The 72,089-nt window shown below is 32.2% G+C and overlaps 2 protein-coding genes across 3 annotated transcripts; both read left to right on the forward strand.

The window, feature by feature from the left end:
- The first annotated feature begins 6,167 nt into the window (after positions 1-6,167).
- On the forward strand, positions 6,168-18,870 carry klhl7 (kelch-like family member 7). The gene is made up of 11 exons (XM_051136029.1): positions 6,168-6,413; positions 8,459-8,561; positions 8,651-8,744; positions 8,873-8,997; positions 10,604-10,779; positions 10,862-11,036; positions 12,164-12,306; positions 13,496-13,736; positions 13,821-14,022; positions 16,461-16,558; positions 18,101-18,870. Exons 1-11 carry the CDS (start codon positions 6,279-6,281, stop codon positions 18,424-18,426), a joined length of 1,818 nt encoding a protein of 605 aa, XP_050991986.1. The 5' UTR covers positions 6,168-6,278; the 3' UTR covers positions 18,427-18,870.
- Positions 18,871-21,318: 2,448 nt separating this feature from the next.
- dennd3a (DENN/MADD domain containing 3a) lies at positions 21,319-57,608 on the forward strand. Of its 2 annotated transcripts, XM_051137259.1 has the most exons (25): positions 21,319-21,541; positions 24,194-24,401; positions 25,980-26,262; positions 26,341-26,456; positions 27,023-27,153; positions 27,232-27,343; positions 27,444-27,563; positions 28,964-29,182; positions 29,362-29,477; positions 30,324-30,479; positions 31,626-31,722; positions 31,803-31,906; positions 34,720-34,901; positions 35,725-36,255; positions 39,688-39,732; positions 41,769-42,028; positions 42,110-42,280; positions 44,187-44,316; positions 46,299-46,403; positions 49,601-49,740; positions 50,155-50,315; positions 51,862-52,001; positions 54,012-54,130; positions 55,875-56,009; positions 56,090-57,608. In XM_051137259.1, the coding sequence occupies exons 2-25, from the start codon at positions 24,318-24,320 to the stop codon at positions 56,291-56,293; spliced, it is 3,861 nt and encodes a 1,286-aa protein (XP_050993216.1). In that variant the 5' UTR covers positions 21,319-21,541; positions 24,194-24,317; the 3' UTR covers positions 56,294-57,608. The 2 variants fall into 2 exon arrangements, with proteins under 2 accessions (XP_050993216.1, XP_050993217.1); XM_051137260.1 differs by lacking the exon at positions 39,688-39,732 and having other exon boundaries at positions 56,090-57,607.
- Positions 57,609-72,089: the final 14,481 nt, after the last annotated feature.

Genomic DNA, 72,089 nt, shown 5'->3' on the forward strand with positions numbered 1-72,089 from the left:
GGGTGGTTTCTAAGGTGTTTGGGTGGTTGGTAAGGTGTTTTGAGTAGTTTCTAATATATTTTGGTGGTTGTTAGGTTTTGGGTTGTGGTTTCTAAGAAATTAAGATGTTCTGCGTAAACAGATTGTTGTGGTTTCCTGTTGACTTTAAATTATGGTAAATTCTATTTTCCCCAGAGGGCCAGTGCTGTTCCCTTCCGGGAGGAGCCAGATTACCTGCAAACAGTCCAGTGCGGTCTCACACGCGGCACCCAAAAGTTAAACTTGTTGTGACAGCGGCTCGACCAACATGCAGTTGCATCATTTTGCCTGTGGCTAAAATGCCACTTTTTTTTATTCTTATTATCTTCTGTTTTTTCTCTCCTCCCTTCATAATGAGCCTGGGCTCTTTTTAGGAATGGAGATATGTAAATGGAGCAGTTGTAGTTGGTGGAGCAATCCTTCTGTTTGCTTTCATGTGGGATCCAGGCAGCTTGTTAGAGGAAGGCTTTCACAGTTTCCCAGCCGCGCGATCTGGCAGCGAGTGCGGTGACGGCTGTGGCACGCCGGAGAGGTGATGTGTGGAAAACACAGAAATAACATCCAGCTCACAGCGACTCCCAGACCGCCACTCACCAGCACAATAACGCGCCCCTTTCCTTTCCAACAACTGAAGAAGTCTTTTGGTAATTAATTTCTGCCGGCGGAGGCCTGCACGCCTCATTGAGGGCGGATTTGGCCTCGTGTCTCTTCTATGAGTCTGTATTTGCTTAATTATGTTATAGGAGGGCAGAACGCCATGACTGAACGCTTCTCATCCATTAGACTGAACGAGAACTCAAACTGCTGCTGTAAATGAGTTTCATGGGAAATGAACTGAAGAAGTGCCTCAGGCATGTTCATTTTCACAGAGTTATCTATCTGTCTATCTATCTATCTATCTATCTATCTATCGTTCTATCTATCATTCTATCATTCTGTCGTTTTATCTATTTATCTATCTTTTGTTCTGTCATTCTATCTATCGTTCTATATGTCGTCCTGTCGTTCTATTTATCTATCTATCTATCTATCTATCTATCTATCTATCTATCTATCTATCTATCTATCTATCGTTCTATCGTTCTATCGTTCTATCTATCTATCTATCTTTTGTTATGTCATTCTATCTATTGTTCTATATGTCGTCCTGTCGTTCTATTTATCTACCTATCTATCTATCTATCTATCTATCTATCGTTCTATCTATCGTTCTATCTATCATTCTGTTGTTCTGTCGTTTTATCTATCTATCTATCGTTCTATCTATCATTCTATCGTTCTGTCGTTTTATCTATTTATCTATCTTTTGTTCTGTCATTCTATCTATCGTTCTATATGTCGTCCTGTCGTTCTATTTATCTATCTATCTATCTATCTATCTATCTATCTATCTATCTATCTATCTATCGTTCTATCATTCTATCTATCTATCTATCTTTTGTTCTGTCATTCTATCTATTGTTCTATATGTCGTCCTGTCGTTCTATTTATCTATCTATCTATCTATCTATCTATCTATCTATCTATCTATCGTTCTATCTATCGTTCTATCTATCATTCTATCGTTCTGTCGTTTTATCTATCTATCTATCTATCTATCTATCTATCTATCGTTCTATCGTTCTATCGTTCTATCTATCATTCTATCGTTCTGTCATTTTATCTATCTATCTATCTATCTATCTATCTATCTATCTATCTATCTACCTATCTATCTATCTTTCGTTCTGTCATTCTATCTATCGTTCTGTCATTCTATCTATCTATCTATCTATCTATCTATCTATCTATCTATCTATCTATCTATCTATCTATCTATCAATCTGTCGTTTTATCTATCTATCTATCTATCTATCTATCTATCTATCTATCTATCTATCTATCTATCGTTCTATCTATCGTTCTATCTATCCTTCTATCGTTCTGTCGTTTTATCTATTTATCTGTCTTTTGTTCTGTCATTCTATCTATCGTTCTATATGTCGTCCTGTCGTTCTATCTATCTATCTATCTATCTGTCTATCTATCTATCGTTCTATCGTTCTATCGTTCTATCTATCTATCTATCTATCTTTTGTTCTGTCATTCTATCTATTGTTCTATATGTCGTCCTGTCGTTCTATTTATCTATCTATCTATCTATCTATCTATCGTTCTATCGTTCTATCTATCTATCTATCTTTTGTTCTGTCATTCTATCTATTGTTCTATATGTTGTCCTGTCGTTCTATCTATCTATCTATCTATCTATCTATCTATCTATCTATCTATCTATCTATCTATCGTTCTATCTATCGTTCTATCTATCATTCTATCGTTCTGTCGTTTTATCTATCTATCTATCTATCTATCTATCTATCTATCTATCTATCTATCTATCTATCGTTCTATTGTTCTGTCATTATATCTATTGTTCTGTCGTTTTATCCTTGTGTATCTATCTATCTATCTGTTTATCTATCTATCTATCGTTCTATCAATCTGTCGTTTTATCTATCTATCTATCTATCTATCTGTCTATCTATCTATCTATCTATCTATCTATCTATCTTTTGTTCTGTCATTCTATCTATCGTTCTATATGTCGTCCTGTCGTTCTATCTATCTATCTATCGTTCTATCGTTCTATCATTCTATCTATTGTTCTGTCGTTTTATCTATATCTGTCTATCTATCTATCTATCTATTTATCTATCTATCTATCATTCTATCGTTCTGTCGTTTTATCTATCTATCTATCTATCTATCTATGTATCTTTCGTTCTGTCGTTCTATCTATCTATCTATCGTTCTATCTATCATTCTGTCAGTCTGTCATTCTATTGATCTATCTATCAATCTGTCGATCTGTTGATCGATCGTTCTATCGTTTAATCTATCGACTGTTGAATCTATCTATCTATGTATGTATCTATCTATCTATATGTTGTTCTATATGTCGTCCTGTCGTTCTATTTCTATCTATCTATCTATCTTTCTATCTATCTATCTATCATCGTCTGGTTGTGTAGTTGCTGTTCTCATTCTCATTTTTGGCTCACTGCATTTTAGGCCTGAAATAAAGAGAAACTCTCAGTTTTTGAGGAATGATTTGCTGCATGATGGGAATTGACTTTATAAAAAGATAAGGAGGAAAAACCCCTTTAAAGCGCACATGACAACAAAAACTCCCACAGATGGGAATCAATAGGACGCCGGGGCGTTTTTCTCGTCCAGCTCAGAGGTTCAAAGCGAGAGCTTCTACTCGAGCTGCTGTTGCCTTCAGCTGCAATAAAACCGCGGAGACAGATGGGAAAAAAACACTGAAAATATGTGTGTGTTCGGCTTTCCTCTTCAGCATCCAGAAATGCGACGACAGGTCTCTTCAACTGCTTTGTCCTCTTCTCCATCTTGTTCGATTTCAATGCCTTTTTGAGAGACCGCGTGAGCCATTGAATATCGACACGCGGTATTTGGCTGCCAAAAGGTGCGAATGTTTTTACTGTGGATTGGATTTAATCTGAATACATTTGCATAATTTAAAGGGGAAAAAAATAAAAGCAAATTCACTTGAATGTAGTCTGCTCTTTTTAAATCCTGTCAGGTTTAAATGCCTGATGAAAGTCACCAGAAACAATATCTCAACAAATACTGGACTTATTATTATTTTTGTCTTTTTCAGAATATTTGCTTTTTTATTTAATTGAACACAGTCCAGTGCTGTTTAAATTATCCTTTCTTTTTTTAGATGAAAAACCTGATAAATTCAACCTTTGTCAGCTTTGCGATGACCCAGACAGCGAGAGCGACGTCCTGCATGTTCAGCCGTCCTCCGTTGTACAGGTGGACGAGGAGACAGAACTAATCGCCTCTCAGATTCCTGACAGCAGGTTGTTCAAATGAAAGCTTTGAGAAATTAAGCAGGGCCGGAGCGTTTGGTTGGCGTAATAAGCTCACCTCCAGCTCCTCTGCCTCATTAAACACAGACAAGAGCCTGGCATGTCTTCTCTTATGTAAAACTCTCCATGTCGAGTCAAAAGATAAATGCAAACGCTGTATCCATCTCTACCACAGGCGTTAAGCCAGAGAAATATGGGATTTCATGTAATTGGCCCTGACTGGCCGTGACACTTCACCCCAAATCAAATAATGGCACACATACTCATGCAGGAGGAGAAGAACACAGACGGCAAACATGCATCAATAAAAATTTAATTAAAGAATGGTTTTGCTTAGTCCTTGAAATTTTCCTCTTATCCTATGACAATTAAAAGTAAAACTAACAAGGGATGCATGTAAAAATATCTAATTTGTTGCCAAACCAAAGCCTTTATTAGTACCTTTGTTTAGACATCCAGTTACAGTTTTTCTCAGTCGCTTTGGTGCATTTCTCACAACACTATTTACATTTGCACAACATTTACTTCAACCTCCACAACATTTAGTCATTTGTGCACATCATAGTAGCAGTTTCTCATTCCTTCCAACAAATTGCAAATGCTTTTGGACATGCATCAATTGCTTTCATACAACTCTCTGCTGTTTTATAACATTATCATTTGCTTATGTCATGTCAGTCAAAATTAACTAAACTTGTGAATGCTGAATAGTCATTCCATATAAAACTAATAGTCCTCATTTCATTGCTTGAGTCATTACATACAAAAATGTTGAACTAGTTGTCAAAATCTGTCAAGCAAATTTTATAAAAAAATTTAAATCTTTTTTTTCCTGAAAATGTCTTCTAAATTGAACAATTTCTGCAAATGTGCATGAATGATTTACATACCTATATGTTGTAGGTTCAGTTCCAATATGTACTGCAATATTGTTTACAATTGTGCACAGCTCTACCCAAAGGGAGTTTATGTTTGTTGTAAATAAGGGTGTATTTATTCGTTTGCACAATGCTTTGAATAAATTAGAATTGCAAAGAGCATATGAAGTAAAAATGTGAAACATACATATTCAGTGTCTTGTACTCAGATACCTCACTAAATACAGTAATGTCTAGCTTTACTGTAGTTTTCAAATGGCTGTGCAAATAGTATATAGTGCTGTCTTGAGCATTTTCAGGAAGTGTCACCAAAATCTGACTTTTTTGCATAGGAAAAAATTTACAGAGTAAACTGTCATAATGAAAACATGACAAAGCCATTTGACTATCTTGTTCATAAACAATGGTGTCAGGACTTTTCATCTTGATGACACTGACACTTTCATTGACATGAATACTTGCTTTTGAGGAATGAGCTATCCATTTTGAGCAAGTGACACGCTTTTGCAGGTTATCAACTAGGTTTTGCAGTTTGTACTAATTGTTTTGAGAAATGCATTAACTGTTGTGCAAATGTAAATAGTGTTGTGAGAAATGCACCAAAGCGACTGAGAAAAACTGTAATTTGTCCTCTGATTAATTCACAGACTGTTAGCATAATAACTTGTTTTAACACTGACATCTAGTGTACATAACATGACAATATAATACAGATATATTACTCTCCCAATTTACAGATTTGTAGTGCAACAGCATGACTTTATGCTTTAAAATATATTAAAATAATTATTGAAATTATTAATTTAATTTAATTATTTTTTTTTATTTTATAAACCACAATTTTGTTTAAATCATAATTTTGTTTTTTTACACCCAGAGTTAAAAAGAATAAAATAATAATAATAATAATAATAAACATTATAAATCATACTCTTATTAAATTCAAACTTGTGTATAAAAAAGAAAGTTTAACAATAACGTAAATAAGTACAATAAACACTACTATTTAATAATAATAATAATAATAATAATAAATTTTCCAAAAGATCTTTTTGGTCTATACTTAAATTATGAACACAAAAGAATAAAAAACAATCTGTTCGAAGATATTTACAGAACAGTTAATCTATTTTCCGTTTAGGTCAACCTTGAAGTCGGACTTTTATTTTGACACACGGCATATTGTCTGATACTTCACATCATTTTTGTACCGATCGTGAATTTAAACGTAAATAGTACGCATACTATTCCCCATACACATGTACTCAAAGAATAGCTATCTAAAAGCACCTAAAAAACACTTATAGAGCGATTGAGCTATATATATATATTTTTGGCTTTAAATTTGAAAAGGACTTTTATTGCATAGATTCAGCATGTGTTCTTCCCGAAATCCTGCCGCTTCCTTCACATCATTCCTGTCTTTCATATTTACACACAGAGCCGCACAGTAAAGCTTAGTGTATTTATTAAATAAACGTTGTCATCATAAACATAATAAAGCATGATGAGCATGGCCTCCACATCATGTGAGAAGACGTCAGGACCCAAAAAGAAGAGCGAGAAGAAGATTGCGTCCAAAGAGGAATACAGATTATTGTCTAACATCATGGGAGTGATGAATAACTTAAGGAAACAGGTAAATATTATCAGACGTATGACATATGCGTCATATAATAGGAAGTTCCTGACATATGCACGACATAATCTGAATGAATGAATGATGAATGCTAAAAAGAACCATTCATGTGCAGTTATACTGAGCACTGGGCGCTTTATTTCACTCAGCGCAGTTTAAAATTATTATTATTTTAATTATTTCCCAGTCTTATGTGCATTATGGTCTTTATTGATTATTCTTTATTAATTGTTGAATTAATCTGTAGCTGGATACGTTGGCAAATCTATCATTTCATTGGATGTAAGTTAACAATAACAATCTGAATCTGAATACATTAATTTTGTAATACGATATATCTAACACAATATAAAATGGTATATCTGACATATCCAGAATAAAATATGGGATATCCAACTGCAATATATTTACATACTTTACATCAAGTTTGCTATAAGTAATTTCGTACATTAAACTGAAAATAGATAATGGGTAAATTTTTATTTTTATTTTTATTTTTATTTAATTGTGATTTTTTTTTATATAATAATTTACAAATAATTTAGCAATTGTTAAACAATAAAATGTATATTTAATTTATATTTATTATTTATTTTATTTTAAATGTATTTTATTTTCATGTCTGTTAAATTTTATTTTTGTTAAATTTCTATTAATTACAAGACAGTTATTTTTTTCTGTGGGTTATTATTCCTGATATTATAAATCTAATGTTATATCTGACATCAATTATTAATTACTTAATAATAGATAATATGCAAATGTGTTTTTATTTAATTGTTAATTTTATTTTTAATTTTATAATAATTTATAAATAATTTAGTAATTGTTAAATAATAAAATGTATGTCTAATTTATATTTATTATTTATTTTACTTTAAATGTATTTTATTTTAATTTCTGTTAAATGTAAATTTGTAGTTTTTTGTTTTATTTTTGTTTATCACAAGACAATTGTATTTTTATGTGGGTTATTATTCCTGATATTATAAAGATAATATTATATCGGACATCAGATACATTTATCATATAAAATATAATTATTAATTACTTAATAATAGATAATATGCAAATGTGTTTTTATTTAATTGTTAATTTTGTTTTTAATTTTATAATAATTTATAAATAATTTAGTAATTGTTAAATAATAAAATGTATATCTAATTTATATTTATTATTTATTTTACTTTAAATGTATTTTATTTTCATATCTGTTAAATGTAAATTTTTAGTTTTTTTTAGATACATTTATCATATAAAATATAATTATTAATTACTTGATAGATAATAGGTAAATGTATTTTTATTTAATTGTGAATTTTTTTTTTAATAATAATTAATAAATCATTTAGCAATTGTTAAATAATAAAATATATATTTAATTCATATTTAGTATTTAAATTTATTTTATTTTCATGTCTGTTGAGTTTAATTTTTTTGTTGTTGTTTTTCTATTAATCACAAGACAATTGTAATTTTCTGTGGGTTATTATTCTTGATATTATAAATCTAATGTTATATCTGACATCTGATATATTTATCATATAAAATATAATTATTAATTACTTAATAATAATAATATAGTTTAAATATTTAATTTTACTTATAATTTAACTTAAAATTAACTTCTACATCATACTAAATATTTACAAATAAATTGATAGGTTAGTTTGTTGATTTTTAATTGTTTAATTATTTAATGTTAAATAATATAGTTTTTACTTTTTAAATAAAATATTTTGTAAAAAATATATATTTTTTAAATAATAAAATGTAAGAATAATATATTTTTTTAATTTTATTTTTAGTTGCAGTGTTTTAATAATGATGAAAACAGAAGATGAAAAGTGAGACAATGAAAAGTTGTGGCAAAATTTTTTTATTAATAAGAAATAATAAAAATGATGAGTAAAGCATTATGCATGTCAACCTCATATCAAAGAAGTCAAATAACATCTATGCATGGCTGTGCATTTATTGTCTCCAATGCTCAAAAATAGAGATTGCAGGGAAAAGCGTGTTTGTCTGACGGTGTGTGTTTGTAGGGAATCCTGTGTGACGTGATTCTGGTGGTGCAGGGCAAACACATCCTGGCACACAGAGTGGTTCTGGCCGCCGCGAGCCACTTCTTCAACCTCATGTTCACAAGTGAGAAACACTTCATCATGCATCAAACACATCTTTCCATTTACACACAGATGCATCTAAAACTAATACTGCTGCTTTTGCATGTACAGCGAGTATGATGGAGGCCACAAATCATGAGGTGGAGCTTGGTGGAGCAGAACCAGAGATCATCGAGCTGCTGGTGGAGTTTGTCTACACGGCTCGGTAGGACATGATGAAAGACGCTAAAATAAAGACAGCAACAGTCTGGTGTAGCGTACAGACATCAGTCCACAGTTATTCAACTACTTTATATGCATTTAGAGTTTGTGTATGTTTTGATTTGATTTCAGAATCTCAGTGAACAGTAATAATGTTCAGTCTCTCCTGAACGCTGCTAACCAGTACCAGATTGAACCCGTCAAGAAAATGTGTGTGGATTTCCTGAAGGAGCAGGTGGATGCCACCAACTGTCTGGGTGAGACACCTGCATCTTCTAGTGCTTTCTATGGAAAATTATTTTTTATTTTTTATGTTTATTTTCATTAATTACAAGATAATTATATATGATATTATATCGGACATATCTGATATATTCATCATATAATATGCAAGCTGACATATGCATAGAAAAATCTGGAATATTTAACATAATGTGCATCAATAATGTACAGTAAATTAAATTAAAATAAATAACGTGTAAATTTATGTTTACTGTATTTAATGTTAAAACATTAAAAATATTTTTAAATGATTAAATATTTTAAATGTTTCTTAAATTTTTTTCTTTAATTTGTCCTAATTTTTTTAATTTTTCCGTCTGTTAAATTTCTATTGCTTATTGTTTTCTGTTTTATTAATATTAATTACAAGATAATTATATATTTCTGTGGGTTACTATTTCTGATATTATAAATCTTATTACATGTAACATCTAATATATTCATAATATAACATGAGACCTGACATATGCATGACATGATCTGAGAAATATGCAATAAGACAAATAAAAGATGTGATATCTGAAATATGCATCATATAGTCTGTGATAGCTTTACATTAAAATTTACTAAAAGTAATGTCTACCAATAAACTAAAAATAGACAACAGATAAATGCATATATTAATATGTAAATAAATTTTACAAAACAAGATTTACATATTATCAAAATATTTAAATTATATTTTTTAATTATTTGTATTAATTTGTTATGCAATTTATTTTAGTGGGTATTTATTTTATTTAATGCCTATTTAAATTTGATTTTTTCTGTTTTATTTAACCTTTTTTTCTATTTTATTTCTATTAATTACAAGATAATTGTATATTTTTGTGGGTTATTATTGCTGATGTTATTAATCTGATATTATATGTTTACTATATTTATTTGTAGAAAAAAATTCTATTGTTGAAAAAAAATGTATTCATAATTCATAATTTTTTTGGTAGTGTATACATTTCTGTGTTGATCATTTATTATTGTTGATCTTATAAATCTGATATGAGAAAAAATTATTTTACGTGTGATTTTTAAAATCTGTGTTCACATTAAAGCTCCAATCTAAAATTAGACAAGCTTCAGGTGAAATCACATTATAGTTAAAAATGCTTACAGTGGTAGGAAACAATGCTATATGTGATCCTGGACGACAAAACCAGCCATAAAAGTCAATTTTTTGAAATTAAGATTTATACATCATCTGAAATGTATAGTTTGTTATGATAGAACAATATTTGGCCGAGATACAACTATTTGAAAATCTGAAATCTGAGGGTGCAAGAAATCTAAATATTGAGAAAATCGCCTTTAAAGTTGTCCAAATGAAGGTCTTAGCAAACCATATTACTAAATAAAAATTCAATTTAGATATACTTACAGAAGGAAATTTACAAAATATCTTCATGGAACATGATCTTTACTTAATATCCTAATGATTTTTGGCATAAAAGAAAAATTGATCATTTTGACCCATACAATGTATTGTTGGCTATTGCTACAAATATACCCGTGCTACTTAAGACTGGTTTTGCGGTCCAGCTATGAATCTGTAGAGGAGTGTTGTGATTGGTTGTTTTGTGTAAGGCATCAGCGCATTGGCCGAGTGTCTGAACTGTCCTGAGCTGAAGGTGGCGGCTGATGATTTCATCCACCAGCACTTCACAGACGTCTACAAGATGGATGAGTTTCTCCAGCTGGATGTTAAACAGGTCACACACCTGCTCCAGCAGGACACGCTGACTGTCCGAGCTGAAGACCAGGTAACAGCACACGGGACGCCATGACGGCTAATCCAAACTATGTTTGCTGTGATGACTAACATGTTTATATGTGATTGTACAGATATATGACGCAGCGGTGCGATGGCTGAAATACGACGTGTTGAATCGGCAGCAGTACATCGTAGACATTCTGGGGAAGGTTCGATTCCCTCTCGTATCCAAAAACTTCCTCAGTAAGACCGTTCAAGCCGAACCGCTGATCCAGGACAACCCAGAGTGCCTGAAAATGGTCATCTGTAAGTTAACAACACCTTTTTTTTGTTTTTTATTCATTTTTTCCTTTTATGTATGTGATATATTATTGTTATTCAAATTTTATTTGATTTCTGTGTTTTCAAAAAAAAAAAAAAAGTTAAATATAGGTCTATAATGAGTAAAATTTTCACTAAATCTCTGTAAAATAATTATATAATTTTTAAAATAATTATTTATATTTGCAGTATTTATTTATTTTATCATGCAATTTGAAAGTTACAACAAATAAAATTAATTAATAATATAATTTTATAATAATATATCATTAATAATATAATTAACATTAGATATTTATTTATTTATTAAATCAGAAAATTTCTTAAAAAATTATTATCCTGGAAGAACTGGAAATATTTTATTTATATAATTTTTTTAAATAATTATTTATATTTGCAGTATTTATTTATTTATTTATTTATCTATCATGCAATTAAAAAGTTAAAACAAATTAAATTAATAATATAATTTTATAATAATATATAATATATTATTAATAATATAATTAGTAATAATTAATGACTTCAAACATAAAAGTCTTAAAAATGGAAATGTCTATAATGAGTATAAATTTTTCATTTTTTATAATCTAAATCTCTGTAAAATGATTAAAAAATTCTTATCCTGGAAGAACTGGAAATATTTTATTTATATAATCTTTTAAATGATTATTTATGTTTGCAGTATTTATTTATTTATTTAGCTATCATGCAATTAAAAAGTTAAAACAAATAAAATTAATAATATACTTTTATAATAATATGTAATATATTATTAATAATATAATAATATGTAAGTCTATAATGAGTATACATTTTTCACTTTATGTAATCTAAATCTCTGTAAAATTATTAAACTATTCTTATCCTGGAAAAACTGGACATATTTATATATTTTTTATCTTGCAATAACAATTAAATAATCAAATAAATACAATTAATTAATAACAAAAACTCTATTAAAGATAATACAATAAAAAAAATTAATAAAAACACAAAATAAAATCTTTAATATATATATAGATTCTTCTATTAAACTGAGGGCTAAATTTAGTCATAGAAGATTTTTTTTTCACATATATAATTAAGTCATCTGGTGTGTTTGCTCTCAGGTGGGATGCGTTATCATCTTCTGTCTCCAGAGGATCGTGAGGAGCTGGGCGAGAGCAGTCGACCGCGCCGGAAGAAACATGACTATCGCATCGCTCTGTTTGGAGGCTCTCAGCCACAGTCCTGCCGCTACTTTAACCCAAAGGTACATTTTTGGCCTGACTGATCACAAGAATCCAACTAACTATCTGTAAATGTCAGGCTTATTATATCAATAAGACCTGGATATCAACAGCCATGGAAAAATGTATTTATATTTGATTTATATAATTTAAAAAATGTGTCTGTGTGTGTTTTGCAGTAAAAATGTAAAATCTAAATCAAAATGATAAAATATGAAATAAAAAAACTTTTAATTTGTATAAAAAGATTTTTTAAAAATGCAAAACAAAATAAAACAAAAAACTTCCAGAACTTCATTGGAAACTGGAAAAAGTTTTTTTTAAATAATTCGTCTTTCTTTTTTTTATTATTTTGCAATTAAAAAAATAAAATAAATAAATACAATACAATAATGCAAAAATGTATCAAAAGTAATATAAATGTATCAATTTATGGCATCTAAATATCTTTGAAAAGCAGTTTCTGAACAGTACGATTTTTTATGTTTTTTTAAAAAGAAGTCTCTTCTGCTCACCAAGCCTGCATTTATTTGATTCAAAAACAGCAAAAACAGTAACATTTTAAAATATTTTTACTATTTAAAATAAGAATTAAAATTATATTTCATTATTATATTATATTATATTATATTCTTAATGAATAGAAAGATCCAAAGATCAGCATTTTTTTATTTGGGAAAGATATATTAGAAATTAAAACTTTCATTTAGAAGGATGCTTTAAACTGATCAAAAGTGATGATAAAGACATTTATAATGTTACAAAAGATTTCTGTTTCAGATAAATGCTGTTATTCCGAACTTTCTATAGATAAAAGAAACCTAAAAAAAATTACCCCACTGTTTTCAACACGATAATAATAATAATAATAATAATAAATGTTTTTTGAGCAGCAAATCAGAATATTAGAATGATTTCTGAAAGATCATGTGACTGGAGTAATGATGCTAAAAATCTTTGAAATTAATTACATTTTTAAATATATTCAAGTAGAAAACAGTTATTTTAAACAGTACAAATATTTCAAAATTTTACTGTTTTTGTGGTACTTTGGGTCAAATAAATGCAGGTTTGGTGAGCAAAAGAGACTTCTTTAAAAACATTAAAAATAATAGTGTTCAAAAACTTTTGACTGGTAGTGTATATTTTTGAGTTTGTGTAATCCAAGTCTGCACAAAATGGTCATCACAAAATCCTTATCCTGTGTTTCAGGATTACAGTTGGACAGACATTCGCTGCCCCTTTGAGAAACGAAGGGATGCCGCGTCTGTGTTCTGGGACAATGTGGTTTACATCCTGGGCGGCTCTCAGCTCTTCCCGATCAAACGGATGGACTGCTACAACGTAGTGAAGGACAGCTGGTACTCCAAACTTGGACCTCCGAACCCACGGGACAGTCTGGCCGCTTGCGCCTCTAAAGGAAAGATCTACACCTCCGGAGGGTCAGAAGTGGGTGAGTTTGTGCAGAGCGTCCCGAGGGTTTGAAGAGACATTGGAAATGAGCGGTCAGTAATGTTTGTGTTGATTGTGTTGACAGGAAGCTCAGCTCTGAATCTGTTCGAGTGCTACGACACGCGGACAGAGACGTGGCAGACCAAGCCCAACATGCTGATGCCGCGCTGCAGTCACGGGTCGGTGGAGGCCAACGGCCTCATCTACGTCTGCGGAGGGAGTTTGGGAAACAACGTGTCCGGCAGGGTCCTCAACGACTGCGAGGTGTACGACCCCAACACTGAAGAGTACGTCTGTGTCTAAAACACAGAGCAATTTAATTACATATCTTAGCAAGAGGTTGATGTTTAAGTCTTGTTTAGTGAAATGTAAATTCTGTCACAATTTCAGTGTTGTTTTAGTATGATGTATATACTGTTATAGTGTTAATATTTTAGCCTTTTATTTTTGTTATTGTAGTATTTTAATTTAAACTTATTTTAATTCAGGCATTTGCCGAAGCAATATTTTTATTATATATATTAATTCAAATGTATTTACATTTGTTTTTACGTAATGTTTTTAATTAGTTTTTGCTTAACAATAACAAAACGGCATCATTTTCTGCTCCACCTTCTGCTCCAAAAAGGACAAAAAGCACTATAAAAATATTATATTGTCTATTTTCAAGACACAGACCAATTAAATTGTTTTTTAGCAGTAGGTTGATATTTATGACACCTACATTAATGTGTTTTTTTATTTTTTTATTGTGAAGATATAGTTTGCTTAAAATTGTCATCTTTTCGTTTTTAGTTTAGTATTATTTATACAACATTAATTAATTAATTATTATTTTATTTTATTAGTAGTTTAAGCTTTTGGGATTTTGATTTTGTCAATTTTATGAATTTCTTATATTTCTGTTTAGCTTAATTTAAGTTTATTATAGTTTTAGCTTGTTTAGTAAGCTTTAGTCATTTTAGCACTTAAACTTATTTTTACTTAAATTAAACTTAAATTAAAACTTATTTAATTTCAGTTAGTTGCCAAAAGAAACATTTCTATATTTTATTATTTTAAAATTGTATTTTATTTTAAATTTAATTCAATCAATGAAAATGATTTTGAATAGTTTTCATTTATAATATAGAAAATAAACCAAAATAAATTTGGAAATAAAATATGTTTATTGAAATCAAATAAAATATGAATAATAATTTATTTTATTCCAAATTATTTTAATGAATGAAAACTATTTATTTTTAGCTTTTATTTTTATTGTGGTTTAAGCTTTTGTGATTTTGATTTTTTTTCAGTGTGATTAACTTCTCATATTTCTGTTTAGTTTCAATTTAATTTTATTTCACTTTTAGCTTGTGTAGTAAGCTTTAGTAATTTTAGTACTCAAACTTAACCTTATTTAATTTCAGTTAGTTGCCAAAGAAACATTTCTATGTTTTATTCTTTTTAAATTTATTTCAAATTTATTTCAGTCAATGAAAATGATTTTGAATAGTTTTAATTTATAATATAGAGAAATAAACCAAAATAAATTTTGTAAATAAAATACATTTATTGAAATGAAATAAAATTTGAATAATAATTTATTTTATTCCAAATGATTTTAATAAATGTAAACGATTTTTATTTTATTTATTTATTTATTTTTTTATGGTTTTATTTTAATTGTAGTTCATTTTGGGATTTTGATTTTGCCAATTTTATTAGTTTCTTATATTTCTATTTAGCATTAATTTAATTGCATTTCAGTTTTAGTTTGTTTAGTAAGCTTTAGTCATTTTAGTACCTAGTACTTAAACTTTTTTTTTAGTTAGTTGTCAAAGAAACATATTTTATTATTATTATTTTTTTTTTAAGATATGTTTATTGGGAATATACATAAAATTATGTAGTATGCAAAAGCTCTAAGAATATCAGAACATCCTTTTTTAATATTTTATTATTTTATGTATATTTTTTAATTTGCTTTTAAATTTATTTCAATCAATAATTGATAATATAAAGAAATAAACCTGAAATAAAATTGAAATAAACCTAAATACATTTTTATTTATTTATTTTTATTTTATTTTTTTTAGCTTTTATTTTTATGTTTTCATTTTAATTATAATTAAAGCTTTTGGGATTTTGATTTTTCAGTTTTATTGATTGTTTTTTAAATATATTTCTATTTAGCTTTAATTTAATTGTATTTCAGTTTTAGTTTTAGTAAGCTTTAATCATTTTAGTACTTAGTACTTTTTTTCAGTTAGTTGCCAAAGCAACATTTCTATATTTCATTTATTTTATTTTATTTTATTTTATTTCAAATGTATTTAAATTAATAATTTACAGTATAAAAAATAAACCAAAATAAAATTTAAAATAAAATACATTATTGAAATAAAATATGAATAATATTTTATTTTATTCTAATTTGTTTTAATTAATGAAAACTATTTTAATAGTTTTAGTTGACAATAACAACCCTTCATCATTTAGTCACCTTCATGTAGTTCCAAACTTGTATGCTTGGTTATAAGTCAAGATTTCACAAGCTAATAATGAATGAAATCATGAAAATAGATTAAATATTTTATTTGTTTACATACAGGTAATGTGACCATTAACTGACATCAGAGCACCACAAATGAATGCATTAATAAATTATTGAAATAATAATTTAAAATCTCTTCAAAGGGGTCCCGTTAAGCGTGTGTGTGTGTTTTGTGTGGTGTCTCAGGTGGAGAGCTCTCTGTGGGATGCGGGAGGCCCGTAAGAATCATGGTCTGGTGGTGGTGAACTCAAGAATATACGCCGTCGGCGGGCAGAACACACTCGGTATGTTTCTATGAAAATTCACTTCTCGTATTTGCTTTATTTTTATACATTAAAGGAGAAGTCGACTTCCAGAACAACAATTTACAAATAATGTACTCACCCCCTTGTCATCCAAGATGTTCATGTCTTTCTCTCTTCAGTTGTGTAGAAATTATGGTTTTTGAGGAAAACATTTCAGGATTTTTCTCCATATAATGAACTTGATTGGTGCCCCGATTTTGAACTTCCAAAATGTAGTTTAAATGCAGCTTCAAAGGCTCTAAACGATCCCAGCCGAGGAAGAAGGGTCTTATCTAGTGAAACGATCGTCATTTTTCCCAAAAATATTTTTTTTATACTTTTTAAGCACAAAAACTTGTGTAGCACAGGTTCTGGGGTGCACGTTCACGATGCTATGCATTAGTGATGAGTCGTTCTTGAACAATTTGTTAATTTTGAACGAATCTTTAATGTGACTCGGGAAGAACGAGTCGTCTCGGGGGAGTGATTCGTTCAGTCGCACATGCGCAACATCCTATTAGGTTCTGTACTGGAATTAGTTCACCTGTTTCGAGTCTTAGGGTTTTTCGAGTCGTTCGTTCATCTTATGGGGCTGTCACGTGATGAATGAACGACTCGAACACGAAAACTTGTCAGATAAGAGGTGAGGTGAGCTAATCATAGACTAAAGACCCAGGTAAACAATGAATGAATCTTTTCTGTTTCTTATAGCATTATAGTTTTGTTTTGTTTGTGGTGTGATCAACGTTTGTGTAAGCAGTAGATGTGTTAGGGAAGTAACACGTAACATTTTCATTATATTTTGCTAAAATGAACGAAATGAGTCAAAAAAAGATTTGTTCATTTTGCTGAACGAGACTCAAAGGTCCGAGTCGGTAAAATGATCTGAGCTTCCCATCACTACTACGAATCACATCTTAGTTCATTGTCTGTGTACTTCGGCTCAAAAAGGTAGAGTATGTCGAAAAACTCCATCTTATTTTTTCCTAAAACTTCAGAATCGTCCGACATCGTTGTACCTTTTTGTTTGTAAACAGCGTTTGACTTACTTGCACTTTCTTAGTCTTTGCGCATTCGCTTTGTAAACACTGGGTCTGTAGTTCCGCCTACATTTCGCCGTGACCTTTTGACCTGATTCCATAGTACGTAAATGCGCATCCCAGAGCCTGTGCTACACAAGCTTTTGTGCTTAAAAAATATACAGATTTTTATTTTTCGAAAAAAATGACCGATTGTTTCACTAGATAAGACCCTTCTTCCTCAGCTGGGATCGTTTAGAGCCTTTGAAGCCGCATTTAAACTACATTTTGGAAGTTCAAAATCAGGGCACCAGTGAAGTCCATTATATGAAGAAAAATCCTGAAATGCTTTCCTCTAAAATCATAATTTCTTTACAACTGAAGACAGAAAGACATGAACATCTTGGATGACAAGGGGGTGAGTAAATTATTTGTGAATTGTTGTTCTGGAAGTGGACTTCTCCTTTAACATTCCTGCTGTTTCCGGGATGATGATTTCTGTAATGGGGATGTTTGGTCTCAGGCGGTCTGGACTCGGTGGAGTACTATGAGATCGGCAGTAACGAGTGGAAGATGGCATCTCCGATGCCGTGGCGCGGCGTGACGGTGAAGTGTGCGGCCGTGGGCTCCGTCATCTACGTGTTAGCCGGGTTTCAGGGGGTCGGCCGTCTGGGTCACATCATGGAGTATTACACAGAGACGGACAAATGGGTGGTTTCCAGTAAAGTTCGCGCGTTTCCCGTCACCAGCTGCCTCATCTGTCTGGTGGACACGTGCGGCGCCAACGAAGAGGACATGAATTCAACATCTTCATCCTCCTCATCATCATCGGCAGATGGAAGAATGTAGCATTGCCATCAGAGCATATGGACGAATATAAAACCACTGGAAACTACAGACCAGAGAACAGACTGAATCATCGTTGTGCCAAAACATGCACTGCATTACATGGTTTGTGTCTTTAGTTCAGATACACATGTAAAGAGCTTGTGTTGCTCCAACCAGGTTTAAACATTATTTTATTGAGATAAGACTGCTTTTGTCTTTATGTCCTTTGTGACAATTTATTTTGATCTTTTGAGTTTTAACAGAAATCTTATGAGTCTCTGCATTTAGCAGATTTTGGGAAGAGAAACGCTGGTTTTATGTTGGTTTTCTGTTTTAAGAATTTGTGTTTTGATGTGTTTATATTATGTGTAAACAAACTTGTAACTTTCATTTTTTTTTTTTAAAATAATGATCAGATTATCATTTTGATGTTGCAGAAATACAATAAAACAGGCCAGACACTTTCTCAAAGTCAATTATTTAGTTCAGTTCACTAATTATACAGAAGCATGTGTTTTAAGAATTTTGTAGATAATATTTGAGTTTTAAATGTTTTATTCACTGTCCACTAAAAGATTTCTTGTTTATGTTTATTAATAAGATAATTTTAGATTTTTACTTTTTTGTTTTGGTTTTACTATACTTGAGTTAATGTAAAAAAAATGTTTAGAATTAATCATTTAGTTTTTCTTTTTTTGTGCTGTGGCAGTGTTGTGATTTGTATATTTGTCCTGAATAGTACAAAAATGTATATATTTTCAAGCTCATTTTAACAGCAGTAATAGTGTAAAATGTCATTAAAATCCAATTAATCCGATCTGAATCAAATGATTCGCCAGCCCACTCGGATGTTCCGATCTAAATCAAATGATTCGCGAATCCGCTCCGAAGTCCGAATCTGAATCAAAAGATTCGCGAACCCGCTCTGAAGTTCCGATCTAAATCATGTGATTCGCGAACCCGCTCTAAAGTCCGGATCTGAATCAAAGGATTCACGAACCCACTCTGAAGTTCCGATCTGAATCAAAAGATTCGCGAACCCGCTCCGAAGTTCTGATCCAAATCAAATGATTCGCGAACCCGCTCTGAAATCCGGATCTGAATCAAAAGATTCGCGAACCCGCTCTGAAGTTCCGATCTGAAACATGTGATTCGCGAACCCGCTTTAAAGTCCGGATCTGAATCAAAAGATTCATGAACCCACTCCGAAGTTCCGATCTGAATCAAAAGATTTGCGAACCCGCTCCGAAGTTCCGATCCAAATCAAATGTTTCGCGAACCCGCTCCGAAGTCCGGATCTGAATCAAAATATTCGCGAACCTGCTCTGAAGTTCCGATCTTAATCATGTGATTCGCGAACCCGCTCTAAAGTCCGGATCTGAATCAAAAGATTCGCGAACCCGCTCTTCCGATCTGAATCAAATGATTCGCCAACCCACTCCGATGTTCCGATCTAAATTAAATGATGCGCGAACCCGCTCCGAAGTCCGAATCTGAATCAAAAGTTTCGCGAACCCGCTCTGAAGTTCCGATCTGAATGTGATTCGCGAACCCGCTCTAAAGTCCGGATCTGAATCAAAAGATTCACGAACTCACTCCGAAGTTCCGATCTGAATCAAAAGATTTGCGAACCCACTCCGAAGTTCCGATCCAAATCAAATGATTCGTGAACCCGCTCCGAGGTCCGGATCTGAATCAAAAGATTCGCTAACCCGCTCTGAAGTTCCGATCTGAATCATGTGATTCGCGAACCCGCTCTAATGTCCGGATCTGAATCAAAAGAATCACGAACCCACTCTGAAGTTCCGATCTGAATCAAAAGATTCGCGAACCCGCTCCGAAGTTCGGATCCAAATCAAATGATTCGCAAACCCTCTCTGAAATCCGGATCTGATTCAAAAGATTCGCGAACCCGCTCCGAAGTTCTGATCCAAATCAAATGATTCGCGAACCCGCTCCTAAGTCCAGATCTAAATCAAATGATTCGCGATTCGCGATCCGTTTGGAGTATCAGAGAATCATCTTGCGACGTAATGGTTTAACGTAAGTTAATGTTGTTCAATCTCGTTTATGAGTGTCTCTCCTCTTCTGCTCTGCAGTATCTGCTCATGGATTATGTTACTTTGTCGGTGGAGATCTGCTGACGAGTAAGTTTGGTAATCGTATCCCAGAGGAGGCCATCGATTCAGTCCACAGATCGATACGTGCACAGGTATCTGTACTAACACTGATTAGCTGTATTTGGGAAGTTCACTTGGGAATCACAACAGAATGTTCATCTTTGGGTGAATTCGTGCAATGTAATTTTTTGGCTTTTATTTTTAAATTTACCTGTCTTTAATCTCACCTATTTTTTTTTAAATAATATTATTTATTTTTCGATATGTAAATTAATTTTCTATATTATTTTAGAGTAATAAAGGTGGCCTTTAGGTCAGCGATCAGTCAGAAACAGACACTAGATGGCGTTTTAGCTTTAAAATTGATTTATCAGAGTTTGCATACACATACACGTGTAGAGTCAAGAGCATATACAAAATAAAATGTATGTTAATAACTGTCAGTGAACCTTAATTATCCCATTAAAAATCAGTTTTTAAAATGTGTTCTTTATACTACTTTATAACGTTCACAAATTATTGCAGACAGACTTCGTACCTTTAATCCAGATGTTTAACGGCTCGGTTAGCTTATTTTACGAATTCTACTATGTTGACGGTTTAGCACATGAATATTAATTACGTAAGGTGACGTTCAGCTTGTAGACCTACCTGATTGGCCAAAAGGGCTCATTATACTGGCTACGCCACGCGAGAATATTAATTAGGTCATCTGAGTGGATGCTTCAAAAGAGGTTACTAAGCAACGTCAGCATTACCTAATTCATATTCATGAGACAATCCGTTCCAATAGTACAGTTGGTCATTTTGACACCGGAGTTCCAGTTGCAGGATTTCCATCGTTTTACGATTCAGTTCGCTACTGTATCCCGCCTTTATGATCATAACGAGGCGTGTTCTGTAACTTACTCTGACCTACATCAACAGCAGCGCTTTGTTCTTTTACTTTCATTCGTGTTTCAACACACGCTGAGTGACTGACAACACGCTAGTTATCTTGGAGCCTCAGGACACAGGTTTGTTTATTCTGAATCTTTACTGATTATAAATGAATATTTTGTTGCTCCTGCTGCGTTATATTGAATCTTCATACACATAATCAATCATTTAACTCGGTTTATATTGTACATGTATCACAGACAGGACATTTGACTATGTTTAGTAACTGTAACATGAGATTTTATACTTTTAAACTCGATCTATTTGGGTTTTTCTTTAGTTTCGGTGCATATGGCTGACAGCATGTCATAGAAAGTGAGAACAGATTTGAAATAGTGCATAAAATATCGTAATGTAAGCAAAACCAGCTGATAATAATAAAAAATAAATCGTTGGTTGTTTGTATATTTGTTTACTGAACCTGTTTACTTTGTTGTCAGGTGGGTTGTTCACAAAAATAAGTTGCACTTTTGCAAACATAGAGATTTTTGATGAATGTCTGTATATACAGCATGATTATGCAGTTACACACACACACACACACACACACACATATGTGTAGTTTATTATCTTTGTGGGGACTCTCCATAGGCACAATGGTTTGTATACTGTCCACACTGTATTTTCTATCCCCTTACCCTAACCCTACCCCTAAACCTAACCCTTACAGAAAACTTTCTGCATTTTTACTTTCTCAAAAAATCTCATTCTGTCTGATTTATAAGCTTTTGTACCCATGGGGACCTCAAGCCAGTCCCCACAATGTCAAAAATTTCAGGTTTTACTATCCTTGTGGGGACATTTGGTCCCCACAATGTAGCAAAAACAAGTACACACGTACAGTCTTACAGTAGATGCTTTGGTCTGAGTGGACAGAACTGTGACAAACTCCGTAGTTTCATTTTTAGTCACTGTCTTAGTTTGAACTTAATCCAGATTCTGACAAGATCCAGATGTTAAGCTAGGAGCGGTTCACTGCATGTAGTCATTCTGATGGAAAAAACAGGAGCATTTAGGAAAAACCAGACTATTAGACTGTACTATTTATCGCTGACTTCTAATTATGCAAATTCTAAGTTGAAAATGTGGAGAAAATCTTGTTGAATATCATATTTAACTCACAAATACTTCACCTTATGGAAGTAAAATTGTTTGCAAATTCAGTTTGGCATTGACTTTGACCTGTCAAGGGTTTTCAGTTTGTTAGATGCCATAAATTCCCAAATATCATCGTCCTCATGCGAGGGACCCCCATCTTGAAATTTTAAAAGGCAGCTATATATATTTAATGTATAAAGACCCAATTTAAACTGCAAAAAATAATATATTAATTTTGTGAGTATGTAGTTTTCTCTACTCACTATAGCACTATACTGTTATTTATTCTTTAATTCATTTCTTTTTTTTTTTTTTTTTTTTTTTTTACTTTTTTCATTTACTTAATTTATTTAATGTATAAAGAACCAATTTAAACTGTAAAAAATCATATTTTAATTTTGTGAGAGTATAGTTTTCTGTACTCACTATAGCACTATACTGTTATTCATTAATTAATTTATTCTTTTTTATTTTTAATTATTTATATATTTTATATTTAATTTTCATATGACTTTTTAATTTATTTTAATTAATTAATTAATTGCTTAATTTTTTTAAATATATAAAGACCCAATTTAAACTGTAAAAATAAAATTTTAATTTTGTGAGTATGCAGTTTTCTCTGCTTACTATACTGTTATTCATTCCTTAATTCATTAATAATTTTTTTTAGAATTTTTATATTTTATTATTTTTATTACTTTTTCATTTAATTTAACCTATTAATTAATTACTTTATTTATGTTTATTCATTAGTTAATTAATTTATTAAGTTTGTTATAGTCATAGTGTTAAAGTTAACTAAAAAGAAACTGAAACTAAAATAAAATAAAACAGAAAATATTAAACATCACATTTGTCACTTTCATTTAGTTTAGCTTTATGTACTAAAATAATTTGAATTTTATTAAATTAAATAAAAAAATTATAAAAACTATATAGACAAAAACCCAAAAACGTGTAAGTGACAAAAATATGAAACATTTAAAAATATATATATTGTTTTATTAATAGTGTACTGTTCTGTTAGATGTAATATTTATTTATGTTTATATTATTATATTAAATTTACATTTTTCTCTAAACCTTAACACAATCTCTATTTTGAAAACCTGTTTTCTAGAGCATATATTTTATAAATAAGAGGAAATATTTGCAGCTGATGGCTTTTTTCTTGGAAAGCCTGTTTTTTCTTTAAGATATGACATCGTTTACAAGTTTTGTGAATGATGACACATTAATCTATGATGACACGTAATTCAGCCACTTCATCCATTGACTCAGATGGGAGACGCTGGATTGTTAACTCAAAAGTTTTTGATTGTGAAATATAAGCATTTTCTCACATTATTCCTCTTACATAGTGATGGTTTTGTGTGTTGCATAGTTTTTGTACCACATACTGCGCAAACTTCCCTTTTCGTATATGTGTGTCTTTAAATATTATCCTTATAGCTGCATAAATGCAATAGCTGCTTCTTACACAATATTAATAGGTGGTTTGTAGTCACTGTGATATTCTGGTCACATTACTAACCATGAGCAATAGTAATACGGCTTGCTTTTACAGTAAGTACTATTAAAAATGTCTGGTGTATCATAAACTGAAGTCTTGGGAACTATTTCAACAGACCTAGAGGAAGCTGAAGAACCACAATGAGACTGAAGACTGAAGACTGAAGACTTTGCTGAAGACTACTATATGTGAGTGACTGGAAGACCATCAACGGCCAAAGCTCAACAGAACCAGTTCTGATGGCGGAAAAAGTCCCGTCTGGTCTGTTGGAGGCGTGTGTTGTGCTCGGAGTGTCAAACGAACGTCTGAAAGATGTAGGCCTGGTGAGACAAACTCATTTCAGTTCATTTCAGTATTCATTCTGTGCGAATTGTTGAGCAAAAAAACTATGATAACATTTTTTAAATATTATTAATAATTATTATGATAATAAAAAACTGAAAACTTTTTAATAAAAGTAAATATGTATATATTTTAAACAGATATAATTATATATACAGTTCATAATAATTATTAAAATTTCATGTAAAAAATAAAATAACGCCCTGTATGATATATTATGATTAATATATTATATTTTACAGGATGACATATATAATATAAATGAAAATCGTAAAATATAGTCAAATGAATAAAAAAATTAATGTTTTATTCTTAGTATTTTTAAAATATTTATATAATATAACTTAATATTCTATTAATATTATATCCATTTATTATTATATTATTTAATATACTATAAATAATAAAGTAATATTAATAATAATGATAATTAATAATAATAATGATAAATTTTAATTAGAAAAAAATCTAATTGATAATTATTATTCATATTATTACCATAATTATTATTCATAACCTAATATATATTTATATTTTTTGATTATTAATAATAATTACACATTTTAATTAACAACATTTATTATTATTTTTAATAATTATTATTAATAATCCACAAATATAAATATATATTTTTTATATTACTGTATTATTTATTATTAATATAAATTTATTAAAATGTAATATTTTTATTATTATTTATTATCACTTATTAAAATGTGTTATATCTCTATCTATCTATCTATCTATATATATATATATATATATATATATATATATATATATATATATTACATTTATATATATGCAAAATGTTGACTGTTGATCTATGAATGTTTTTATTATTAGTATTTTAAAAATGTTTATATTAATATTCTATTAATATTCTATTTGTTACTATAGTATTTAATATACTATAAACAATAAAGTAACATTAATAATGTATATTTCTATTTCAGATTATTAATAATAATTATAAAATTTAATTGAAATATATAATATATTTTATATATATATATATTTTAGATTATTAATAATAATTATTAATTTTTATTTAAAACAGTTTTAATTTAAAAATGGGTCATTATTATTAATAATCTAAAAATATAAATCTATATTGTTTGTATTACTGTATTATTCATTATTAACATAAAATTAAAATGTAATCTTTTAATTATTTTTTTATTTAAAAAAATGTAATTAAATTGTATGTATATATATATGTGTGTGTGTGTATATATATATATATATATATATACACAAAAACAGATAACTTTTTTTATTTTTCAAAACTTTCAAAAATCATGTTTTTTCATTGTGCATTCCAGTTAATCTCAATCAAACTGCAGTTGGGTTATTTCGATATAAAGTAAAAAAAAAAAAAAAAAAACTAAAAATACAGCTAACTAACACAATCAAACACAATAAAAACATGTTAACATAACAAAAAAACATGATTTTTGAAAAAAAAAAAAAAAAAGTTAAAAAAAAAGTTGTTTTTGCAAATAAATATATTTATATACATGCAAAATGTTGACTGTGTTGATCTTGTCTGGACGCAGCTCCTTGGTAAAGACAAAGAATTTCTAGTGGAGGCGGAGGTACTGCAGGTTCACGCTCCACCGTTTGTGACGAAGGTGAGTTCCAGTAATGGCACTAAACAGGATCACGCTCCAGCCTTCAGCAGAGTCCAGCTAAGACGCTCCTTTAAGAAGAAGAGAGACCGACCGGTTTCCACCATAAGCAATTCCGTCCAAAGCAATAAACCAGTGGTCGCTGTCTCGGATGATCTCAGCGTACCGCAAAACATTGACCTCATAGCCCTGCCGCAGCTCTGCTTCCCAGGTAAGCTTCGCAAACGCCTCAATCTGCCATTCTGGATGTAACAGTAATGCTGACAGTGTCTGGTTTGTCATTGCACAGATGGGTTGAGAATAACCAATGAAAGCAGAGAAGACTATTTTCATTTCCTGGTGTTCACGGATGTGTATGGGAACCAGACTCATGGTGTGGTGGCTCAGTATTGCAGACCTGCTCATGTGAGATGTCTTATTATTAGTTGAGAGTATTACTTATACTACTATAATAATTATGATTTAAAAAAAAACAAAAAACACAAGAACATACACTGCCATTCAAACTTTGGGGTCAGTTGTTTTAGTCTCTTCTGCTCACCAAAGCTGCAATTATTTGTTTAAAAATACAGTAAAAATGTGAAATATTATTATAATTTAAAATAACAGTTTTCTGTGTGAATATATTATTAAATGTAATTTATTTCTGTGATCAAAGCCGAATTTTCAGTATCATATATTTTTGTGAAACTGTGATACGTTTTATTTTTCATGATTATTTGATGAATTGAAAGTTCAAAAGAACAGCATTTATTTAAAATAAAAATCTTTTGTAACATTATAAATATCTTTACTGAAACCTTTGATCAATTTAATGGTTAAATAATGCATTATATTTAATAATTAATAAAAAATTATGATTAAAAATATGATTAAAAAATAATCTTACTGACCACAAACTTTTATTATTAAATTCCCATATATAGAGCTTGTAAAATGCAATTGCTAATTAATTTCTCATGTTTTTATAGTTCCATCAAGATAATGGGATTCATCAAAACGGTCATCGGTTGAACAAAGTCCAGCGTGTTTTCACCACATACAGCATCTGTATTATCTCCAAATATGCATATTATAACGCTCTCAGAGACTGTCTGTCCAGGTAAGAGCCACTCCATAAGTTTATTTAGCTGTAACATGAAGTATTTGTTGTAATTGGTTTGTTTCTCTTCTGTCATAGTTTCCTGGTCCAGCTGAAGACGTCCCGCATATGTGAGTTTGAAGAGCAGGTGAAGGAATTTTCTGCCAAACTGGCACTGGTGCCCATCCCGCCTCCTGGACCGCTGCATGTGGTGAGCATCATCAATGTTTAGTTAAATGTTGTTATTTGACCTGTGCAAGCTGTTTTAGGTCACCTACTTCATTGTTGTTTTTTTGTGGATGTTTCTCTAGGTGTTCAATCTAAGACCCTTTCAGATTGAACTTCCCTCCAGACTGGATGCGGATCGGCCCGTCATGGACCTCGATCTTCACCTGCCGTTTCTGTGTTTCAAACCCAAACACATCCTGCAGGTCAGGAGCTTTATATCACTTACAGTATATACCTTAACTTACCAGGGTTACTATTGTTAACTAAAACTATTAAAAACATTTGTTTTCATTGAAATAAAGCTGAAATAAAATAAAATATAAATATTAGATAAAGAACGTCAACTTGCTGAGATAAGTTGAAGTGCTAAAATTACTAAAACTGAAATAAAATAAATCAAAGATTAAAATAAACCCCTTCAAAACTAATAAAATTGGTAAAAACACATTTACTAATATATTAAATAAAATGTAAAAATTAAATAAAAAAAACTAAATGAAACTGAGAAATATGGACTTTGCAACTAACTGAAATAAAATGAGTTTAAGTTGAATCACTATAATTGAAATAAATTAAATTAATTACATCTATCTATCTATATATTTTTTTTCGAAGTTGAAGAGCTAAAATTGAATTAAATAAATTAAAATTTGTATGTATCTATCTATCTATCTCTCTCTATATATATATAAAAAAAAATTTGTTAAAGAATGAATGTATTTTTATGTATTTATTTTATATATATGTATGTATGTATATATAAATTGAAGAACTAAAATTACTAAAATAGAATAATTTTAAATATTCAATATTAAATATTAAATATTCAATATTCAAAATAAATGTAAATATTTATATATGTATGTGTTTATATAAATAAAATATATATGTATTTATGTATCTATCTATCTATCTATCTATCTATATATATATATATATATATATATTTGAAGAACTAAAATTACTAAAATTGAATTAAATTAATTGTAATATATATACATAAATATATTAACATTTTTTTAAATAAAATAAAAAAAAAAGACAAAAGTACATAAAACTAATTCTCAAATGTAAAAAATATATAAATATTTCTATATATATTATAATATAAATATTTATGTTGATTTGGCAACTAACCGAAATAAAATAAGTTGGAGGACTAAAATTACTAGAACTGAAATAACACGCTAATATAGCTAAAGCTAAAAAGAAATATTTAAAAAATTATAAAAATAATAAAGTTGAAAATAAAAAAATAAAAGATGAAAAACTTAAACTAAACAAAAAGAAATTTTTAAATGTTGCATTGGCTACTAACTGAAATAAATTAAGTTTATTCTGAAGTATTATTAAAAATTATTACAATTATTAAAAATGAAACATTAAATTAACTCTAGTCTATTAATGCTAAAATGACACTGGGACTTACAGACAAGCATTTTGTGCCTAGACTGGCACCAAACCAGTATAAACCAGTTTAACTTGGATCAAACTTACACTTTTCTTTTTACAGGACATTGGTTGTTTATGTGTTCAGCACTTGAAATATGTAATATAAATTTCAAACAAACTCAAAGTTCTTGATGGTTTTGTTCCCCCCCAGATCATCAGCAGTATCCTGATGGAGCAGAGAGTGGTGTTTCTGTCCACTGACTGGGCCAAACTCACGCTAGTCGCAGAATGCTTCATGATCTTCATTCACCCGCTGCGCTGGCAGCATCCGTTCGTACCCGTCCTGTCTCGCCAAATGCTGGACTTTATCATGGCACCCACGGCCTTCCTGATGGGCTGCCACACGTCTTGCTTCAAGGAGGTCGCAGAGGTATGCACCAGCTTCATATCATGCTTGGTTTGATTGCATAGTGTAAACCCTTAATAGATGTTTTTATTCAGCTTAGAAATAATGATTGTGACATTTAAGTCAATTATACTGCACAATATGCAAAATAGGCCAGACTTCCAATGACTCAGTTGATGACAGCTTCCTTTGTCTTTTGACAGGAGTTGGGTGATCTGGTTCTTATAGACATTGATCAAGGAACAGTGTCGTCTTCAAGTTCAAACAGACTTGATCTTCCAGATATGCCACTGACAGCCAGCGATTGTTTTATATTTCGGTAAGAGACTCAGTATTACTATTTCTTTATCCTGGTGAATCTCTTCTGCTCACCAGGGCTGCATTTATTTAATTAAAAACACAGTAAATATAGTAATATTGTGAAATATTATTTTAATTTGAAGTAAGTCTGTTCCATGTGAATACATTGTAAAATATAATTTATTTCTGTGATGCAAAGCTGAATTTTAACAGTTTTTTTTACAGTCTTCAGCGTCACACGATCCTTCAGAAATCATACCGATAAGCTGATTTGCTGCTCAAGAAACATTTCTGATTATTATCAGTGTTGAAAACAGTTGTGCTGCACAATATTTTTGTGGAAACTGTGTTGCATTGTGTTTTTCAGGGTTTTTTGATGAATAGAAAGCTTAAAAGAACAGCACTCATTTGAAATTAAAGTCATTTGAAAAATTATAAATGGCTTTACTGTCACTTTCAGTTAATGTAATGCATCCTTTAGCATTAATCTGTAATAGAAGACGGTATTTTAACATTTTAACATTATAAATATGACACACTTCACCTTGACTTGGACACTGACAGGTTGTTTTTGTACTTCATCACAACATGGCATCGCTTGTTTTTATTTTGAGGTGATTCACTGGATTTTACGCTCACTGTTAATCATGATCCTGCTGTGTAGAAAGCATCAAACTCAAAGGAGCCTGGAGACAGAATTAAGATAATTGCAAATAATGAACATAATTACTCCTAATAAATAGAGTCATCCAAAACATAAACACGCAGGTGCAGGGCTCAGATCGTGTGTTTTCAGTTCAGTTTCAGGCTGTCGTGTGAATGCGCTGCTGCGGCGTTTGAGTGTGTTTTGTGTGTGTTTCTGCAGAGCAAAAGGGCTTCAGCTTCACTATGATCTGGATGTGTGTTGCACCAGCAGCCACACTGACATCAACGAGCTGCGCGCTCACAGGAGACAGTGGCAGCACAAAGTCAACACCGTCATCCTCAACATCACCATGGAGCTCATCGTCAACATCTTCAGGTCTGGAGCTCAGCATAACGAGAGCTCATATTATAGGATGTTTTTTTGTCATTATATTATTTGCTTTGTGAATTGGCACAGTCTTAATTATGTTTTGCATGTTTTTACCTTTTTTTACATTTTTTTAAAAAATGTGTTGTTATTCCAAGCTAAATAAGGCTGAAATAACATGAAATATAAATATTAGATGAAAAACTAAATGAAAAAACAAAGAATTATTTTTTTTTTATTTTTACATGGAAAAGTTAAAATACATTTAACTTAAATGATTAAAATTACTAGTACTAAAGCATTAATAAAAATAAATTAAAGCTAAGTAGAACTAATAAAATAAATAAAATGACAAAAGCACCAAAAAATAAAATGACTAAAACCAAAACTGAGAACTGAAACCAAAGCCAAAATAAAAAAATAAAAGATATTAATATGCATAAATTCATACATTTTAGTATATAAATAATACTAAAATAACACTGAAATAACAAACAATAAAATCTTCTCCATTTAAATGTTTTTTTTCTAAAAAGTCACAACTGCAAAAAGCAATGTTTTGCAAAAAAAGAAAAACAAACAAACAAACAACTATATTACTGTATTAAGAATCTAATAACAATAACCATAATTGGAATATTATATTATATTCCCCTATATATAATATATATTATATTTCCCTAAAAAACACAAATGCAAAAAAGCAGTTTTGCATTTGTGTTTTTTAGGGGGAAAAACATTTAAATCGAGAAGATTTTATTGTTTGTTGCAGTGGGGGAAAAAACACAACTGTATTGCTGTAATAAGAACCTAATGACAGTATCTGTAATTGGATTTTTTTTTATTATATTATATTATATTATATTAATTATATTATATTGTAAAACACAAGATATTAATATTAATAAATACTATAACCCCCAAACAAAAAAAAAAAAAGAGAAATGTTTTGCAAAATAATAGAAATAATAATAAAAATAAATAGGTAAATCCCTATTTGGAATACTATATTATATTATATTATATTATATTTTTATTTTATTCTTTAAAACAAGCATCCTGCAGTTTCTCCTGCTGAAATCTGAACACAATGTTGTACTTTTTTGTTCTGTGATTGATCTGAAATCCACATGCTTTTTTTTCTGCTCTCTGTAGTGAAGTTTGCGACTTCCTGAACTATGAGCATCGTGTTTTCAACAGCGAGGAGTTCTTCAGGTACAAAGAGACGGACGATCTTGCATTCTACAAGAAGGTAAATACTTGCATTCAGTTAAACACTCAGCATGTGTTTCTCTACCATACTCACTAACTCATGCATGTGTGTGTTTGCAGGTTTTAGACACTCATATATTCCACTCATTTCTACGGGAGCGGTTGAACAAAAAGAATGACGCTTTTACTCGCATGCAGCTGAACATCCGCTCAGAGACTCGCAGGTAAATAAAAGTCAACAGTAATGGACTCCTTCATGTCCGGTTTCTGTTCATTGAAGGAATTTTGTCTTATTTTTACCGTTTACATACATTATCGAGTCAGTGCATATAAATGAAATGCATTTACAGTAAAAACAATCAAGAAAGCAGGTCAAACAACTGACCTTGCCTGAATTGCACAAACATAAAATTTGATATCTGAGGTGTAAATGTCTAATTCCTCTTTTTGAGATGCAGGTATGACTTACCTCTAGATGGATGCAGCACTAATGTAATGTCTGTCTGCTGAGTTTGGCAATGTAAACACGGATGGACAGTTACATCACATGTCTTCCTGGTATCCTCAAGATATCATGTGAAAGTAACTGTTTACTTTTTAGCTGATCATGCATAAGGGATGTACGTGCTAAAAAGCTAGTAATCAGGAATGTGACTATGTATTCAAGATCTGTGCATTAGGCCTCACAGTGTAAATGCAGCCTAATAGACTTATCAGGGCTCATTGTTGAGCAGAGACAGAGGACAGAAATAGGTGTCAAACAAATACAGGAAACAAGTAGTCATCGCAGGAAACAAAAAGCATTATTATTGTCTTTTTCCCTCTCTGTCCGGCACTGAGAATTGAGGCAGGAATATGTGAATATATCTCTATTGAAGAAAGGGGAAGTTAAAAACTATATTTAACACCACAGCAAACCTACATACCTGTGTGAACGGTGAAAACATCTCACATGTGTTAGACACAGTGGACCTAAACATACAGTATGATCTTTTATAATGATTTTTCAGTTTATACTGCATAGTTACTACAGATACTTTTGACTCGTCTCTTTCTGGTAACAGATACCAAGGAAAAGTAAGCAGTGTTTTTTTTTGTTTTGTTTTTTTTAGCTGATAATAGCATTAGCTTGTATGTTACTGAACAGGTTTGGTAAGTGTCACAGCAGCCTGTGTTTTACTTTTGCTTCCATAAGTGTATTTACTGTTAACTTGTTCCCATTCATTTCTGCTTCTACTTGAGGAGCAGAGCTGGGTAGATTATTTACTAATTGTAATCCGGTACTGATTTCAAATGACATGACAAAAATTGTAGTTGTAAAGTAATCCATTACATTACACATTTTAGTTAATGTAATCATACTACTACTTTTCGATTACTCTTAGATTACTTTTGAACTAACTTTTTTAAATAGGATAATCTTGTACTATACTGACATAAAAATGTGTGCTGTCAGTTTAAAGCGTTAATTACTTATGAAAAAATAATGTGATAACTCCATAAATGCAGTTATGCCCTAAAATTCAAGATATTGGTTAAAAAAAGCCCCTTTATGTGGTTTGTCTCATATATTTTATATATATCACATATCACACAATAACAGCAAGAGCAATATGACACGAGTGCTGATTTTGTGAAATGTGTTTTTTTTTTTACTTTATGTGTGCATTTTAATGTGTTTGAAATGAAAAAGCCGTCTAAAGACGTAGTACTACATTGTTAAATAACCACTGAGTGATAATTCAAGTAAAAATAAATTAGTGTTCATCAGTAGTTGATGCAGTGTTGAAATGTTGAAGAAAACACTTCCTTAGAACTGGTATAATTTTGTAAATCCAGTGGTCAAATGCTGCATGGCCTCCAGTTTTCTGTGTAATTATAGCCACCTGACTAGTGACTGTTTTTTGTGTGAATATCCACAAAACTGTAAGACTTTCTGAGTGTATGTAAGCGGTAGGCTTTTTTAGAAAGAAAACTTCAAAAGATGGAAAAAAAGAATTAGGGAGAATCAATAATTTCTGAATAATTTATTGCTATTGTGGGTATAACATGTAATCATGTCAACAGTAAAAAGTGTAGTTTGATTATAAGTATTTCAAAGGTAATCAGTTATTCCCCTTTTTACAGTAGATAATATAAGTCTCCAATGTCCCCAGAATCTGTCTGTGAAGTTTCAGCTCAAAATACCCCGCAGATGATTTATTATATCATTTTGAAAATGCCTATTTTGAGTGAAAGCAGAAACACAAAGTTTTTTGTCTGTCTCTTTAAATGCAAATTAGCTGCTGCTCCCCGCCCCCTTTTCCAGAATAGAGCTGTACCTTAACAGCTCCTAACTCAGATACTCTGCCAAAAAACATCAGTTTGGTTTTGATCATCATATCTATTGTGCCGAAATCATGCGAGTACTAAACTAAGCTCTCTTTCGTGTCTTATTGCGCTTAAACTGTCAAATACACACAAATTAAGTTTGTGTTAAAAACACACAGGAGTTACAAAAACAGTCGGTTATGTCTGTGAAAGTAAACAGCTGGGAAATAAATCACATGTTTATATTAGATCTGTGTGGCAGCTGTGTAATATACAGTAAATAAATCAATAAATCCACTGCTCTCTCGTCTCCTCTGAGGCTGTGACTCTAAATAATGTTAATCAGTGCAGCCAAAGACAGAATAGTTAGCATGATTTGCTCAAATGTTTGCCATAGCATTAGAACTGGTACACTGTTGTCACTTGCGAAAACAAAATGGCGATGCCCTGGGTGGAAACATGCAGATTAAGGGGTGGTAATATCATAATAAGATCCCTTTCCTACGTTACTAGGGAAGCAAAATCTGAGCTTGCAGAGAAAGGCTTACCAAAACAAAGTTACTGGGTTGTACTTTTTCAGCATTATCTGGGTTGGTAGATTCACCAGGGACCTGTTTATTGCACTTGAACACAGAAAAAGTCTGATTTTCATAATATGTCCCCTTTATGATTTAGTTTGAGTGTTGAAATCATCATCTGACATTAAATCTCCATCCCTTTTGCTCAGGATGAAAGCCATGACAGAGTCTCCTCGTAGACCCACAATGGAGGAGATCAACCGTAAGTACGTCAGACCAGAGAACGGCATGAACAGCAGGCTGGGGATCAGTATGCCAAACTTGGCCGACCCCCGACTGCTCACCTTCCCGGTCCGACAGACGTCATTGAGGATCATGCCTTTACAGAGCAGTGAGGAGACTTGGTTAAACTTTTAACAACACTCATATTTTTAAACAAGTCTTTATTGTCATATTTGTTTAATTGAAACATGAATTTGAGCCATAGATATTGAAGGACATGTCTCTTTTTTTAAGATACATCATTATGGTTTATATGTGTTTGTATTGTTAGTTACTAGCAATTCAAATATAAAAACAATGTAAAGTATAAAAAAACAAAGTATAAAACAATCTTTAATTATTTTTATTATTTATTAAATATGAATATTATTAATAATATTCATTTGAAGATTCCCCAATGTTTAACACAATATTATGTGATATATAATATTGACTATAACTTTATTGTAACTATTATATCTGCAAACACACAGATTTTGTGATTCAAGAACTGTATGTTCTTCAATAAAACAATAGTTATTAAGAGGAAAAATTATTTAATGTTTAGGATGTTAGGGTTTTTTTAGCATTTTAATTACTTTAAATAATTAAAATTAATATTATATATTTGTTGATATTAAAATGATTAATATTCTTAATAATAATATTTGTATTAAGTCTGCGCCCTTGGAGGTCTGCTGAGATTTTTTTGCACATATGCACTTAGCATCAATGGCATCAATATTTTTGGTTTATTTTCCTGGAAGAGACATGTTTTACTGCTCTGTTTATTTTGTCAACCTTCAGGTGTACATTAACATATAGACATGGACTAAAAGCTATAAAACTCATTTGGATTTAAGAAAGAAAGTAAATATAAACAATTTTGATTTTGTGTCATCTATAAAACTTAGGGCAAACTCATAGTGCGTGTAACTTATCTCCTATTTTAGGTTCCTGGAGTCCCTCAAGGTCAATCAAAACCTTTAAACTCCCAGAATTCCCTCCTCCGCTCTCCTACCAATACGTTCAAAGTTACTACAATGATCTCATTGGCCTTTTGAGCAAAGCCATCAGCACGGCAACCCCAGATGACTCCGCCCTCCTGGCCCGATACTATTACCTGCGGGGACTGGTGAGCTCTGTTGCCGGAAAACGCGTTGATGCCCTCGGAGACTTCCAGAGCTTATATAAGACAGACATGGACATCTTTCCTGCTGAGTTGCTGAACGCGCTGGTCGAGTCTCTGCAGGTGGAGGAGAGGAGGATGGCTGAGCAACGCCCCGATTTGAAGCGTCTGATTAGCCGGGTGAAAAGAGAGAATGAATGGGAGCAGGCGCAAGCAGTGGGTGGCGGGGCGGTGAAGAGATTTGAACTGCCAAAGAAGCACTTGCACATGGAGGACTTTGTGCGGTGCGTTCAGGAATCGGGCATCGTGAAGGATCAGGGCACCATCAAGCGGCTGTTTGAAGCGTTCACTGTGGGTGGGTACAAAGCTTGACCAATTAGCATAGAGCTGTTGTATGATTGAGCCAAACTGACAAGTAAACTAATTGGCTAGGAAAACTGACAGAGATCAAATCTGGCAAACTTACCTGTTCTTGCAATCTAAGCCTGCGTTCGAAAGCTTAGGCTGCTGACTTGTTGCCGTTTCAGAAAATGAATTTACAGGCAGTGTTTGTGTATGAAGGTACCTGACAAACTGATTTCAGACAGACTTTTGAGACTGCATAATGCTTTAATGATCTAAAACAAGCAGAGGGAGCTTTGGTGATAACTCAGCTCATATTTCATTACTACAATACTAATTTCTCGCTAGAAATGACTCCTAAAGTGGAACAAGTCAGTCAAAATGTAACACAAATTGACCATCAACTAGATAGATAAATAAGTAGATGATGTATGGGTCGCTGATGGATGGATGGATGGATAGATAGGTAAATGATGGATGGATGGATAGATAGACAGATGAATAGATGGATAGATAGATGGATGGATGGATGGATGGATGGATGGATGGACAGGTACTGTAGATGATGAATGGCTGGTTAGATAGGCAGGTAGATGATGGATGGACGGATAGAGAGGTAGATGATGAATGGATGGTTAGATAGGCAGGTAGATGATGGATGGACGGATAGAGAGGTAGATGATGAATGGATGGGTAGATAGGCAGTAGATGATTGGATTGGATTGGATTGGTAGATTATGGATGGATGGATGGATAGGTAGACGGATAGACAGGTAGATGATGGATGGATGGTAGATAGACAAGTAGATTATGGATGGATGATGGGTAGATAGACAGGTAGATGGTGGATGGATGGATGGATAGATAGACAAGTAGATTATGGATGGATGATGGATGGGTAGATAGACAGGTAGATGGTGGATGGATGGATGGACAGGTAGATGATGGATGGATGGGTGGATGGATGGGTAGATGATGGATGGATGGGTAGATAGGCAAGTAGATGATGGAGGGATGGGTAGATAGGCAGGTAGATGATGGATGATGGATGGGTAGATAGACAGGTAGATGGTGGATGGATGGATAGACAGGTAGATGGTGGATGGATGGATGGACAGGTAGATGATGGATGGGTGGATGGATGGGTAGATGATGGATGGATGGGTGGATGGATGGGTAGATAGGCAGGTAGATGATGGATGGAGGGATGGGTAGATAGGCAGGTAGATGATGGATGATGGATGGGTAGATAGAGAGGTAGATGATGGATGGATAGATAGACAAGTAGATGATAGTTGGATGGGTAACTAGATAGACAGGTAGATGATGGATGGATGAATGGGTAGATAGGCAGGTAGATGATGGATGGATGGGTAGATAGGCAGGTAGATGATGGATGGATAGATAGACAAGTATATGATGGATGGATGGATGGGTAGATAGACAAGTAGATGATGGATTTATGGGTAGATAGACAGGAGGATGATGGATGGATAGATAGATAGACAAGTATATGATGGATGGATGGGTAGATAGAGAGGTAGATGATGGATGGATAGATAGACAAGTAGATGATAGTTGGATGGGTAACTAGATAGACAGGTAGATGATGGATGGATGAATGGGTAGATAGGCAGGTAGATGATGGATGGATGGGTAGATAGGCAGGTAGATGATGGATGGATAGATAGACAAGTATATGATGGATGGATGGGTAGATAGACAAGTAGATGATGGATGGATGGGTAGATAGACAGGTAGATGATGGATGGATAGATAGATAGACAAGTATATGATGGATGGATGGTAGATAGAGAGGTAGATGATGGATGGATAGATAGACAAGTAGATGATAGTTGGATGGGTAACTAGATAGACAGGTAGATGATGGATGGATGAATGGGTAGATAGGCAGGTAGATGATGGATGGATAGATAGACAAGTATATGATGGATGGATGGGTAGATAGACAGGTAGATGATGGATGGATGGGTAGATAGACAGGTAGATGATAGTTGGATGGGTAACTAGATAGACAGGTAGATGATGAATGGATGAATGGGTAGATAGGCAGGTAGATGATGGATGGATGGGTAGATAGGCAGGTAGATGATGGATAGATAGATAGACAAGTATATGATGGATGGATGGGTAGATAGAGAGGTAGATGATGGATGGATAGATAGACAAGTAGATGATAGTTGGATGGGTAACTAGATAGACAGGTAGATGATGGATGGATGAATGGGTAGATAGGCAGGTAGATGATGGATGGATGGATAGATAGACAAGTAGATGATGGATGGATAGATAGATAGACAAGTATATGATGGATGGGTAGATAGACAAGTAGATGATAGTTGGATGGGTAACTAGATAGACAGGTAGATGATGGATGGATGAATGGGTAGATAGGCAGGTAGATGATGGATGGATGGGTAGATAGGCAGGTAGATGATGGATGATAGATAGATAGACAAGTATATGATGGATGGATGATGGATGGATGGGTAGATAGACAAGTAGATGATGGATGGATGGTAGATAGACAGGTAGATGATAGATGGATGAATGGGTAGATAGGCAGGTAGATGATGGATGGATAGATAGACAAGTAGATGATGGATGGATAGATAGACAAGTAGATGATGGATGGATAGATAGACAAGTAGATGATGGATGGATAGATAGATAGACAAGTATATGATGGATGGGTAGATAGACAAGTAGATGATAGTTGGATGGGTAACTAGATAGACAGGTAGATGATGGATGGATGAATGGGTAGATAGGCAGGTAGATGATGGATGGATGAGTAGATAGGCAGGTAGATGATGGATGATAGATAGATAGACAAGTATATGATGGATGGATGATGGATGGGTAGATAGACAAGTAGATGATGGATGGATGGGTAGATAGACAGGTAGATGATAGATGGATGGATGGGTAGATAGGCAGGTAGATGATGGATGGATAGATAGACAAGTAGATGATGGATGGATAGATAGACAAGTAGATGATGGATGGATAGATCGATGGATGGATAGATGAGACAGTGATAGACAATACACAATGAGATGATGGAGGGATGGGTAGGTAGATAGATAGGCAGGTAGATGATGGATGGAGGGATGAATGGATGGACAGGTAGATGATGGATGGATGGGTAGATAGAAAAGTAGATGATAGATGGAAGGATAGATAGATAGATGTATAGATGATGGGTGCATGGGTAGATATTTTTAACTCTGTTGTATAAAATGTACTGTTGGAATATATAATACAGAGTAAAAATATACTGATAATATCTACTTCCAATATTGTCCCAGTTAAGATAAAAGTAACTGAAATATGCTAATATAAATATTGGCTGATAGCAATATGATAGCTGGTGTTCTGTGCATCACTAGTGTTTTTGGTAAAAATGGCTTTGGTTTGTCAGGTGTGGATTCCACCTCCCAGTCTGTATTTTACCTTGAGCTGGAGGGTAAGCGTAGAGTGCATGTGCCATCAGTACTAACAGCATCACGGCTTGATGGCACATGTGTGATTCCGTACCTGCATGTGCATGAGTGTGTGTGCGTGTGAAGGAATGTTCTTCAGGTAGGCCGCATTCAGAGCTGCCGTCTCTAACCCAGTTTGTGTTTAACCTCTAGCTGTTCTCCTCTGTTTACTTGCTCGAGTAGCGCAATGCTGGTTAATCATTTCCTGCCTGTTCAAAGTCACGTAACATTTAAAGCTCTGTGACGCATCAGTTCCTGGATGGTATTAGTAGAACAGGTTTGTGTCTGTCATGTGTGTCAAATGCATTTCTTATTCATACACTCATACTCATGCTTTTATTTAAAAACATTTGAAGAATGCTTAAATGAACATTCAGGTTCTAAGGACATATTTTGCTGTATTGTATGGTGTTTATGTATATATCTCACTGGAATTTACCATATCGCTTTATTGCTTGGAGCCATAAAGTAAAGAAAGCTCCTTTATCTCAAATGTCACAAGATCTACAATAACTTTTGTCATCATTTACTCATCCTCATGTTCTCAGACTACATGATGTTTCTTGTTTTGTGTGATGTAAATGAAACATTTTGTTCATATAATGTCCAGCTTGTATTTAAATATATCATTAGCATACAATGATTACATTTGCGTCTGTTCCTCATAAAAGGATCATATGACTAAAGAAGACGTGCAGTATGTACAATATCGTGCATGAGTCATGTGACTGATTTTATTTTATTTTTCCACTTTTGTCCCCTTTCTCTGTTGCTATATTTGTGCATTTGTGTTACATGGAAAAAGAAAATCATACAAGTTTGGAACATGAGAGTAAATGACAGTATATGATGAAAAAATGATGACTCTTTAAAACTTAATTTTCCTACCCATTAAAATCAAAGTTTACAGAAAAAAGTAGTGTAAAAATGTATAAATAAATAATAAAAAGTACAATTATTAAACTAAAATAATACGATTTATAATTTTATAGTTTTATGTTTTAAATAAAATAAAATATTTATTTTTATTATTTTTTTTCTAAATATAAACTAATAAATAAAAAATAAATTACAATAGATACATATATGATTAAATTACCAATCAATCAAAAATAAATCAAAATAAGATTAAACTAAATAAAATGAATTAAAATATATAAATAAATGCATAAATAAATTAGACAATCAATCAAAGTTTATAGAAAACAGTGTAAATATGTACAAATAAATAAAAAAATTAATTAGACTATTATTCAAACAATGTCAAATAAATAAATAATAAAAATAAGATTAAACTAAATAAATAAATAAATAAAAATACATAATAATGAAATTAGATGATCAATTAGTGAACATTGAGAGAACCATGTAAACATGATAAATAACAATTAAGATTACACTAAATAAAAAAATAATAGTTTAAAATATATAATTAAAATAGATTCAAATATATAAATAAATGCATAAATAAATTAGATAATCAATCAGTCAAAGTTTATAGAAAACAGTGTAAAAATGTTAGAAACTAAATAGTGAAATAAAATTAAAAATATTAAATGCATAAAACTAGATTGAAATAGTTTTATTATTCTTTATTTATTATTCCAGTTTTATTAAGACTATTATTCAAACAACCGAAGTTTAAAGGAAATAACAAATAAATAAATAATAAAAATAAGATTAAACTAAATAAATGAAAATAGACTGTATACATGTAAATACATGTGTAATAAAAATAGATTTAAATAAATAATACATCTAATAGTACAGTACTAGTGCATGGGTAAAAATTAATATAATATAATATAATATAATTTTAAACTAAATATTTTCCAAATAATATTTAACACATATTCAAATTATGTAATAAATATTACATTAAATATAACATATTAAATTATTTTTTTATACATGAAAATATATAGCTGCTTTTTACTTAGTATTTGAGTTGCATCTAAAAGACTGAAAAACCCATGATCTACAGTAAAACGTTCAAGTTTGCGATATCTCCTCCATGTAGGTCAGCAGAAGCAGGTGGATCCAGAGACCTTCTGCTTCTTCTACAACTTCTGGAAGGAGACCGAAGCGGCAGCTCAGGACGTGGACCTCCCGGTCATCGTGCTGGAGCACCTGGAGAATGACGAATGTGTCTACAAGGTCTCGTCATCCGTGAAGACCAACCACGGCGTGGGAAAGATCGCCATGACTCAGCGCAGGCTCTTCCTACTAACGGAGGGCCGGCCTGGATACGTCGAGATTACTAAATTCAGAGATATTGAGGTGAGGGTCGCCCGCATCGAACCAGGTTTAATTGTTTCCGCCTGAACTGTAATCATAAAAGACTTTTTTGTTCTCATCCAGGATGTGAAGATATCGTCTGCTCCTTTCCTTCTGCTGAGGATCCCGACGCTGAAGATCAAAACGTCCCTCAGGAAGGAGATGTTCGAGGCCAATTTGAAGTCGGAGTGTGACCTTTGGCACCTGATGATCAAAGAGTTGTGGGCCGGGAAGAAGATGGCAGACAATCATAAGGTTTGATGACTGCATTATAAAGTTAATATTTCAATAATTTAAAAACACATTCGCATATTCACTGTTCTCGGTTAATTGTCACATGACAAATATAATATTTCATCTTTTTTAGTAAATAATTTTAGTATTTGTTTTTATTTTAAAACTATTTATTTTCAGTGGATGATCAGAGCAAAAAATGATAGGCCTGTTATGATTATTTAGTCATATTGCGACTCCCATTTCATGCCATAAGAAAATATCTCACGTTGCTGCTGCAGAAAAATTATTATTATGTTATTATTTTATTTATTATTATTTTTAACATTCTATATTGCTTTTAAACTATTGTTAATTGTTGTTATTGTTATTATTTTAACTGTAATTATAAAAAATAAAGACAAAATAATTGTTATTCTTTTAGTTTGTTCTGGCTAAACGCACATTATTTATTACATTTATGGTTGCTGTCGATGTTAGTCAAATCAAATTTTATTTTCAGTTATGATTTTATCTTGCAGTGATTATAAAAAGCACTTTTAGTACTGTAGGTTGTGAAGTGTACTAAACATAGTTTATTTATTTTTATTATTTTAACATATTAATTTAAAGAGAAGTATTTGATAAGTATATTAATAATTCATCTGTTTTACATTATAAGTTAAAATACTAATATGTTTAAATTCTTTACACTGTTAAACCTTTGACCTTTTATTTTGGTGGAAAATTGCAGGGTGACCTGAAAGATCTGGAATAAATAAAGAAATGTTTAAAAAATATATTAATAATAATTTTATTTTACCCTAAGATACAGTGCTAATACATCTTGAATTATTGGAATAAATAGAGAAATATTTGAAAATATATTAATAATAATTTTATTTTAAACCTAAGTTACAGTGTTAATATATCTTATATTCTTACAGTAAATAAATAATTATTTAAAAAAGTATATTAATGATAATTGTATTTTTTCCCTAAGTTACAGTGCTAATATATCTTATATTCTTGAAATAAATAAATAAATATTTAAAAAAGTATAGTAATAATAATTGTATTTTTTCCCTAAGTTACAGTGCTAATATATCTTGAAATTCTTGGAATAAATAAATATTTGATAAGTATATTAATAATAATTTTTTTTTTACCCTAATTTACAGTGCTCATATATCTTAAAGTCTTGGAATAAAATAAATAAATGTGTCAAAAGAATAAAAAAAAAAGTGTGTGTATATATATATATATATATATATATATATATGCCAAAGTTACAGTGCGAATATATCTTAAATTCTTGGAATAAATAAATAAACATTTGATAGGTATATTAAAATAAATATTTAATAAGTATATTAATAATAGTTTTGTTTTACCATAGGTTAGAGTGCTAATATATCTTAAATTCTTGGAATAAATAAAGAAATATTTAAAAAGAATAATAATGATAATAAAATAATTTTAGCATCAGTTGCAGTGTTACTATGTCTTAAATCCTTCACTTTAAAAGGTTAAAAACCTCAAGCTTTTATTTTGGTGGAAAACTGCTGGGAGATTGTAAAATCTGTGTTTATTGAACAACACTTTTATTAATGCTTCTTGTTACAAATCTGTCTGAAAGTGTGAAAACTTTCTCTATCAGAACTGGAAATTATGTCAATGTGAAAAAGTGGCTTAGATAGACGTTGCATTACCAGATCGCCCCGAGACAGTGAAAACACCAGAACATAGCTTAAAATAGATTGAATGCAGACTGAATGCAGGTTTCAGTGTGAGGCGTCTGAGTTTAGCTCAGTTTCGGGTGGAGTCGTTCTCAGTTTTCAAATTGCTGTTCCTCAGACATGAAGTGCGGTGACATTAATAGCTCTTGTCCTGAGGGTCAGGAGTATGTAGACCCGTGTGAATGTGTGCTGTGATGTGTGTCCCACAGGACCCCCAGTTCATGGAGCAGGCCTTGACTAACGCCCTGCTAATGGACGCAGTGGTCAGCAGCCTCCAGTCACAGAAGGCCATCTTCGCTGCTACCAAACTGGCCTATTTTGACAAGAAGAAGTCTGAGGGTGTGTATTACTCAACAAGTGCTAATTTGAAAAACCTCATTGCCTCCAGATTACTGGATGGATACTGTGGCTTTTTAGTTTATGGCTGGACGTGCACCACTTACAGTAATAAACTTGTGTTTGCTCTAAGTCTGAAGTAAGTTGATTATATCTGATTTTGGCTTCCAGTGACTATGAAAACAAGACAATCAGCATTGTCGACTGATGTACCACATTCAGTTTTCCAGTAATGCTCTCGTTTTGTTTAGTTTTAATTCCAACAACCAAAATGTTTAGAAGTTTTCAGTATGTTGTGGAAGTGCGCTATAACATAGATTATCTTAATTATTTGTAAATGATTTATTTAAATTCTCACACACACACACACACACACACATATGCATATATATATATATATATATATAAAATTAGTGCTGTCAGTAAATAAAAAAAATGTAAATAATTGTGATTAATGCATATAATTATAAATTAATATTAATATTATGACAGCATTTTAGTGCCACGTTAAAATAAATCGTAGTATTTTGAAAAATCTGAGAATGAAGTCTGAATGTTTCGAGAATCAAGTCAGAATGTTTCGAGAGTAAAGTCGGAATGTTTCGAGAATAAAGTCGGAATGTTTCGAGAATAAAGTCAGAATTTGAGAATAAAGTTGGAATTATGAGAATAAAGTCTAAATGTTTAGAGAATCAAGTCGGAATGTTTTGAGAATAAAGATGGAATGTTTCGAGAATAAAGTCGGAATGTTTCGAGAATAAAGTCAGAATGTTTTGAGAATAAAGTCGGAATTTGAGAATAAAGTTGGACTTATGAGAATAAAGTCGGAATGTTTCGAGAATAAAGTCGGAATGTTTTGAGAATAAAGTCGGAATGTTTCTAGAATAAAGTTGGAATTATGAGAACAAAGTCTAAATGTTTCAAGAATAAAGTCGGAATGTTTCAAGAATAAAGTCGGAATGTTTCGAGAATAAAGTCAGAATGTTTCAAGAATAAAGGTGGAATTTGAGAATAGAGTTGGAATTATGAGAATAAGGTCTAAATGTTTTGCGAGTAACGTCGGAATGTTTCGAGAATAAAGTCAGAGTTATGAGAATAAAGTCGGAATTATGAGAATAAAGTTGGAATGTTTTGAAAATCAACTCTAAATGTTTCGAGAATAAAGTCTGAATTATGAGAATGAAGTCTAAATGTTTCGAGAGTAAAGTCGGAATGTTTCGAGAGTAAAGTCGGAATGTTTCGAGAGTAAAGTCGGAATGTTTCGAGAGTAAAGTCGGAATATTTCGAGAATAAAGTCGGAATATTTCGAGAATAAAGTCGGAATGTTTCGAGAATAAAGTCAGAATTTGAGAATAAAGTTGGAATTATAAGAATAAAGTCTAAATGTTTAGAGAATCAAGTCGGAATGTTTTGAGAATAAAGTCGGAATGTTTCGAGAATAAAGTCAGAATGTTTCAAGAATAAAGGTGGAATTTGAGAATAGAGTTGAAATTATGAGAATAAAGTCTAAATGTTTCGAGAATCAAGTCGGAATGTTTTGAGACCATGTGTTATGCTCACAGGGACAGTATGTTTGGAAATAATATTTTATGTTTTTGATTGGATTCATTAGGCCTTTTTGTAGTGTGCCAGCTACCCAATAATAGCAACAAGCTTTGTGCTTTTGGTACTTTTAATTTAAAACAAAGTTTTTTTTTGCAGCTTTCAAAATCTGTCAGTTTTATAGTGAAATGCAAACTATGCAATAATGTGTTTTTCATGCTCTTTAATGTGGTGGAATGTGACTTTATTCTCAGAAGTGGCTACGAATTAATCACTGTCTGTGATCTCAGTATTTACCAAAATAATCCTGATTGTGATTATTTCCCATAAACGAGCAGGCTGAAGGCATTAGTTGGACCTAAAAACAGCAAGTTGCACAAATTGCATTGCACACATCACTAACAGTGTGTGATAAATTACCACTGTCTGTGGGTTTATTACAGTGCCCATGATGGTCCCTAAAACCACATCTGAGACCCTGAAACACAAGATCAACCCGTCTCTGGACCAGACTCCTCAGGCGGTGGACGTCCTGCTCTACACGCCTGGTAAGTCTGCTGAGCATCTTTTGTGTTCAGCAGAATAAAGAAAGGTATTTATTTGACTAAAAAAAAAAGGGCAAAATCAAACAGATATTTGTTTCATATCGAAGTGGGTTTCGCTTTCAAGTTTCTCTCACCCAGATCAACCAGTTTCACCTGGTATGTCCACAGACATGTCACTGGTGTTGTGCAGGCGGGTAATGTGTTTTTGTATCGTCCTGCAAGCATGGAGAAGAACAGGTTTACAAATCAGTTTTGCTGAAACCGCCTAGGGCAGAGTTTCCTTGCACATTTATTTCCTTACAGTGTGTGACAACATATTTCCCCTCACTGGGCTCAACTGGGACAGTCATAACTCTTTAATGTCATTAAGATTTTCTCAGAGTGGCTATAAATGAACTGGGCAAAACACAAAAGGATCTATGAGGTTATTTGAGTGTGATTTCAGAGACTAGATTCCTGAACCTCTGTCAAAATACATTAAAAACCACAAGAGATCAAATTCATGCCATAAACATGCTGGCAGCCCTACTGTCATGTAAAATAAGTCCTGCAGCTTCAAATCTTTGTGATATTCTGTCTCTATAAAAGTCAGTGTGAATTTAGACCAGGACTACGGCATAATCTGTGTCAAATGTGCTTTAATTTGTTAGCTTTCACTGCTATCAGCCATAGATCAATGAGGACTCGTCGTATGACTCCGATAAGAATCCCGATACTTCAGTCTTTCTGTTGCGTAACGTGAAAACACTGTCCTGCTCATGATTAGCTGAACGTAATGGCAAAAGTCACATGCTTTTTTCCCACGTCTGAGGAGCGATAAACTGTAAAAGATCTCATAAAACCTGGCATCAACATTTATGGGTCATATTACACCACAAAAGCAAAAGTAAGAAGTAGGGAGTTGTATATTTTGCATAAAGAAAGCTTGTTTTTAGGAGCATTGAAATTTACTTTCTGACAATTATGCATGATTTCCACCATAACTGTCATTACTATAATACAAAAAAGATATATTATTCATTTTGTGAATCATTTATACATAATGTTATACTGCCTTCAATTCAAGCTCATTTAAAATATATATATATTAAAAAATATTAAAAAATGTATTACATTAATAAGAACGAGTGGGGCAAATATGGTTATTAGTTATGAGAATAACGTCACAATACCAAAAAAGGGTTTAAAAAGCTTAATTTAATTCATTTTTTGTAAATTATATAATGTTTATATATAAGTTTTTTGTATAGATATAGTTCTGTAATTATATAGATATATAATTAATATTTTTTTCTCATTTATATATATATATATATATATATATATATATATATAATGTATGTATGTATGAATGTATAATACATTTTATTTGATTTAAATTTTCCCTGTATAGTTATGTTTTTAATCAATGTTTATTTGTTTTTAGTAGTAAATAACATAAAAGATTTTTAAAATAAATTTTAAAAAATTAAATACTGCTACTACTAATAAATAATAAATAAACGGATGGCATAAACAGCATCTCATCTTCATGCTCATTAAAAAAAAAAAAAAAACAAAAAAAAAAAAAATGTATGTATATATATTATTACATAAAATAAGAATAAGGGTACAAATGTACAAATGTAAAATAATTAATATTTCATTATATAATATGTTCATCTATAATTGTTGTTTTATAGATATATTTCTAAAATTATATAGATATATATTTTTTTTTCTAATTTATATATATATATATATATATATGTGTGTATGTGTGTGTGTGTGTGTGTGTGTGTATTATTCATTTTATTCATTTTATTGATTAAAATCATGTTTTTTTTAATAAATGTTTATTTGTTTTTACCAGTAAATAACATACAGAATAACAAATAGAATAAAATAATATTTAAATAAATAAATAATTACTGCCACTACTAATAAAAAAATAAATAAATAAATAGAGGGTATAAACAGCAACTCTCCTAGAACAGGAGAACAAAAGATCTAGTCTTGTTTTTATGCATATTTCCCACCAAAATTGTCATTACTATAATACAAAAAAGATATATTATTTTTTTTGTGAAGCATTTATACATAATGTTGTACTGCCTTTAATTTTCATTTTCATAACTTTCATGCTCATTTAAAAAAATGTATTTGTATTACATAAATAAGAATGAGGATACAAATGTGGTTATTAGTTATGAGAATACCACAATACCAAAAAGTATTAATCGTAAAAGTAAGCTTTATTTAATTTTTTTTATTATATAACATGTTTATCTATAATTTTAGATATATAATTTATATATTTTTCTAATTTCTGTTTAATTATATATAATTAAATATAATTATATAATTATATATCATATTTATTTTAAAAATGTTTATTCTATATAATCAATTTATTTTATTTAAATTTTGCTGTGTATAGTCATGTTTTTAAATAAATGATTATTCGTTTTTAACAGTAAATAACAAATAGAATAAAATAATATTTTAATAAATAAATACTGCTAGTAATAATAAAAAAGTAAATAAACTGAGGGTATAAACAGCAACTTACCTAAGAGAGAGAACAGGAGTCATTACTCTAATACAAAAAAAAGATATATTATTCATTTTGCAAAACATTTATATATAATGTTGTACTGCCTTTAATTCATGCTCATTTAAAAAAAAAACTGTGGGTGCAGAATGAGGGTACAAATAATTATTTTTTCTCATTTATATTTAATATTATTATTATTCTAAATATTAATTTTATTTTTTTAATTTTAATTTAATTTTAATTTATTATTTTAATTTTAATTTTTTATCCATTTTAATTATATAGTCATGTTTTTTAATAAATGTTTATTCATTTTATCAGTAAATAACATACAGAATAACAAATAGAATAAAATAGTGTTTAAATAAATAAATAAATACTGCTACTATTAGTAACAAAAAAAAATAAACAGAGGGCATAAACAGCATCTCAGATAAGTGATAGAACAGGAGAACAAAAGATCTAGTCTTGTTTTTGTAAGATACACCTTATTATGCGTCACAGAACCGACTGTGGAAACATTTAGCACAGATGTGGAAAGTTTTTGTGCTAAGGGGTCTGTGACACAGCAGGGAGGATTTTACCACCATTCTGAAGGAAACTGAACTGTTATGCAAGCCTCATGAGGGACTCATCCTGTAAGCACTGCTGGTGTGTTTTTTAGGTCAGCTGGGCGTTTCTGAGCTGGACGGCGGTGGGAACCCAAAGCTGTGGTGTGCTTTGAGCGACGGGAAGGTGCTGGTCTTCGACGCGGCCAGCTGGTCCATGCAGCAGAACTCGGTTCAAGTGGGAAAGTCCCGTCTGGTGAGAAACACTCTCTAGATGGATCAATAAAATGACCTTCAGTGATGATTTACTGTATGTGTTTCCTTGCCTCACACATATCAGCTTCTTATCAACAATTAAAGACTGATTATGGGAAGGAAATCAGACATATTTCGTCTTGTAGCCTTGCTGTTTTTATTTTCTTGCTCTTAATGTTTCATTAATCTCAGAAAACCTGCCAAAGAACATTTCTGGTGTAATGTTGACAATGTAGCAAATTTGTCATTAATGTAATAAAAAAAGCATGTTAATTTAATTTTTGCATTATGTGTGACTCCACATTACCGGGATGCATGTAGTCATGGAAGATATTAGTGCACTTCATAGTTCTCATAGTAGTGCTGCCCCCTGCTGTTTACTGTATTAACACATGCTTGTTTTTACTTCTGACAGAATTGCATGCTGGCAGTGAACCAGCATCAGCTGTGGATCGGCTCAAAGGATTCATTCATTTACATCATAAACCCGCGGAGCGTTTCCTGCAATAAACAACTGACGGAGCATCGCGGTGAGGTCACCGGACTCGCCCTGGAGGAGCGAACTGACAAATTCAGGTAACAGTTTTACAATTTACTCACTCTTAGGCCATCCAAGATGTAGATGAGTTTGCTCACCAATGGATGTGAATGGGTGCCGTCAGAATGAAAGTCCAAACAGCTGATAAAAACATCACAATAATCCACAAGTAATCCACACCACTCCAGTCCATCAATTAACATCTTATAAAAATGAAAAGCTGTGTGTTTGTAAGAAACAAATCCATTATTTGGTGTTTTAACTTTAAATCTGACCAAAATACTCCATACTCCATAATAACGCTTCTGAAAAAGTCTGTCTTATGTTGTTCTCTCACATTAAAATCCACCCACATATTTGTTTTGGACTGTTTTCTGTGCATATTTCTCTCTTGATTCAAATTAGATGTCTTTTTTCACTGGAGAAAGCAGTATTATGGATTATGGACTCATATTTTAGCTGAAAGCAACAGTTTAAGGTTAAAAAATGCCTTAATGATGAATGTGTTTCTTAAAAACATGCATCTTTTGTCTTCTCAAGATGTTAAAGGAGAAGTTCACTTCCAGAACAAAAATTAACATATAATGTAGTCACCCCCTTGTCATCCAAGATGTTCATGCCTTTCTTTCATCAGTCGTAAAGAAGTTATGCTTTTTGAGGAACATTTCTCTCCACATAGTGGACTTCAATGGTGCCCCCGAGCTTTAAAGGGCTATTAAACCATCCCAGCCAAGGAAGAAGGGTCTTATTTAGCAAAACGATTAGTTATTTTCGAAAAAAAAAAAAAAAAAAAAAATTTACAATTTATATACTTTTTAACCTCAAATGATAGTTTTTAGCTTTGTGTTAACTCTGTGTATTCCAGTTCAGTACGGTTAAGGCATGTCGAAAAACCCCCGTCTCATTTTCTCCTCCAACTTCAAAATTGTTCTACATTGCTGTTTTACCATTTTTGGTAAAGGGTGTTTAATCTTTGCACATTCACTTTGTAAACACTGGGTCGGGTACTTCTGCAGCAATGTAGGACAATTTTGAAGTTGGAGGAGAAAATGAGACGGGGGGTTTTCGACATAACCTAACCGTATTGAACCGGATTACACAGAGGATCCATGTGCATGGCAGAGCTAAACAAGATGAGCATTTGAGGTTAAAAAGTATATACATTTTTTATTTTTGTTTTTAAATGACTGATCGTTTCGCTAGATAAGACCCTTCTTCCTCGGCTGGGATCGTTTAGAGCCCTTTGAAGCTAATTGAAGCACCATAGCAGTCCACTATATGGAGAGAAATCCTGATGTTTTCCTCAAAAAACAATTTCTTTACGACTGAAGAAAGAAAGACATGAACATCTTGGATGACAAGCGGGTGAGTAAAAAATCTGTACATTTTTGTTCTGGAAGTGAACTTCTCCTTTAATTGATGTACTGGAGTGGTGTGGATGACTTGTGGATTATTGCAATGTTTTTATCAGCTGTTTGGACTCTCATTCTGACGGCACCCATTCACTGCAGAGCATCCATTGCTACATTTTTCCAAATCTAGACATTAATGCAAACTGAATTTTTGACCTGCTATCCATTACAGTCAGACGGTGGCGTACTCGTGCAGTGAAGATGGCAGTGTGATCGTGTGGGACGTTTCATCGCTGCAAGCCAAACGACACTTCAGAGTCTCGTCTGACAGACTGCAGTCCATCCAGATCCATAACGGCATGCTGTGGTGTTGTAAGTCTGCTTCACATACTGCTACAAATTAGGGCTGGGAATCGATTCCAAAAAGAATTCCTCGATTCCGAGGAGTTAGGAATCGACAGTCAATTCCAAAAGTTGGAATCGATTCCGTCAGGGATCAGACTCCTCATTCAGAGCCGTTTTCAGTTTAACAAAGCTTAAATATGGGTGCCTGTCAAACGAACTGCTGCATAATGCGAAGGCTGCCTATCTCGGCTGCTGTCATCAAACGTTGCTGAACGTCGATTCACGCAAATAAACTGAATGAGAAGAGACGGTACTGAGCACGTTTGAGTTTGAGGATGGAGCCTTCCGATAATAATAGTGATTAAAAGTCGAATTCATTTCCATGAAAAGGTTCTTTCGGATAGATTGTTTTAATGAAGTTCAAAAATGATTCAGAAGTTATTTTACGGTGGAACTGGCTTATATTGTTTCATTCATGCAATAAATGCACGTCCACTGCTAAACGGGCAATTTCATGGGCAATGCGGACAAAATTATAATTTAAATACAGAAATGTATCATAATTTTTAAAAACAAAGCTTCATATTATGATAAGGTTACTTTCTAAGACCTTTATATCCTTCAGTCATGGCGAAATTAGGTTCCACCAATCTAAAAAAACAAGAATCGAAAAAGGATCGAAAACAACAGCGAGGAATCGATTCTTGGAATCGGATACCATCGATTCCAGAACCAGGAATCGGAATCGATTCCAAAATTTTCGGAATCGAACAGCCCTACTACAAATGCACTTTTACATTGTATTGTACCAGCATTTTGTGCAGTGAAATTTTGGCAATCGAAAATCAGTTTTCAGTTTCAACCAAAACATTTTTAAAGCATTTTTAGGGCCTGAGCACCAGTTGTGCGAGGACCCTACTAGAATTGCTCAGTTTCTTCTTCATTTCATGTACATGTACGAAATTACATTACGGTAGACACATGTAACACACCAATACCTATAAAAAAGTCCCTTGGTATGAAGTCCAAAACCCAACAGGAAGTCTGTCATTTTGAATTTTCCCTGCAAGTTTTGTGCTGTTTTTTGTGTTGTATTTAAACAAACTTTTACTAGAGATTTAAACACATTAACACCAAATTTGGTCGGTGTAATCTAAAGCCCTTTGTGATGTCAAATTGCGAAGATCTAGAGTTTTCGTTAAAGGGCGTATCCGTGGTGGCCTGACAAATGTTGATGTTTCACCATGAAACAGGAAGTTGTTATAATTCAGGCATACAGTGTCCGATCTGCACCAAAATTCACGTTTGCTAAGAGTTCTGTCCTGAACACATGTCCATGTCGCCACCTGCTGGCAACAGGAAGTGGCATGTTTTATGCTCTAACAAACTCCTCATAGAGATTTATTGATGTTTTTTTACCATGTAAAAGGGAGTTGTTATAACTCAGCCATACAATGTCCAATCTGCCCCAAACTTAATGGGATTAATAAAGACTATCTATTCAAATCAAATTAGTTCACCTGTTCGACAACAGTCCTGGCCTAAACATATCTAAAAGCCAATATACTGTTATAATCATAGCGCCACCTGCTGGCAGCTGGATACGTCATGCTTTGCACTAACTCAGACATGTTCAATCTGCACCAAACTTCATATGTTTGATAAAAGTCATCTACAGCCAAATATTTAATTATAGTCATTGCGCCACCAGCTGGCGGCAGGAAGTTTGGCACATGTAATTGACTATAATTGACATATTCCTCCTATACTTACCACTTTAAATGCATATTGCTTACCGTTCGGTGTTTTCCTAAAGCCAACGCGTGGTGGGGAGCCCAGGTGCACAGGCTCTTAAACTGGTATCTTGATTATTTAATGTATGTTTGTTCAAGCTACTGTTTAAATGAATTGGAGTAGGAACACAATATCATTAAAAAAAGCTACATGTGCAATTCAAATGTTTATATGCAATTCATTTGTTTTTTATTTGGATAAATGAACTAATTTCAGTGCATAACTGATTTTTTTGTATTAAAGGTGGGCGTGATTGTCTGCTGGAAGTGCGCAGGAATGGCACGGTTCATCGTAAGGTGTCTCTTCCAGATCACCTGCTGAGTTCACCGAGGGGTTTCAGCAGTTTCCTGCTCTTTAACGAGGTAAAAATACCCACTTTTCCATTTCCTCATGGCTAGACTCTGTTTCACCTTCATTCAGAATGAGGCCGTGAGCTCATCCGGTTCTCTGCGTGTCCATCCAGCTGGGCTTCAGCACTCATTAGTGCGGCCACCAGAGCCGCTTTGAGTAAGCAGTTAATGGATCACACGTGTGAGGCTGCTTTAATGGGTCTCTGGCTGCTCTGATGAGCTGTGATGGGACCAGCTTTGATCATTTCCAAGAAAAGAGATTCAGAAAAAGTTGCTGAGTGGTCGCTAGGGTCTGGAAAATTAATATAATTTTGTTTTTAGTTAAGATTTAACATAGTTAAGCAACATAGTTAAATTATTTATTTACGTTTGTATTTAAATGTCTTTATATATTTATACACTACCATTCAAAAGTTTGAGGTAAGATTTTTTTAATGTTTTTGAAAAACAGAAACTCTTTTGCTTACCAAGGCTGCATTTATTTGATGAAAAATGCAGTAAAAACAGTAAAATTCTAAAATATTATTACAATTTAAAATAACAGTTTTCTATGTAAATATATTTTAAAATGTAATTTATTCCTGTGAAGCAAAGCTGAATTATCAGCATCATTACTCAGTCTTCAGTGTCACATTTTTTCTACAGAAATCATTTGAATATGCTGATTTGCTCCTCAAGAAACGTTTCTGATTATTATCAATGTTGAAAACAGTTGTGCTGCCCAATATGTGTATGGAAACAGTGATACGTTTTATTTTTCTGGATTCTTTGATGAATAGAAAGTTGAAAAAGAACAGCATTTATTTGAAATATTTTGTAACATTAAAAATGTCTTTACTGTTACTGTTGATCAATTAAATAAATAAATAAAAGTATGAATTTTTCAAAACAAATCCTGACCCCAAACCTTTAACAGAAGTGTATATTATTTAATTTATTTATATACATTTGTAATATACAGTGCCAGTCAAAAGTTTTCAAACAGTAAGATTTTTAATATTTTTAAGTCTCTTTTGCTGCATTTATTTGATGCAGTAATATTAAATATTTTTACTATTTAAAATACCTGCTTTCTATTTGAATATATTTTAAAATGTAATTTATTTCTGTGATTTCAAAGCTGAATTTTCAGCATCATTACATCAGTCTTCAGTGTCACATGATCCTTCAGAAATCAGTCTAATATGCTGATTTGCTGCTCAAAAAACATTTGTTATTATTACTATTAATTATCAGTTGAGAACATTTTTTAGGATTCTTTGATGAATAGAAAGATCCTAGAATATTAGAATGATTTCTGAAGGATCATGCGACTGGAGTAAAGATGCTAAAAATTCAGCTTTGAAATCAAAAGAATAAATTACATTTTTAAATATTTTCAAATAGAAAGCAGTTATTTTAAATAGAAAAATATTTCAAAGTTTTGCTGTTTTTACTGTACTTTAGATCAAATAAATGCAGGCTTGGTGAGCAGAAGACACTTTTTTAAAAAACATCAAATATCCTATTGTTCAAAACTTTTGACTGGTAGTGTATATAGTGAAAAGAAATGTACTTTTTTTTGTTCAATAAATGCATGAATTTGCTTCCAAATTGAGCAATAATGTAAAATACAGTAAATGTGATCTCATTATTATAATTATAATAATTGTGTTTTGTAATAATTGAGCAGCCACAGACAGTGCCCGTCTCTTCTTATGAAATAATACTCACGAATCTGAGTATTAATTGTCTTGTAATGTTAATATGATTTCAGTCGGAGCTGTGGGGGGGTTTCGCAGACGCAGGTGAGCTGTGTGTGTGGGACTGCAAAGACCTGAACAAACGCTTCATCAGAATCCATCTCCAAGACTGCGCCGGCGTCGTCTGCATGATCAAAGTCAAGAACCAGGTGAGACCCGACTCACACGTATCTGTCAGCATGCATAAGCAGAAGATACAGAATGCCATTAAAATCTGTCTCTGTCTCAGATATGGGTGGGCTGTCACGGCCGCAGCCCCGAGGGGAAAACCCGAGGGAAGATCTACGTGGTGAACACGGATCGACACATGGTGGAGAAGGAGCTGATGGCGCACGACGACAGCGTTCAGACTCTGTGTTCAGCCGAACATCGCTACGTGCTGAGCGGAGCCGCGCGGGCCGACGGCAAAATCGGCATCTGGAAAGTTGAGTAGAAACCAGCAGGAGCGTGTGATCCGTTTCAGACTTTGCAAACAGATGCTATGGAACATATTTGCTCTCATATCTCAAAATATAAGAGGAAAATGCATTTTGGAGCACAAATGCACTGTGTAAATGTAGAATTGCAGATGAAAAACGGGACATTTACAGCCAAAACATGCACATTTTCACATTCATATGCACACTGAAGTGTTAATTCGCTTGTTACCTGAGACAAGAAGAGACTTTTACTACATTATGAATTCCTCAGTGTTATATCAGTATTTATGTACCTCGTTCGTGTTGGAATATGATTTATGATGAAGGATTTCCTACTGAGCTCAAGTCCAAAAACAGCAAACTAATGGAGATGAATCGTGCCAGTGTAAATGTTTATTAGTGCTCAGTAAAAGAACGTCCTGTTGTAAGATGTTTTTACTGCGCTTAAGGCCAGTTCGCTTCACCTAGCACTCCAGTTTATGAAGTACATGTATTTTATACATGTGAAAACTCACATCTGACACATTTAATGAATTTGTAAAGGGATAATTGTTTGATTATTTGATCATCTTTGAATAATGAACACCGGGTGGCATTTTAGAAGTGTGAAAATGCACTTTACCGTCCAACACTACTTGTCTTTTTATAACAATAGTAGTTCAGGATGCACACATTGTGCGTGAAAGAACATTAAGCCTCACTGAAGAGTCAGAATTTTCAATGCCATTTAACATAATGATGCAAAAACTATCTGCATGCATATGTTTCATATAGAGAGCGTTTGTAAATAGTTTATATCTGCATTTATCTATGCAAAACTCATTTTTAATGGCCATAATGGTTTATACTGAAGCGTTTTACTTCTGCATTTGTTTATAAATGTCATTTTGAAGACTGGGGAGTAGATGATCATTTTAGATTTAATTAACAAAAGCTTGTGTATTTATTGTATAAATATACATAAAATTCTCGACTTAAATGTTGTAATTGTTCTTTGATTCACCACCAGAGGGCAGCAGAGTCATTCTCTTTCTTGTCTTTACAGCTTCTCATCCTTGATACTTCATTCTCTCAGATTGACTCAATAAAATACTAATTAGTGCACATTATATGGGTTATTTTACAGAGTTGGTGCAAACTGTTGTCCAAAAAAAACATTTAAAAAGCATGTAAGTATTCAAATCTTAGATGTTTACTAAGATCCTTTTATTATCTATTGAAACCCACAATAATATTTAAAATATTAGTAAGCTTAATATATTTAAAATCATTTAGTGGATACTTTAATTAGGAGGTGGGTCTCCCGAACCCTAAACCCTAAATTTAAAAAAAAAAATTGTTGTTTTTAAAAATATCTTTTTGATTCTTTTAAAAAGTGAAGCTAAAATATATTTTTATGTTAAAAAAAAATGTGTCCCGCATTTTTCATGTCACTACCTAAACAGTGTATGTTTTAGTCCATTAGCAGACACTGATTTTAACTACACCCCTACATTTATGATCAGGAAATATTCCTGTGTCACTCTCTTTCATAGCTATATTTTGAACAAATAGGCCTTATCATTTTGAGGTAAATGTGTTCAAAAGTCTGAAAAATCTGTGTACAACTTTAACGAACGTCACAAACACCTTTTTCTGCAATTAAGCAGAAGTTATTCCATTACATTTAGTTTTTATATGTGTACAACTGTTCAGAACTGTGTTAGCACACCATGTGCTGATTGGCATCTTTGAACTAGCTTCAAAAGTATATAAAATTGTCACTTCTGAAACATTTAATGAAGTTTCATTAGTGACATCTTTGTTTTTAGGGTGTTATCCAACAAAATTGTCACTACTGAAACAGTCACAACCAAAACATATCATTATTCCTCATATTTGGGGGAAATAAACTAAACTTTAGTACAATTATGCAATTTATTATTATTTTTTTTTGTATTTTAGTATGTTTTAGTAATGTTTTAGTTTGCAAGTTAATGTAATGTGATCACTATCACTACCAATGCATTACTGTCACGCCCGAAATTGGATGTTTTGTCAAAAATAAAGTATTAATGAGTTATCAACTAAGAAATTATGATATTATGATATTCAAACTAATGAATCCTTAAAGGAGAAGTCCACTTCCAAAACATTTTACAAATAATTTACTCACCCTCATGTCATCCAAGATGTTCATGTCTTTCTGTCTTCAGCCGTAAAGAAAGTTTTTGAGAAAAGCATTTCAGGATTTTTCTCCATATAATGGACTTCAGTTGTGCCCCCAATTTTGAACTTCCAAAATGTAGTTTAAGTGCAGCTTCAAAGGCTCTAAACGATCCCAGCCGAGGAAGAAGGGTCTTAGAAGAAGTGAAACGATCGGTCATTTTTTTCAAAAAATAAAAATGTGTAAGCATAAATGCTCGTGTAGCACAGGCTCTGGCATGCGCGTTCATGACATACTATTGAATCATGTTGAAAGGTCACGCGGAACGTAGGCGGATCTACAGACCCAGTGTTTACAAAGCAAACGCTCAAAGACTAAGAAAGTGCAAGTAAGTCAAACGCTGTTTACAGACACAAAGGTACAACGTGTCAGATGATTCTGAAGTTGTAGGAGAAAATAAGATGGAGGGTTTTTTTTGCCATACTCTACCTTTTTGAGCCGGAGTACACAGACGATGAACTTAGACGTGATTCGTAGAAGTGATGGGAAGTTCGGATCATTTTACCGACTCGGACCTTTAAGTCTTGTTCAGCAAAATGAACAAATCTTTTTTCGAGTCATTTCATTAATTTTAGCAAAATCACGTGACACGTGACAGCCCAATAAAATGAACGAACGACTCGAAAAACCCGAAGACTCGAAACAGGTGAACTAATTCCAGCAAGTACTGCTCACTGCAGAGCCGAATGGCCTTCAGCTCCCCCTCTCTGGATGTCCAGCTCCACCTCTGTGTGAACTAATGGGTGGAGTTATGTTTAGGATAGGGTAAGGGGTAGGGTTAGGGTGTGGTTAGGTGTCTATCTCCACCCAATACCTCCAGCGAGGGGGAACTAGAGCTCCAGCTCCTCCCATTTGGCTCTGCAGTGAGCATCCTCTCAATTCCAGTACAGAACTTAATAGGATGTTGCGCATACGCGACTGAACGAATCACTCCCCGAGATGACTCGTTCTCCGTGAGTCACTCTAAAGATTCGTTCAAAATGAAAGAATCGTTCAAGAACGACCCGTGGACGCGCATCCGAGAGCCTGTGCTACATGAGCTTTTGTGCTTAAAAAGTATATAAATTTTTATTTTTGAAAAAAATGACTGATCATTTCGCTAGATAAGACCCTTCTTCCTCGGCTGGGATCGTTTAGAGCCTTTAAAGCTGCATTTAAACTACATTTTGGAAGTTCAAAATGGGGGCACCAATGAAGTCCATTATATGAAGAAAAATCCTGAAATGTTTTCCCTAAAAACCATAATTTCTTTACGACTGAAGACAGAAAGACATGAACATCTTGGATGACAAGGGGGTGAGTAAATTATTTGTAAATTGTTGTTCTGGAAGTGGACTTCTCCTTTAATTGGTCAATATAACCTTTCTAATTAAATTATTATTACTGTGTTTCAGTAGTGACTTTGGACCAATTCTGTTATGGCCCATATGTTATTTCAGTGTAAAATGTCTGCTCAAATAATGAGTCTAGAACAAATGCTAAAAATGACACTGAGCACATGGTATATGGTGTAATATTCAGTTTGCTCTGGTTGCACGTTGCATATTTTGTCAAATGAAGCTGGTTGTCTAGAAAAATAGCATAGTGTGCACAGTATACATACTAGTAAGAGCAGTAAGATCATTTGCTATCCATGTCCTCTATGTATCATGCTATATTGGCAATGCTTATAGTAACTTAGACTTCTTTGCGGATCATTTTGTGAAATATGTGAAAATAAGAGTCTTGACTGTTGCAGTTGCAATGTTTTTTTCTAATGCTGTAGTGTTATTTCCTCATATTGACGTCTCAGGAGAGAAGCGACGCGTTTCGCTTCATTGAGTGCCGCTGAAGGCTGTGAAGTCCATCTGCGGAGTGGAGATTACGGTTTGTAATCTTCATCTCCAGAGATCAGGAGTCATGTTGTTTAATCCCGTCTGAACCTCTCAGCGCGCTTATTAAAGTGTGTTGAGGAATTATGGGCAGCTGTGATCGTTCATCTGACGAATAAACAGAGCCAACACTGACCTAAAGAGCAGGGATATGTACACGTACACCATTCATATGTTCATATGCCTCTCTATTTGTCTTTTTTTAGAAAGAGAGATGAATAACAGATATTTAAAGATATGGATTGCAAACCGACAACAACAACAAAAAAAATCTGTCATTTACTCATCTTATTTCAAACTTTTCCAAAAAACATTTGTTTTACAAGACTTTTTTAAAGATTTTTTCAGAAGTTTTAATCTTCATGCAATTTTTTTTTATAGATGACAGCTCATGGCAGGGATATGAAACTTAAAACAATAAAAAGAAAACACACACACATTTCTTGAAATAAAATCGAAATTCATGAAAATAAAATATTTTTAAAAAGTAAAAAAAAAGAATTTTTTTTTTTCGGCTTGTTGCCATAATAAATGAACAATCTGTTCCCAAATCAGACATAAAATAGTGTAATATTGTATTTTAACTGTCAATTTTAGAGTTTTTAATATTTTAAATACATTTTTTTCCCCTTTTTTTTCTTTTTTTTTGTAGATAATTTAACTTATTTTAGTTAAAGTTTTAGTAATTTTTTTTAAAAATATTTCTATATACTTTTTATTCATTTTTTTTATTTTTTAGTTTCAGTTTTAGTTGTTTTAGCACTTCAACATAAACTAAATAATACTGGGAAATGTATAAATGCTGGTGGAAACAACATTATAAACAATACTGGGAATAATATAATATAATTTAATATAATTTAATAAAATAATTTAACCAATTTGAGTTAAAGTTTTAGTAATTTAGTTGTTTTTGTCATTTTATTATTAAATTTAATTAAATATTATTAAATGTATTACTCTTTATTATATATTTCTATATACTATTTATTAATTTCTATTTTTTAGTTCAGTTTATTTAGTTTTAAATGTTTTAGTACTTCAACATGAAATATTGAGAAATGTATAAATGCGGTGGAAACAACATTATAAACAATACTGAGAATAATATAATATATAGTGTAATATAATAAATATAATATAAAATATTATATAATAAAATATAATATAATATAAATGACTATAATATAATTTAATAACAATTAAAAAAAAATAAAATAACATTTAAACTAATTTTAGTTTAAATTTTAGTAATTTTGTTGTTTTTGTCAATATTACATTTTATTAAATATTATTACATATTATTAAATATTATTAGATTTTAAAAATTAAATATTTCTACGTACTTTTTATTCATTTCTATTTTTAGTTTCAGTTTATTTAATTTTAGTACTTCAACAAAAACTAAATAATACTGAGAAATGTATAAATGCGGGTGGAAACAACATTATAAATACTGGGAATAATCTAATCTAATCTAATCTAATCTAACTAAATATAATTGAATATAACTGAACTGAATATAATAATTGTTTAAAACGTTAAAACTATTGTTAAATGAAATTTCTGTTTGGAATCAATAAACCTCCAAACCTCCTGATCATAAGACACTTGTTTTCCTTTCCAGATCTACCGTTCACATTCTTTTATGATTTACAACCCGGTGTTTGACTAAAGCTTTATAAATGAAGTCATCTTTGAACTAATATTTGTTTTGTGTGAATGCGCTTTATGTTTGGACATTGTTCAGAGCTCATTTCCAGGTTGAACAGAATTGAGGAGTAAAATTGCCTCAGGAGGAGGAGAGGAGTCAGATTTCTGTGGAACAGGTGCTGGTGACATGAGCAGTAAAAGAAAGAGAAATCACATTCACTAGAAGAAACTCTTTCCTTCAGCTGTGATTGTTTCATTAGTAAGGGGATTTTCAGAGAGCTCGCTCCTGCCTAGACGTGACTCATTTAGGTGGGTCCATAATGATTTTGGTTTATGAACATGATTATGAAAGTCAGCAAAATTCTGCTGATCTGAGATCAAACAGATGTGGTTTCGACCCTGGTGATTATGTGTATGCTGTAAGCATAAGAGCTGATCCCAGACCAGCATATAAAGGAGCGACACTCACATGATTATGAAAAGCTGCTGATATCAGTACAGTAACCACACAAGAATGAGACTCCTCAGGGTGTAAAAATCAAAGAAATCGCTGAATAAAGTGTTTTTTAAAGCCAAAGTACTACCCAATAGTTATTATGTGCCGCACCCACTGATCTATATATAATGACTCTCTATTATAGATCAGTGGCCGCACCACAAATTATTAATTGATTTGGTATGACTGACTTTCCAGAGTAAAAATCATTAAATCTCCAAGGTTCATATTCTCAAAACGAACAGGATAGAACAGCTGCTCTATTCAAACACAGAATACAGTCACTTCTTGAGCAATGTGCTTTTTCAGATGGACACTGAGACCCTATAGAGACCACAAACACAAATGTCCACTGTTCAACTCATGAGCGTCATTCATAGTTACTCCATTGTATCCAGGCGTGTTTGCCCAGTGAACGAATCTTTTGAACCGATTCCTCGGAATGATTCAATCGAACCCTTTCGCATAAAGTTTGTCAGTGCTCAACTGTAAGTGATGCCTGAAGAATTACATAGTCTAACCATGGTGTTTGTATTAAAACTGTGGTTATACAAACAAATAAATAAAATGATTACAACACTTTTACAATAATAAAATCATGAGGGATGTGTATTTGTGTATTGATTTTTCATTGTTTTGTTTTTATAACTGTACTGTCTTTATGGTTAATATTTTATACTGTTTAATAAAAAAAAAAAAGTTTGAAGTCCCATCTGAATTCGCGAAATGATTCGCTCTAAACTCCGATCGGAGTCAAAGGAACACGCTCTGAAGCTCCGATCTTAATCAAATGATTCGCGAATCCGTTCGAAGTTTCGATCTGAATCAAAACACAGCGAACAGGCTCCGAAGTCCTATTTGAATAATGATTCGCGAACCATTTCAGATCGTGACTCTCGAATCATTAAATTCGCGAAATGATTCGCAGTCTCGCTCCGAACTTCCAATCTGAATTAAAAGACTGGCGAATCCACTCCAGGTTCCAATCTATATCAAATGATTCGCGATCCGCGTTCCGAAGTCCCATCTTTCGCGAAATGATTCGCAAACTCGCTCTGAAGTTTCGATCTGAATCATTCACGAACCCGCTCATAAGTTTCGATCTAAATCAAATGATTCGCGATCCGTGTTCCGAAGTCCCATCTGAATTCGCGAAATGATTCGCGAGCCCGCTCTGAAAAAAGATTCACGAACCCGGCTCTCCGAAGTTTAGATCTAAATCAAATGATTCGCGATCCGCGTTTCGAAGTCCCGTTTGATTTCGCGAAATGATTCGCAAACCCGCTCTGAAGGCTCGATCTGAATCAAAAGATTCACGAACCCACTCATAAGTTTCGATCTAAATCAAATGATTCGCGATCCGTGTTCCGAAGTCCCATCTGAATTCGCGAAATGATTCGCGAATCCACTCTAAAAAAAGATTCACGAACCCGATCGATCGATCGAATCAAATGATTCGTAATGTTTAATAAAAAAATGAAAATAAAAATAATAAAAAAAAAGACCTGACAGAAAAAAAAAGTTTTCGGAAGTCCCATCTGAATTCGCGAAATGATTCGCGAATCCGCTCTGAAAAAAGATTCACGAACCCGGCTCTCCGAAGTTTAGATCTAATTGATTCGCGATCCGCGTTTCGAAGTCCCGTTTGAATTCGCGAAATGATTCGCAAACCCGCTCTGAAGTTCGATCTAAATGAAATGATTCGCGATCCGCGTTCCGACGTCCCATCTGAATTCGCGAAATGATTCGCGAGCCCGCTTGAAAAAGATTCACGAACCCGATCGATCGAATCAAATGATTCGTGACCCCGCTCTAAGTTCCGATCTGAATTCGCGAAATGACTCGCGAACCCGCTCTGAAGTTCCTATTTGAGTCAAAAGATTTGAACCCGTTCCAAAGTATAGATCGAAATCAAACGATTCGCGAACCCGCTCCGAAGTCCTGAATAATGATTCGCGAACCCCCTCCAAAATTCCGATCTGAATCAATTGATTTGTGATCCGATTGGAACGCTTCGAAACAGTGAATCATTTCGCGACGCAATGGTTAAATGATTCGGAGCTTCGAAAAGCTCCGTTTCACCCACTATTTGTGGTTTTTAAAATCATTAGAAAATCGAAAATGAACGGCTCTTTTAATCTGCTTTTTTTTTTTGCCAGTGAATCGCTTAAACTGAACCATCGAATAGCTACATGTTTGAATCAATCGGAACGGTTCCGAGTCTGTTCCTCCGCCATGTTTGTTTACACGACACTGTTAGTAGTACTTCTGGCTTAGCTCGCTAGTTTTATGACATTAACCGAAATAAGCTTAAAAAAAGTATGATGTTTACAAGTAAAATATAATTTTTTCCATCCCAGAGATAATTCAACAAAGATCTAAGATCATATTCAGGTGAAGTAACCGGTTTACTGCTAACTAGTGAAACACTCCATTAATATGACCAGCTGTACTTCAAAATACATGCTAGATGGAAACATTGTACATTATGATTGAGTTTGTCGATTAATCCATTATGTTTTAAATAGTTTGACTGCAATTCACTTGAAACCATCCAGTCATTTGAGCACAAAGCAGCATGACAACAGTTAAGAGGGTAATTTTATCATTTCAGGCTGGTTATGTGAAAACGCTTTTAAACCCTTAAAAAGGATTGGATATGTGAGAAGAATACATTGAAATAATTCCTAATGAAATCTAGGATTCGATTAAAATAGTACATATTTGAATTCAACTGAATCGACAAGAGTTCGTTTGACCGTTCGAACGAATCGATTCGCTAAACGAACCGGACTATCCCAGTGGCCAAAGTCAAACGCGCGACTCCAGCGGCGTTCATTCACTCGGGACTGGGAGGAGTGTGTGTGTGGAGCTGGATGGAGCTGGAGTGGGCTGGGTTCTGCCCGTCAGCCATGTTGGAATGAGAGGGAATGAAAAGCTGGAATGAGAGAGAATCGACTGGAGAAGACGGGAAAAGCGGCTTCTGGAATATCACCACAGACGATCAAAACGCGGGAGCGACAGATCACACAATAAACGAGTGAGTAGCGGATATTCACGCTTTCATACATGTGTTAGAAAGGAACAAACTGTCATTGTGAACTGTAAAGATGAGGATTCCTGTGCTGGATCGACCGTGCCATGCGTTCGTGAGGAATACTGCTCTAAATCAGATGGATTTGGATCCGATATTTGTGCGGGAGTGTGACGCGCGTTCACGCTTCGGATTCATTGGATCGAATCGAGCATTAATTTTGACTTTGGGTGTTTATGTTGACGTTAGTTTCAAAAGTTTATGCTACACTAACTTCAACACAAACACATTGTATTGTGTTTTACACAGACTTTCTGTTTATCAAGTGTACATCAGCAGGATTTGATGACAGTTCGTGTTATTCTACTAGCTCAGCTATTTTGATCAACAAAAATTATTAGAAAAGTATTATAAGATATAGATTTAGTATTTAAGAATAAATCATAAAAATAGATTTGAGGTATGGAGTGTATGCAGAGTATAGGCATTATTTTGAAAATAAAACCATAAATTGGATATACTCATTGTGAGAGTGGGAACATGAATTCAGCATGTTTTTATTAAATTTACAAAAAAGACCATGCTTTATGGACATGCAATAATGTTTATTTTTTTATTTTTTGAGATTTATCCCATTTTTATTAAATGTTCAAAATATTGACCATCCTTGGACATGCAATAATGTGTTTTTTTTTTTTTTTTTAGATTTACCCCATTTTTATTAAATTTACCAAATATTTACCATGCGTTATGTGTATGCAGTAATATGATTTATTTATTTATTTATTTATGGAGATTTTTCCCCTTTCTTATTAAATTTACAAAATATTGACCATGCTTTATGGGTATGCAATAATATATTTGTTTGTTTTTCTTATTACATTTACAAAATATTTACCATGCTTTATTGACATGCAATAATGTTTATTAAAAGTAAAAAATATTTACCATGCTTTACGGGTATGCAATAATAAATATATACATACACACACACACACACACACACACATATACATATATGAAATTTTCCCCATTTTTATTACATTTACAAAATATTTAACATGCTTTATTTAGTATTTACCCATACAAAATACCATTTTTATAGGTGTGTTTTGTTTTATTATTATTTTTTTAAATATTTATCATGCTTTATGGGCATATGCCATAAAAACTTCATTTTTTTTGGAAGATATGCCTTGTTTTTGTTAGTTTTACAAAATGCATACCCTGCATTTAGGGTGTGTACCATAGTAATACTATGGTTTTTAGAGTGCCATGGTAATTATATTTTCGGACATGGTTTTTAGTACATAAAATACGTTTTTCTTTTCTTTCTTTTTTTGAGATTATTGATTATTGATTTTAAAAAGTACAGTTATTTAAAAAAAAATTATTTAAGTTTTTTTTTTTTTTTTTTTTTTTTAATAATCAAACATTAAAAAAATCTTAATTAAAAAAACCTTTCAGTTAATCGACTTTCCTTGAGCGTATTGTATGGTGTATTATTAGTACATTTTTTGGACAGGGTTTCACATAATTTAGACTTAAATTGGGCATAATGATTGTGATATAACGATACAAAACGTATATTGATGCATACATTGTGATTCAGAAGGTTGCAATACATCATAGTTATATCACTGATTAGACCTAAATGAAGGGTAGGAAATTATATGAATACAAAATGAATAATTTTTTATTTAATACACACACAAAGAAATGCTATCAGATACTGTTATACTATTACATCAGTCTGATGTCCTGTAGGTCAGTCCAGATCCTCATCCTTGAATCTGATCAGACACCAAACAGCGCTTCATTGTGCTGGGGAATCTCAGTAATTTGCTGATGTGTTCTGGCAGCTCCGTGTACGAGCGATACTGTATTTTGTGCGTCCCGGGGCGGTGGAAATGACAGTGCGCAGGGCTAGGGTATTTTTAGAGCCGGTGCTGGGCGACAGCCGCCTGCCTCCAGTCGAGCTGCCAGACTCTGAGATCACAGCGCTTGAATGAATTACGGCTGACGCGACTCGTCATTATGTTTCGTTTGCGACCGCTGCATTGTCGTCACGAGAGATTTACCCGTGTGAATTCAACTTCAGGCTCACATAAAGCCGTTTCATACATTATTTGCAGCAAAACTGATAGCTCGGCTTAATTTACACTGTGTGATTAGTTTGTTAATCATTCTGTAATGTGTAACCGCAGGATTTCTCCTCATAAAGGATGAATGGATCTATCTGACGGCGTGTAATCCTGTTGTTTTAGCTGCGCAGGAAGACGGCCTGTGATTTCAGCAGCTGTGACAGGAAGCTCAGCTGTATATATGTGTGTGTGTTTGTGTGTGTGATGGCATAGCTTTTAACTGAGATTGGTTTAGCAGGATGTTGCTACCTTGTATCGTCCCTCAGGGTTTAAGAGGAAAACGCCTTTTTCCTCTGGGCAGAAATGGCCATCTATGTGTGTTTGGGGCAATTCTGTCTTCCTAACTAGTGATGGGTATCAGCCAGACTGATATCAGCATCAACTAACTGATCAAAAGTAGTTCCCCTTGCATTTTAGGTTATTTTGAGTAAGTGTTGTGTAAAATAAGCATGTTGCGTTACAGCATTTTTTGTGCATGTCATTTTATTAGCTGATATTGCGTTATGTGCACAGTATTATGTCATTCCCTGTATTTCTCAAAATATCGGCTACACATTTATACATTTTCGTCAGGTTTAGAAAAATTACTTGCACATTTCAGCAAAGAAGACTTCAAACTAGCTTTTTTGTCTATGATGAGTTAATAGAATTGTGTTTTCCTGACCTATGTTTCTGTCTGTTATGATGATTTATTGAAAAGTGGCAATAAAGTAAGTAGCTGCTGTAGAGCAAGTTGTTTATATACTAGTTCTAAGTAAAACCAGCAGAATATATCACAGGTAGTGACAGACCAATTTATCAGCTAAACTAATGTTTGTGAGAGAACTGCAGGGGAAGCAAGTGATTAAATATAAATTCAGCAATCCAAATTAAACAATCATACAACTTATTTAAATAATCAAAATGCAAAATTAAAATACATAATTTAAAAATAAAAATAAAACACTAAAAATGAATTGTATCTTAAAAATGTAAAAACTAAAACAATAAATAATTTTAAGATAAAAACAATGAAAACTTAATTCTAAAATGAAATAAAAAATAACAAATATATAATAAATAATTAAAAAATAAAAACAATCAAAATAAAATACTAAAAATAAAATGTAAGAATTAAAATATTAAATCATTTGAAAAGAAAAGCAATGAAAATTACCAAAAAGCTAGAAATTAATTAAATAACAAAAATGTAAAATAAAATAAAATAAATGATAAATTACTAAAAATTAACTAAATCATAAAAATGTACAAAAAATATATAAATTAATTAATTAACAAAAAGCAGCCCAACTGTTTTCAGCACTGATAACTAAAAATGATTTAAGTCATAAATATATAAAAATGAAAACAAATAATTTGAAAATAAAAGCATTGAAAACAACCAAAATGCCAAAAATGAATTAAATCACAAAAATGTAATAAATAAATAAATAAATAAATAAATAAAAGAAATGAAAAGGATTAATGAAACCATAAAAAAGAAAAAAACATTTTTAAATAAAAACAACCAAAATATCCAGACAAATATGAAACAGCCTAATTGTTTACAAATTAAAACAAATAATTTTTAAAATAAAACCAATGAAAACCACCAAAATAAAATATTAAAAATGAATAAAATCATAATAATGTAAAAACTTAAATAAAAATAAAAGAAATTGAAAAAATATAAAAAATTTAAATAAATAATTTTAAAAACAAAAATGACTAAAATAAAATACTTAAAAAAAAAAAAAAAAAAAAAAAAAAAAAAAAAAAATATATATATATATATATATATATATATATATATATATATTTATTTATTTATTTATTTATTTTTATTTATTTATTTATTTATAAAATAATTTTATTTGTTTACCTGCATGCTTATTGCCATTGCTCTTAGGATATCAGCGTTGGTTATAGCAGAACCCATATCAGTCAGCGTCTAAACTAAACTAGTTAGTTGTTTCAAACGTAAACCTGTGCATGTGTGTTTGGCATGTTTGTGTGAGTGTTTACAGCTGAGAGCGTGTGAACAGAGCCTCCATTGAGAGTGAGTGATGGTACCACTGTACTTACAGTTTCCAACCGTCTCAATGGCTCATTCAGACTGAGCCGCGGAGGTAACGCCACTCACAAACATTGCACACAAATGCTGCTTTATAATAGTAATCTGGACTGGTTTTTGCTTAAGCAGCATAACGTTTTAGTGTGGGCCACACCGGTCTGAACTGGTCCGAATCAACCACCTGTACTTCAGCGTGCTCTTGAAATGCTTGTATAACTGGCTTCTTTGTGCAGAGGCTTGAGTTTCCTGTTAAACCGTTGGAGAGCAGCGTTTTAAAGTACAAGCTGACCTGGTTGGACATAAAGACAACTCTGCAGGAAATGAGCACGAGCTGCTTCCAGTTCCTGTGGCCTAAAGGCTTTAGATTACGGTTTTACCTGAGAGACCCGTCATTAGTGCGCGGAGGGGCGGGAATGACAGGAACTGACATACAAACAATCAGCCTCTTTTTTCGGTTTAGTTCAGTTCTTTCCGTTCTCCCGGCCAGATCCCTGCCGCTGGAAGGTGGGCTTTTTCCGTGTGGCTGTGGAAACAGAAGGAAGTGTGTTTATGTTTTAAAAAGCTGCATTAACACAATGGCTACTGTTCGCTCTTGCGCTCCTGTGGGAATTGGCCTCCTTTGGCTCTTGTCTTTAGTTTGATGCTGGAACAGGAAGTGATGTCGTGCAGATAGGAAGCCCCAGATTGCAAAGGCTACATTTGGAATGTAATTGCATAATGTATACTGCATACTGTTTCATTTTAAGTCTGTTATTTATATATATATATATATATATATATATATATATTCAGCAAGGATGCATTAAACTGACCAAAAGTGAGAGTAAAGACATTTATAATGCTACAAAAGATTTCTATATCAAATAAATGCTGTTGTTTTTTTTAACTTTCTATTCATCAAAAACAGCTATTTTAAATAGTAAAATATTTTTAAAAATGGCTGTTTTACTGTATTTTTAATCAAATAAATGCAGCCTTGGTGAGCAGACAAGATTCTTTGAACATAAATAAATAAATAAATAAAATCCAATTGACCCAAAAAAGTTTTGTAACTGTTTGCTGTAAAATCAGACAATTTGCACATTGTACAAATTTTATATTTATATTTATATAATGTTTTTACTATACATTTGTCTTATTTTTTTTTCAGAAAGGAAACATTAATTTATTTTTATTTTTTAATTGATCTAGTTACCTGATGCCCTTGTTCTGTACTAAACATACTGAAATAAATAAATAAATAAATAAATAAACAAAAATGTTGCACATTGTACAAGTTTTATGTTTATATTTATTTATATTTATATTAATAATTATATTTACATTTTACTATCAATTTCTTATTTTCTTTCAATTTTCTTTTTTTCAGAAAGAAAACAATAATACTTTTTATTTTTTAATTGATCTAGTTACCTGATGCCCTTGTTCTGTACTAAACATACTGAAATAAATAAATAAATAAATAAATAAGCAAAAAAACAGATAATTTGCACATTGTACAAATTATATATATATATATATTAATATATATGTATGTTCTTACTATCGAATTCTTTTTTTCTTTCAATTTTGCCTTTTTTTTTTTTCCAGAAATGAAATAATATTTTTAATTTTTTATATTGAGCTAGTTACCTGATTGTTTGTTCTTCTGTGCTTAAACAAACAAATTAAAAAAATAAATAAATAAATAAAAATAAATAAATATATATATATATATATATATATATATATATATATAATATTTATTTATTTATTTATTTGTTTAAGAATCTTTTTTCTTTTATAATTCAATAATGCTTTTTATTTTTAAATTATTCTAGTTCCCTGATCTATTTGTTGTGTACTAAACATACTGAAATAAACAATTAAATAAATTAAGTAAAAATATATATTTTTTTAAAAAATACTGCTTTTACTGTATTTTTAATCAAATAAGTGCAGCATTGGTGATCAGAAAATAAATAAATAAATATTAATAAAATCCTGCTGACCCCAAAGTTTTGTAACTTTTTGCTGTATAATCAGGCAGTTTGCACGTTGTACATATTGAAATTATTGTGAGTGTGATATTGGTAATATCAAAGTTATTCCAGTCATATTTCCCAATTATCTGCAAAATGCAAAAGAAGATGCTTTGAAAAATGTGTACATATAATGAAAATGAATCTGGGTTTTAATGTTGTTCTTCTATGTGTGCAGTAAAAAGTGTGGTATAGTTTTGGGTTTGTAAGTGATGACAGGATTGAACTTTCAATTTATTCACATATCTGTACATAAACAGCTCATTTCCAGAGAAGCCGTTGATATCAGCCAGGTTCCAGTACGTTCCATAACACTTTTCTCAAAGTCTCCA

Source organism: Labeo rohita, chromosome 19 (assembly GCF_022985175.1).
Source record: "Labeo rohita strain BAU-BD-2019 chromosome 19, IGBB_LRoh.1.0, whole genome shotgun sequence".
Taxonomy (NCBI): Eukaryota; Metazoa; Chordata; class Actinopteri; order Cypriniformes; family Cyprinidae; genus Labeo; species Labeo rohita.

Excerpts from the sequence above, each read along its gene's own strand:
- klhl7 (XM_051136029.1), top strand. The coding sequence starts at position 6,279 with ATGATGAGCATGGCCTCCACATCATGTGAGAAGACGTCAGGACCCAAA. Across the intron at positions 8,998-10,603 it reads GGATGCCACCAACTGTCTGG|GCATCAGCGCATTGGCCGAG; the intron begins GTGAGACACCTG and ends GTTTTGTGTAAG. Across the intron at positions 10,780-10,861 it reads CTGTCCGAGCTGAAGACCAG|ATATATGACGCAGCGGTGCG; the intron begins GTAACAGCACAC and ends GTGATTGTACAG.
- dennd3a (XM_051137259.1), top strand. The coding sequence starts at position 24,318 with ATGGCGGAAAAAGTCCCGTCTGGTCTGTTGGAGGCGTGTGTTGTGCTC. Across the intron at positions 27,154-27,231 it reads CTCAGAGACTGTCTGTCCAG|TTTCCTGGTCCAGCTGAAGA; the intron begins GTAAGAGCCACT and ends CTTCTGTCATAG. Across the intron at positions 49,741-50,154 it reads AAGTGGGAAAGTCCCGTCTG|AATTGCATGCTGGCAGTGAA; the intron begins GTGAGAAACACT and ends TACTTCTGACAG.